The sequence below is a fragment of the Ipomoea nil genome, unplaced genomic scaffold, assembly GCF_001879475.1.
Source record: "Ipomoea nil cultivar Tokyo-kokei standard unplaced genomic scaffold, Asagao_1.1 scaffold3043, whole genome shotgun sequence".
Classification (NCBI taxonomy): Eukaryota; Viridiplantae; Streptophyta; class Magnoliopsida; order Solanales; family Convolvulaceae; genus Ipomoea; species Ipomoea nil.
In genome coordinates, this window is record NW_017619471.1 from 953,212 (window position 1) to 1,025,300 (window position 72,089).

The 72,089-nt window shown below is 38.0% G+C and overlaps 5 protein-coding genes and 2 long non-coding RNA genes across 8 annotated transcripts; 2 read left to right on the plus strand and 5 right to left on the minus strand.

The window, feature by feature from the left end:
• The first annotated feature begins 2,251 nt into the window (after positions 1-2,251).
• LOC109163761 lies at positions 2,252-19,993 on the plus strand. Its single transcript, XR_002051325.1, has 3 exons — positions 2,252-2,366; positions 16,256-16,259; positions 19,983-19,993. It is a non-coding gene; the product is annotated as an uncharacterized LOC109163761 (long non-coding RNA).
• Positions 3,545-27,086, minus strand: LOC109163759. Its single transcript, XR_002051324.1, has 4 exons — positions 27,075-27,086; positions 23,171-23,174; positions 19,201-19,204; positions 3,545-3,647 (listed from the first exon to the last, which is right to left on the minus strand). It is a non-coding gene; the product is annotated as an uncharacterized LOC109163759 (long non-coding RNA).
• Positions 5,571-10,244, minus strand: LOC109163758. Its single transcript, XM_019312466.1, has 4 exons — positions 10,120-10,244; positions 9,828-10,046; positions 7,546-7,621; positions 5,571-5,722 (listed from the first exon to the last, which is right to left on the minus strand). The coding sequence occupies exons 1-4, from the start codon at positions 10,201-10,203 to the stop codon at positions 5,682-5,684; spliced, it is 420 nt and encodes a 139-aa protein (XP_019168011.1). The 5' UTR covers positions 10,204-10,244; the 3' UTR covers positions 5,571-5,681.
• A 7,484-nt stretch (positions 27,087-34,570) lies between the features above and the next one.
• On the plus strand, positions 34,571-39,535 carry LOC109163783 (ABC transporter B family member 9-like). The gene is made up of 9 exons (XM_019312488.1): positions 34,571-34,819; positions 34,922-34,976; positions 35,111-35,286; positions 35,363-35,584; positions 35,731-35,969; positions 36,046-36,845; positions 37,133-37,811; positions 37,893-38,388; positions 38,468-39,535. Exons 1-9 carry the CDS (start codon positions 34,571-34,573, stop codon positions 39,386-39,388), a joined length of 3,837 nt encoding a protein of 1,278 aa, XP_019168033.1. The 3' UTR covers positions 39,389-39,535.
• Positions 39,536-42,597: 3,062 nt separating this feature from the next.
• On the minus strand, positions 42,598-43,555 carry LOC109163830. The gene has a single exon (XM_019312544.1). The coding sequence runs from the start codon at positions 43,291-43,293 to the stop codon at positions 42,820-42,822; it is 474 nt and encodes a 157-aa protein (XP_019168089.1). The 5' UTR covers positions 43,294-43,555; the 3' UTR covers positions 42,598-42,819.
• A 6,225-nt stretch (positions 43,556-49,780) lies between these two features.
• Positions 49,781-54,784, minus strand: LOC109163829. 2 transcript variants are annotated; one of them, XM_019312543.1, is made up of 6 exons: positions 54,527-54,784; positions 54,213-54,318; positions 53,639-53,683; positions 51,502-51,610; positions 51,099-51,384; positions 49,781-50,324 (listed from the first exon to the last, which is right to left on the minus strand). In XM_019312543.1, exons 1-6 carry the CDS (start codon positions 54,566-54,568, stop codon positions 50,133-50,135), a joined length of 780 nt encoding a protein of 259 aa, XP_019168088.1. In that variant the 5' UTR covers positions 54,569-54,784; the 3' UTR covers positions 49,781-50,132. The 2 variants fall into 2 exon arrangements, with proteins under 2 accessions (XP_019168088.1, XP_019168087.1); XM_019312542.1 differs by having other exon boundaries at positions 51,093-51,384; positions 54,527-54,781.
• A 10,329-nt stretch (positions 54,785-65,113) lies between these two features.
• LOC109163828 lies at positions 65,114-67,064 on the minus strand. Its single transcript, XM_019312540.1, has 3 exons — positions 66,350-67,064; positions 66,087-66,236; positions 65,114-65,470 (listed from the first exon to the last, which is right to left on the minus strand). The coding sequence occupies exons 1-3, from the start codon at positions 66,968-66,970 to the stop codon at positions 65,195-65,197; spliced, it is 1,047 nt and encodes a 348-aa protein (XP_019168085.1). The 5' UTR covers positions 66,971-67,064; the 3' UTR covers positions 65,114-65,194.
• Between the last annotated feature and the right edge of the window lie 5,025 nt (positions 67,065-72,089).

Sequence of the window (72,089 nt, forward strand, 5' to 3'; positions counted from 1 at the left end):
AAATCGTGACAGAACACATTCCGTCGCAAAAACCGTTGCGAATCGACAACGGATTACCCTCTGTCGCAATGTTTTCGTCGTGATTCGTGATTTTTCTTGTAGTGCCATTCCATCGGGAATCCTCCTATTAGTATAACCAAAATATAGAGAGTAGAATAGAGAGTTATATTTGTAATTCCTATTGTAATAACTTTTTGCCAATACAGAAAATCCTTCTTCAAATTGCCTTTATTTTGTGTATGATTTATTTTAAATCTTACACTAGAAATATTCTCATTATTTCCAGTCCAAGTTGTTGTTGTATCTTGGTGTTGTGAACCGAATCGATCCTAACAAGTGATATCAGAGCCCCAGGTTGGTTCATAGATATATCTTCTTGTATCGTTTATGTTAGAACTCATACTGGTAAAGTGAGTGTACATGTCTAGGAAAAGCTCTGGTTAAGACTTGGTATTTAAGCAGTTCATTTGTGACTCACCTCTCTTCTCCAGAAATATTTTCCTGGTGTACTATTCAAAGGACCGGTAGTGTTCTATTATACGATACTATTTAGATATATTGTCCAGGATCAAGAACACCACTTACAATGACGGCAAAGTACAAGATTGAAAAGTTCAATGGGAAGAATTTCTCGTTGTTGAAAATGAGAATGAAAGCAGTTCTCAGGAAAGATAACTGCGTTGCAGCAATTAAAGAAAGACCAGCCGACTTCACAGACGATGCGAAGTGGATAGAAATGGATAGCAATGTTATTGCCAATCTTCACTTAGCACTTGCTAATGAAGTTCTGTCCAATGTGGCAGAAAAATGTACGGTAAAAGAGATATGGGATACTCTCATAAATTTGTATGAGGCCAAATCACTGCACAACAAGATCTTCTTGAAGAGGAAGCTATACACTCTCAGGATGATGGAGACATCCTCAGTAACTGAGCACATCAACACTTTCAACACTCTATTTTCACAACTCTCGGCGTTGAGTTATAAAATAGAAGTGAATGAACGTGCTGAAATCTTACTCCAAAGTCTACCGGATACATATGATCAACTCATTATCAATTTAGTCAACAACAAGGAGGTACTTGTCTTCGATGATATTGCAGTTGCAGTTCTTGAAGAAGAAAGTCGGCGCAAAAACAAAGAAGACAAAGTTGGAATCTCACAACAATCTCAGGCGTTGATAGTAACAAGAGGAAGATCAATGGAGCCTGGCTCTAGTGGGAGTCAGAACCGAGGTAGATTAAAGTCAAGGGTAAGAAGAAGTCAAGTGTTTTCACTGTGGCAAAATGGGGCACTTCAAGAGTGAGTGTTGGCCGCTCAAGAAGGATGAGACCAAAGGTAAAAATCCCGAGACGTCAAATGCTCAGGGATGTGTTGTGAGTACATCGGATGGAGGCGAAGTTTTATTTGGTGAAGCAGCAACAATTGTTGAAGGCAGGAAAAGTCTAGCTGATGTTTGGCTTATTGACTCAGGAGCAACATGGAATATGACCTCACGGAAAGAATGGTTTCATGAATATAAACCTGTCTCTGGAGGATCAGTGTTCATGGGAGATGACCATGCCTTAGGGATTGTTGGCTTTGGTACTATCAAACTAAAAATGTTTGATGGTATGGTTCGCACTATCCAAGAGGTACGACACGTGAAAGGCCTGAAGAAAAAATATATTGTCTTTAGGACAATTAGATAGCCGTGAATGTAAAATTCACATTCAGGATGGGATCATCAAAGTAATCAAGGGTGCGCTTGTTGTGATGAAAGTTGAAAACATAGCGGTCAATCTATACATGCTTAAAGGAGAAACACAACTACAAGGAGAAGCAGTTGTTGCATCACACAATCTTATTGATGAATCAACGATGGTGTGGCATAAAACACTTGGCCACATGTCGGAACGAGGTCTAAAGATTCTTGCTGATCAACATCTTCTTCCAGGGTTAAAAAATGTTTCATTACCTTTTTGTGAGCATTGTGTTACGAGTAAGCAGCATAGATTGAAGTTCGAGAGCTCTAAAGAAAGGAGCAAGGCTATCTTGGAGCTAATCCACTCCGATGTTTGGCAAGCACCAGTTATATCCCTGGGAGGTGCAAAGTATTTTGTATCCTTCATAGACGATTACTCGAGGAGATGTTGGGTGTATCTAATCAAGCGGAAGGCGGACGTATTTGAAGTTTTCAAATTCTTCAAAGCGCGTGTGGAACTTGAATTCGAGAAACGGATCAAGTGTTTGAGGTCAGATAATGGAGGAGAATATACAAGTGATGAGTTTGATAAATTCTGTCTATAAGAAGGTATCAAACGGCAGTTCACGGTGACGTATACTCCACAACAAAATGGAGTGGCAGAGCGGATGAACAGAACCTTGTTTGAAAGAACAAGAGAACTGTTGAGGACTGCAAATTTGGCAAATTCATTTTGGGCTGAAGCAGTCAAAATCGTCTGTTATGTGATCAATCGGTCACCATCAACTGCAATTGATCTGAAAATGCCAATTGAAATGTGGACTGGTAAGCCATCTAGTTATTCTCACTTACATACATTTGGGAGTCCGGCATATGTGATATACAACGCTCAAGAAACATCTAAACTTGATCCAAAATCAAGAAAATGTGTTTTCTTGGGGTATGCTGATGGAGTGAAGGGGTATCGCCTGTGGGATCCCACTGCCCACAAGGTTATCATCAGCAGGGATGTTCTATTTGTAGAAGATAAGGTACAAGAAAGTAAAAGCACTGGAAAGGAGAAACCAGTGACAACTACAGTACAAGTTGAGGGAAGGAAGGAAGAAGAAATTCCAGTTTCCCCTAAGTCTGTTGTGTATGACTTGTATCTTGAGCAGTTGGATGTGAAAACTGCATCTCTACATGGAGAACTTGAAGAAGAGATTTACATGCTCCAACCAGGAGTTTTTGAAGAAAAAGGAAAAGGGAACTTGGTTTGCAGGTTGACCAAATCTCTATACGGTCTCAAACAGGCGCCGAGATATTGGTATAAGAGATTTGATTCATTCATTCTGAGCCTTGGATACAACATGTTTAATTTTGATCCTTGCGCATATTGCAAGAGACTTGATGATAATCACTTAATCAGTTTATCATCTTGCTGTTGTATATTGACGGCATGTTGGTAGTAGGTCCCAACAATGATCGTATCACGGAGATGAAGGCTCAACTAGCTAGGGAATTTGAAATGAAGGACTTGGGACCAGCAAACAAGATTCTAGGGATGAAAATTCACCGAGACAGAAATAAAAGGAAGATTTGGCTCTCTCAGCAAAATTATCTGAAGAAAATCTTGTGGCGCTTCAACATGCAAGATTGTAAGCCAATTTCTACCCCTCTTTCTATTAATTTCAAGTTATCCTCAAGTATGAGTCCTAGCAACGAAGCAGAGAGGACGGAGATGTCTCGAGTACCGTATGCATCAGCAATGGGCAGTTTAATGTTTACTATGATCTGCACTAGACCAGACATTGCACAAGCAGTGGGAGCGATCAGTCGATACATGGCAAATGCTGGTAGAGAGCATTGGAGTGCTGTGAAGAAGATCCTTATATATATCAAGGGTACCTCAGATATTGCATTGTGTTATGGAGGATCAGACTTCATTATTAAAGGCTATGTTGATTCAGATTATGCAGGTAATCTTATTGTAGTAAATCCACCACGGGTTATGTGTTTACTCTTGCTAGCAGAGCAGTAAGCTGGGTCTCGAAGTTGCAGTCGGTTGTGGCAACCTCAACGACGGAAGCAGAATATATAGCTGCTACTCAAGCTAGTAAAGAGGCAATATGGTTGCAAATGCTATTGGAGGAGCTCGGACACAAAGTAGAGAAAATGACTCTATTTTGTGACAGTCAGACTGCTTTGTACTTGACAAAGAATCCATCATTTCATTCCAAGACGAAACACCTACGGGTCCAATTTCACTTTGTTCGTGAAAAGGTGGAAGAATGGAGTGCGGATATACAGATAATTCATACTAAAGATAACCTGACAGATATGTTAACAAAGCCGATTACCAACGATAAGTTCTTATGGTGTAGATCCTCAATTGGCCTAACAAGTATGCAAGCAGCACGGAATTGCCGAAAAGGATGAAGGTCCACATTGTGACTTTAAGTGGGAGATTTGTAAATACTAAAGTCAAATGTGAAAATGGCCAGAACCTTTTTTCTGAAGAGGTTAGGAGCAGGAGCAAATACTTGGTCTAAGAGCAAGGTGCTCATTCCTGAGAAAGAACAAGGTGCTCATTCTTGAGAAAGAGCAAGGTGCTCATTTCTGACAAAGAGCAAGATGCTCATCTCTGAGAAAGAGCAAGAGGAATTTGTAGGATGGGTTTGCTATAAATAAGCAACTCCTCTTCATCTAATATCATCCCACTCCATCAGGAATCCTCCCATTAGCATAGCAAAAATATAGAGAGTAGAATAGAGAGTTATATTTGTAATTCCTATTGTAATATCTTTTTGCCAATATAGAAAATCCTTCTTCAAATTGCCTTGATTTTGTGTATGATTTATTTTAAATCTTACACTACAAATATTCTCATTATTTCCAGTCCAAGTTGCTGTTGTATTTTGGTGTTGTGAACTGTATCAATCCTAACAAAACAAGTATTGGTTATGCATCCAAGAGACTTGGAAAATGCCTGCTCTGCAACTACTCTTCTTCTCTTTCTTCACACATTTTATGTTTCCATGTGCTTCTGATCTTGCTAACATAATTGACCGGCATCTATATTTTGCTGATCTTATAAGTGTTTTGTTGGAAGAAAGTGATTAAGGAAGAAATGAATTATAATTCGATGAAAAAAAATAAGGTGAAATAAAATATGAATTAAAATTACATTGTTTGGTAGGGAGGAATAGAATTATTAAGAATGAGAAAGGAGAAGTAATATAATTACTAAAATATTGCATAATAATAATAACAATAATAATAATAATAATCTAAAAACATAATAAGTCGCAATCGAAGTTATATTCCTCATTTATGTCCTGTTTTTAATACTAATCATTTTGTACATTTTACTTTTAGAGTTGTATTATATAAATTTTTGGACAAAAATACCCCTACCGTTATAACTTCCATTATTTTTTCTGTTATTGTTACCATGCACATGCATCCACCATATATTTTCTTATATTCTTTAATAATAATGATATTTGTAGACATTATATATTGAATTATTATAATAAATAAATTTGATTTCATATAGATTTTAATTAGTAGAGATTTGTTAGTTATTTTAAAAGATCGCACATAGAAAAAAAATTAGTAATAATAATAATAACCAATAGTACTTTTGTCATTTTCACCATTTTTTCCCTTTCCACCTACTCGAAATTGCAATTCATGAAGGACATATGTATTGCAATTCCGTCCCACCAAACAATGTAGTTTTGATGGGTGATAATTCTATTAGAAAAGAATTTCAATTACACCATTCCAAACACCCTCTTAGTACTCCGTAATATTTATGTGTATCTCCAGCATTTAACACCAATGGGTCAGGCATGAACTAGAGCATAAAACAGCATATAAAGAAGAGGTTCAAGATAAAAACTGTCTTAAAAGTACTATATATAAGAATTTTAACATAGCATGGTCATGTTTATTTATGCTACACTATAGTATTTCACTATTCAGATTTCAGAGAGAGCATGTCTTCTATGGTTCACGGTGGTGGGCGCGCACTGCTAACTTCCAATCCGTTTCCTGTGTATTCATACAAAAAATGTTGCTAAATGGGAATTGCAGATAGAGATTTTTAAAGAATTAGTATAAGTTAGAACGTAGACAATGAGTGTGACAAAACCTAAAGTGTAACCAAAAAGTGTTAAGATTTCAAACTACTAAGAGTCTCACATTGGAAATATAAGAGAGAATATATGAGTTTATAAGACCATGAGTTAGACCAGCTAATTGATTTGATTTAATTTTTTTAGTGTGATTTGGCCCATGTACATTATAGCCCAATTGAGTAACCATGACTACATGGTATCAAAGCCTGTTCGGTCCACTTTGATGGCACCAAGAACTTTTGTCTCATTGGGTTACACTAGCTAATTGATTAGATTCAATCTTTTAGTGTGATTTGGCCCATGTGCTATAGCCCAATTGAGTGACATTTACCTAATATCTTAGATTATAAGACAAACCATTACCCCGCCCACAACAAATTGGCAAATTATATCATGCACCACGGTGCATGATCAATCATGCATCGCGCATCTCTTTGTTAAATGAAAAGAAACGGTGCTTGTTTTCCGCCGTTTCGCACCCTTTCGCAAAAAGTAACCCTGTTATTCAGTGTTATTTTGTATACATTGCAGTTTCAGTTCAACACAACTACAGTTTCATTTCGATATAACTATAGTTTCATTCGATATTTATAGACTCAAATATGTGAAAATGTTATTTAATTTTATTTTATATACACTATAGTTTTATTAAAACACAACTACATGATCATTTTGATATAAGTACAGTCTCATTGTACAATATACACTCAAATATGTGAAATGTTATTCAGTTTCATTTTATATACACTGCAGTTTCATTACACTATAACTACAATATTATTTTGATATAACTGCAGTATCGGTTTAGATATACTGTAGTGTCAGTTGGTGTTTAATACACCAAACAAGCAGACTCCGAACGGCGGGCCATTTCTTTACTTAAAGAAACGGCGCCGTTTTTTACCGCGGAGCATATGCACCGCGGTCTATGATATAACGACTTGCAACAAATTATGGTCCACACAGTGCTATGTAACCATAACAAAAAGTAAATTTTTGAGTTAATTCCACTAGAGGTCCCTTGTCTTTGGTGGCGATTCCAAATTTAGTCCCAACTATTGCTTTTGCCATTTAACATTCCAAACTATTATTTTTTGGACACTTTTAGTCCTTTTCATGACTTTTCCTATTTTTAATAAGAGCATTTTTGTCTCTTCATATTTTTCTTTTGTTATTTTTTCAATGTCAACCGGTTTAATTAATTTAAGACTTTACTAAAAACTGGTTGAAAAATATGATTAATAAGAGGTTAAACCGGTGGAAACTGGAAAAATAACAAAAGAAAAATATGAAAAGACAAAAATGCCCTTACTAAAAGTAGGAAAAGTCATGAGAAGGATGTACATTATAGTGTCCAAAAAATAATAGTATGAGATTTTAAATGGCAAAAATGATAGTCTAGGACTAAATTTGGAATTTGGAATTGCCACCAAAGACAAGGGACTTTTGAAGGAATTAACTCTAAATTTTTTATATACTAAAAGTACATTATTTGTGTACTAAATGTACATTATATAAAATAATATACTTTTAGTATTCAAATAATGTACTTTTCCTGAATACAATGTATATTTTTAATATATTAAATGTACATTATTTAATAGTATGGTCCACACAATAATGATTGCCCCACGCACCCTAGCCGAAGCTTTTATCAGCATTGTCTATAGGAAGACCTTCTGTAGCACAAACTGGTCACAACTCACAACTAGAAAGTAATAAAAAAGAATGTCTCACCATCTGGGTCGAAGAAGAATGCTTGCTTGGTCTTCCCATCTGGTTGACATGTCTCGTGAACTTGAATTCCTTTGTCCTGCTTTGAAAAATGATGAGCAACAATGAGTAATGGCAAGGGAAAGAGAATAGAATTTCAATCTCAAATGAAAGTGCACTTGGAATATTAGACAACCACACAACCCATATACAGATGTTTTGCTCGCTTCGAAAGCTCAGAAGTTTTAATTTCTAAATGTAGTTTATTTTCAGTTCGAATTTAATACCTTACAACTTAAAAGCTTAAAAGACTGACTTTGGAGCTTCTTGAAAAAAAAGAGATAATATTGCTTTAACACATTGAGGGCTAAACAAGCACTTCCTCATTTGCAACTCACTATTAATTTTTTGGCATCGAAAAATCTTTGCACTGGAAGGATAATTACAAAAGTTGCAGCATCCAAGCACTTCCTCATTTGCAACTCACTATTAATTTTTTGGCATCGAAAAATCTTTGCACTGGAAGGATAATTACAAAAGTTGCAGCATCATGTTGTTTATAAGGTAGTACGTATCCTTTTTAAACATATGATATACCTAAATCCGTAAAAATAATCAGTATTCGACACCAGAAAGAAAAGAAAACACTAGCAATGAATCTATACAAGAGAGAGTATATGGATTAGGTTACATTAATGAAGCTAATTCAAAGATGTTGAAGAGAATGCTTAGATGAGTTTATGAGTCTCATGACAAATAAATGGAAATCACTACAAGTACTGATCCTTTTATGAAACATTCTGTTTTAAAAATTAAACTTTATTTACCACGGATAAATCATCCAAAAAATTGAATGTTCATAAAATGGTGATTGTCTACCAAAATACATGTCCAAATGACTGAGGTTTGTGACCTTTCTCCCCATTTACTGCACCAGTTGTCATATTTGGTTCAAGTTTTCAGAACTTACGGTGTACTAGAAAATAGAAATGCCCAATAATTGCAGACTACACTTTCTTATGTAAAGGTATTTGTATCACTAAAGTCGCCCTTAAGATCTATCCCGGTTGTTACACCCATGGCAGAAGGATTATTCAAGCTTTGATCAATTAATTCTCTTGATGCAAAACTAAGGGATATGAGCATACATACATATATACATATATGTATGTGTTTGTGGGTGTGGGTGTGGGTGTGTAAACTCGCCCGCACTCACAACCCTTGGCTTTTTTTCTTTTTTAGAAAAATGGTTTCTTCTATGCTTTAACTATAAATCCCTTTGGTGGATCCTTTCCAGTGGTGATTGGTGAGTGATTGTTCTTGAACATGGGCTCATGATATGTAAACTCATGCATTTACACAATTACACACATCATTAAAGAACCTCATTGAACAGTTATACAGACTTAAGGAGATCAAGCATTCCTGTACTAGAAGATAGGATTGGATTAACCACGCACAATTTGGTTATAAAGCAAATAGATGCAACATACCCAAAGATAGAACAAACACAGGAAAGGAAACCACAGAAATTTGCATAATACCAACAGAAAACTGCTATCAGAAGGAATTTTTATACCAGTAAATTGAATATACTTGCAAAGGCACATACTAAAATGCATGGAACACAATATGTCAACAGGATGACAAACACAAGTAGACCGGGGGTAACCCCAACGGCCCAACGAAGATAGCTAAGGATACAAACTTGTGAACCACAAGGTCACGAGTTCAAATCTCAGCCTTCTTGGTTTGAGCCAGTCAGCTATGGACAACCTAGGCTAGTTCAAATCTCAGCCTTCTTGGTTTGAGCCGGTCAGCTATGGACAACCTAGGCTGATTTACCTCCTTGTGATCCTTTGCTGGCTAAGGTCACACAACGAGGTCTACCGGTGTAGACTCTCGGGTAATAGCTGCGGGTTTCCCTCGTCACCCCAAGTAGACCAATATTTCTGAATGCTCCTATGCAAAATGTTCAAGGAATATAGTGAAATTAGCAACAATTGGACATGGTTTCAGTAAGCTAGTGGAGAAGGACTTATCAGTGGCAGTATGCTAGATCCAGAATGGTCCTAATAAACTAATAAGGACAGAATTCCATTCCACTTGTAATTACCATAGAGAATAAAGATATAATCATATTTCGCTCAATCAATCCAGACCCTAATTAAGAAGTAACACCTAGAAGCATGAACATTAGAAGCAATACCATTCCCAAAATTGACAGATAAATCAAGCAAATACTCAGTACAAAACTCCACCACGAAATTTCACAAACTAAGCCATTAGGTAGAGAGAGACTATACCTTGAGGGTGTGAACAAAAGAGTCGAAATTGGAGATGGAAAAGCAGACATGGTGCCCTCGGGGAAGATTCTCCGGGGCGGCGATCGCTGATATGGCACTATACTCTGGGAGTTTCGTGGAGGGGTCTCTCTCGATGAGGTGAAGATAGAAAGAACCCAATTTCAACCATATTACACCGAACGGCAAATTCGGAGCTGCCACTTGCTCAAAACCGAATACCTGCAGATAACACACCATCCATATCCATGAAAGAATTATATAATTATATAAAATAAAAACAGAAAACACACACTTCAGTGTAGAACTGAGCGAGGCGCTTGATATCAGGCGATTCGCGAGAAACATGGTTGAGGCAAGCTCCCTCTGATGCTGCCATTTGAGGCGGATAGTGCTGGAAATTTCCTGACTTATGAATTTCCTAGTTCGGGACTGCCGGACTGTTCGAGTGTATAGAGTATATATATACACAAAGTCCAATAGCAGTCTACAATTGTTATAGGGTGGACCATGGTTCACATTGTAGATCATGATCGTATGAAATCTACACTATATATAAAAATAAAATTTTCAATTTTAACATCTAATCCAAAACAGTTCTAAACTATTTAGATTTGTGTAATCTATATATATATATATATATATATATATATATATATATATATATATATATATATATATAAATTAGATATTATTCCGTGTGCAAGAAAATTTCGTGTAACATTACAATTATGGACAAGTTCAAGAATTAGGTAATAGGCCCGGTCCTTTTTGGTAAAAAATTGACCTATGAATCAATTTTAGCTTATTTGACCACTATTAATTGTTTGATTTAGTTAAAAAAATTAATATAAATGTTTGGTTGATTAGCTTTTTGCAACTCTAAAAGGCTAAATTTTAAAAAACTACTCCAAACAACTTTTTCAATTAATTTTTTGATAAAAGAAATTATACCAAACAGCTATCAGCTAACAGCTAATTTACCAAACACTTTTCTACAATCAGCTAATGTTATCAACTATTTATACCCTCTAATTAACACAATAAGCTAACAGCTAACAGCTATCAGCTAACAGCCATTTTACCAAACATGACCATAATGTTTTTCTTTTTTAGAATTACCGTGTTTTCCCCATATGGTATTATTTATTAGCATAATATATATATATATATATATATATATATATATATATATATATAATCAAAAATTAATTACTCATAAAATCAATTAATTCGTGTTCCCATACATATTACGTATTCCCATAAATATTAAGTATAATTATTTTAACAATCATACATATATACATATTAAATCATTTTATTTACGTATTACCATACATTATTCCCAAAAATATTAGGTATGATTATTTTAACAATCATACATATATAGATATTTCACATAATATTATAAATATATATTAATTAATTATGGAAAGCATATTATGGTGATTAGGAAATTATTAACGTGTAATCCGTATAATTTTAAGGAATGTATATATAATAAAAATAATAATTACCATTACACAAAATATATGCATATCGACAAATTAATGAATTAGGTTATAATGTTTATCTTTTTTGAATTACCGTGTATTTCATATATGGTATTATTATTTATCTATATATAATAAAGAAAAATAATTTCCATTACACAGAATATATGCATATCAACAAATTAATAAATTAAGTTATAGTGTTTACCTTTTTTGAATTACTGTGTATTCAGTATATGGTATTATTTATTAGCATAATATATATACAACCAAAAATAATCATAACATTTCCGTGTGACACTAACTAGTTATGGAAAGAAAGAGTATTATGGTAATCAAATAATTAGTTTATCAAATTTTTTTCCTTGTAAAGTTGACTAAAATTTAATAAATTATAGAAAGTATATATTCATATCCGGAGGTATATAATTACTATATATATATATTTCATAACATTTTCGTGTGTATCTAAATAGTTATGGAAAAGAAAGAGTATTATGGTAATTAATTAATTACTTTATAAATTTATTCCGTGTGAAGTTTAGTTACCAAAAACTTCATAAATTATAGAAAGTATATATTTCTATCCGTGTGAATATAATTACTCAATATATATTTCATAAATATTCCGTGTGTAACTAATTAGTTATGGAAAGAAATAATATTATAGTAATTAATTGATTACTTTATAAAAAATTTCCGTGTAAAGTTTTCATAACTAAAATTTCATTAATTATACAAATTACTAGTTTTTCTAAGCTCTTTGCGCGAATAGGATAATGCTCAATAGTTATTTTTAAATAAGTATTTTAAAGTATATCAATGCAATATTATATAGAAGATGTTCATGCATAGGTAAATAAATGTTGAATTTTTTTTATTTAAATCGGTAATTTAAATGCAAGATAATATATGAGAGATTGATTATATATAACTGTCACAAAAATAAATGTTTGCAACTTTGTAATAACGCTGATGGGGTGTCGACCCCGACCCAAGAAGAACAAGGCCCAAGAGATAAAGTCCATGGATAGCGGAGGAAGCCCAGAGCATTTAAAGCATGACCCGGCGGGTAAAAGGTTTATAGGGCCCAACAGGGGCCAAGCCCGCATCCAGGAGTCGGCCCAGGCCCAAGTGGCGACTCGGCAGAGATTCGTTGTTCGGCATTTATAGCCGCAGTTAAGAGGTTCGACCAAGCAAGCCGTTGAGAGCCCGAGAGAGCCGTTGGCCAGCCTGGTAACGCCACCTAACGACCCCAAAAACATAATTAGTCTTAAAGTAGTCTTTTAATGAGCTTTAACTCAGTAGAGGAGGGCCTACTATATAAAGGGCCCTCCGTGGATGTAAAAGGGGCGAGTCCATGCCCAGATAATAGGGAGACACCATTTTTGCTATTAAATTTTCCTCAAAGCTTTTATTGAAAGGTGAATCCACCGACTAAGGTTGTGTTAGTTGGACCTCCCTGGGCTCAAAAACCATAAAACCAACACTGGCGCCGTCCTTGGGGATCGAAACGAAGAGCCACGTCCGTTCTTGAGCAGGCGAGTTCGCGAGAAGGACAAAGAGAGTGTAGGAAAAACGAAGGCTTTGCAATATGTCGGAGGGACGAAGCTAGGCCATCGACCGTAACAATGCGCCGGAAGCTGACTTGAGAGAGCAGCTGAATCAGCGAAACGCCCAAAGTCAAGAAAATGAGTCGGCACCCTTGAATCGGCCACCACCAATGATACCCCTCACCCCCGAACAACTTCCAGCCATTGGGCGGGCTATCGTTGCAGAAAACCGGGGAATGGGAGAACAGTCAGCTTCGCGACCGCCGCCCCGCAATCAACAACCGCCCCAAAGGTCTGGAGAAGGCAGGCAAGGAGATCAGTGAGCAGAGAGTGTACCGGTGCGATCGGTCCATTCGAGGCTTGGCCCGAATGCCGCGCGCCAATCAGCGAGAGAACGATTGGGGGAGAGAGAGCCCAGTCGCGCACCGGTGGGCTCACAAAATCGAGAGGCCGCCCGAGAAAAAGCCCGTACTAGAAGGACCAGGACTCGGGCACGATGGTCCGAGCGACCTACGCGCAACAATGACCAACAAGCCGAATCAGAGGGCGGCGAAAGCACGGAGTCCACTGGAAACCACATGCGAAACGGCGACGATGTGGCTCACCTGGCTCGAGAAGTGCGAAACCTGAAGGAGCAAATGGAAGGTAGGACCAAGTCCCATGGACAAACGTTGCTCACTGCCTTGCCTTTCTCCTCCGAGATCATGTCTTACAAAGTACCCGACGACTTCAAATTCCCAGAGCAGGCCACTTTCGACGGATCCGGCGATCCACGGGAGCACCTTCTAAGCTACCAGGCTAAGATGCAGGTTTTGGGAGTCCGAGACCCTGTCATGTGTCGCGCTTTCCTACCGACATTAAAAGGGCCAGCACAAAGATGGTTGGTGGCTCTGCCCCCAGGATCAATACGCAACTTTGAAGAGTTGGCCGACCGCTTCATGAGCCACTACGCGGCCAACATCAAGCCACAGAAAGATCTGACCCATCTGGGAGACGTTCATCAAGAGGAGGGCGAATCCCTCATGACCTACCTGGCCTGATGGCAAAAAGAGATCCAGTCTATCGAGGAAGTTGAGGACCAGACCGCCCTCACCTTCTTCATCGAATCTTTACGATCCGGGCAGCTGTACCGTGATATACGGGACAATCGGCTAGCCACCTACGCGGAGGCCATACATATGGCTAACAAACGAGCCAACACGGAGCAGGCCATAAAGCACAAGCGGCAGCGTGAAGCGGGGGGATCCGCTAATGGAAAGAGAACCCGTGCGGAAGCTAAGGAGAGACGCCCGGAACCGGCTAGGCGACCTGAAGCACGGCGCCCATATGACAGGCCCAGCATTCGCCCTTATAGGCCGACTCCCCAGCACTCGGTGCAGGAAGTGCAAGTAGTCGCGCCTCCTCCACCTCCCCCGCCCGAAGAGCGTACAGCAAACGAGGAGCCCGATAAGGTGTCTAAATATTGTCGCTATCATAAGTCATACACCCACAACACGGAAGAGTGTTATTACCTGAAGAAAATCATGGAAGGGATCATCCAGCAAGGAACCCCGCCTCCCAACCAATGGCGAAGAAGATCAGCGGCCCGGGAAGACGGCGACCCCGCAGGGGCGGCAGAGGGTAGCCGCGGCAAGCAGCCGGCGACTGATGAAGACGAGAGCCAATGGCGACAGAAGCCGATTATCAACATGATAGTCGACGGCCCAGAGGGAGGCGATTCCGCGAACACCAGAAAGGCCTGGGCTCGGCAATTGTATGTTGGGACAGTGTACGGACGAGAAGGTGGTTCGAAGAAAGCCTGCCGAGAGCCTATTGTCTTCACTGACAAAGATCTACCCACAGGAGAGACACCACACCGCGATGCCCTGGTCATCGCGATGGATGTAAATGGGGTGGTCGTTCTGCGAATCCTGGGAGATACCGGGAGCCGGTCAAGACACCACTCACCAGCTTCACAGGCGACTCTGTGGAGGCGGAGGGGTCAATTACCCTTCCAGTAGAAATCGGCAGCTACCCTGATGTGCAGAAGCCGGACATGAAGTTCATCGTGGTCGACCTGACCTATTCACACAACGCAATACTCGGCCGACCAGGATTGGAAGATTTGGGAGCGTTAATCTCCATTGAGCACCTTTGCTTGAAGTTTCGTACGCCAAATGGGATAGGCACAGTCCGCTGTGATAGAAGAATTGCCCGTGACTGCTACTTGCAAGCTTGCAGGGGCATGGGTAAGCGTGAAATGCAAGTCCATGAGATCACAGAACGACCTCCGAAGAAGACAATGATACCCCGCCCAGAGCCGGCCGTAGAATTAGAAGATATCAAAATCGACCCCGAACGACCAGAGAGACGAGTTCGAATTAGAGCCGACCTCCGAGATGAGGTGCGAGAGGAAGACATAAAGGTATTACGAGAGAATCGCTTGGTCTTCGCGTGGGGGCCAGAGGACATGCCGAGAGTGGACAGGTCTATCATCTCGCATCGGCTCGCCGTCGATCCCGATCATCGACCAGTAATCCAGAAGAAGCGATATCTAGCCAACGACCGCAGGGAATTTGTGAAGAAAGAGGTAAACACACTGTTGGCCGCCGGTCATATACGGGAAGTTAAACATCCGGAATGGCTGGCTAACGTGGTGCTCGTACCGAAGCCCCCGGCTTGGCGAATGTGCGTAGACTACACCGACCTCAACAAAGCCTGTCCGAAGGACCCATTTCCGTTGCCTCGGATCGATCAGCTAGTCGACGAAACAGCAGGGTCGGCATTGTTAAGTTTCATGGACGCCTTTAGAGGATATCACCAGATCTTCATGCACAAAGCCGACGAGGAAAAGACAACGTTCTTGACTCCGGATGGGGTCTATTGTTATTGGGTCATGCCATTTGGACTCAAGAACGCGGGAGCCACGTATACGCGAATGGTCGCTCGATTGTTCCAAGGCCTATTGGGAAAGTCTTTGGCGGCTTACGTAGACGACATGTTAGTAAAGAGCTAGGAGGAAATCAATCATGCTGGGGACTTGGCCGATTGCTTTCAGGTAATGCTTAAGTATAATCTACGGCTTAACCCGAAGAAGTGCGCTTTTGTCGTGCAAGGTGGGAAATTCTTTTGATATATGGTGACCAAAAGGGGCATCGAGCCCAACCCGGAGAAGGTGCAGGCCATCATGGACATGTAGCCTCCCAGTACTGTCAAGGACCTACAGCGGCTGACTGGTCGACTGGCTGCCCTTAGTCGTTTTTTAAGCAAGTCAGCAGACAAAACTGTGCCCTTTTTTGAGGCTATGAAGAAGAAGGAGGGCTTGGTATGGACAGCCGAGTGCCAGCAATCGTTCGAAGAGCTGAAAAGATATCTTTCCACACCTCCGGTGCTGTCTACCCCCCAGGCCGGTGAGCCGTTGTTCTTATACCTAGCTGCGTCCTTGAAGGCGGTGAGTTCGGTACTCGTCCGGGAGGAGGAACGTGCCTAGCATCCGGTATATTACGTGAGTCATTCTTTGAAAGCAGCCGAAGCGCGATACACGCCCTTGGAGAAAATCATCTACGCTTTGGTAATCACCGTACGCAAACTGGCACCCTACTTCCAAGCCCACACCGTTCGCGTCTTGACCGATCAACCCCTGGGAAGCGTGTTACGAAATCCCACATCATCCGGCCGACTCGTGAAGTGGGCAGTGGAGCTAACCCAGTACGGGATCGAGTATCAGCCTCGCCCATCCGTGAAGGGACAGGCCTTGGCCGACTTCTTGGTCGAATGCACTGTAGGAGAAAGCAGCAGGGACGATATCTTGGAGGATGGCCCCGGCGAATGGTGGGAGATACATGCGGATGGAGCGGCTAGTCGCCAACATTGCGGCGGCAGAGTTATGTTGATTACTCCAGAATGGTTTAGACTTTACTACGCTTAAAGTTATTTATTCCCAACCTCTAACAATGAGGCCGAGTACGAGGTTGTGTTGGGTGGCCTACGACTCGCCAAGACACTAGGGGCGGAGCGCCTACGAATCAAGACCGACTCTCGTTTGGTGGTTGGACAGGTGTCCGGGACCTGTGACACGAAGAACGCTCGGATAGCTCAATACAAGGAAAAAACGGTAGAGCTATTGAAGGGATTCTGCGCTTATGAGATAGAGTACATCTCTCGAGCCGACAACACAGAGCCCGACATACTTTCGAAGATCGCTTTGGAAGGTGTACCAAATCATCTCGTTAAGATCTACCAAAAGGAAGAACTGGTCCGACCCAACATAGAAGAGGTGACCTTAGAGATTCAGCGAGTGACGGCTGAAGAATGGGACCGGGTGAAGAACCCCGAAATGTTCTGGATCGAAGATATTCGACGGTATAAGGAAAAGGGGAAATTGCCAGAGGACCCCGGAGTCGCCGCCCGGGTCCGTCGCAAGGCTCCATCATTCGAAATTATCGATGAACAACTATACAAGCGGTCGTTTGGGGGCCCCCTCCTCAAGTGCTTACTCAGACCGGAGGCGGAGAAGATAATGGACGAAGCCCATTGCGGAATCTGTGCAGCTCATCAGGGCACCCACACTCTTGCCCGGAAGTTAGTCGTTCAAGGATATTACTGGCCTACCATGAGGAGAGACTGCATCGAGTGGATAACCAAATGCACGATCTGCCAAGCATTCGCTCGAAAGGATACTCGGCCGGCCACTTTCTACACGCCGGTTACTACGACCATCCCGTTCGCCAAATGGGGAATTGATCTGCTGGGCCCACTACCAGTCGCACCCGGGCGTCTGAAGTTCTGTATAGTGTCCATCGACGATTTCACTAAGTGGGTTGAGGCTGAGCCACTAGCTACCATCACCGAATATTAGTGTCGACGCTTCTTGTGGAAGAAAGTAATCTGCCGCTTTGGATTACCTGAGCATGTGGTCAGCGATAACGGTTGACAGTTCGACTGCCAACCCTTTGCCGACTTCTGCCGACGGCATAGTATTCGCCACACCAAGGTGTCCGTAGCTTACCCCCAGGCCAATGGACAAGTCGAGAACGTAAATCGTACAATCGTGGATGGAATCCGGAAAAAGCTGGAAGACATCGGAGGAAACTGGGCGGATGAGCTTAATCGAGTCCTGTGGGCCTACCGAACCACTCAGAGGCGGGCGACCGGTGAAAGTCCGTTCTCCCTGACCTATGGTTTCGAGGCTAAGATTCCCGTTGAAGTCGTCGAGCCTACTCACCGAGTCCGCCGTTACTCGGATGAAGAAAACGAGGAGAGCCTCAGAATTGAAAAGAATTTCTTGGAAGATCGAAGGGAAGCTGCGCATGCCCGTATGGTGGAATATCAGCAGGCCGTAAAAAGATATTGGGATCGAAGGATTCGCCCACAAACTTTTCAAGTCGGCGACCTCGTGCTACGAGATCGACAGGCAAGCCAGCCCACGGAAGGTGGAAAGTTCGCAATTAAGTGTGAAGGACCTTATTGCATTGCCGCGGTGGTCCAAGTCGGCACATACAAATTGGACACATTGGAAGGGAAGCTCGTTGACCGGATCTGGAATGTGATCCACTTGAAGAAGTTCGATCAGTAAGTTTGAAACCTTAAAAGGTTAGCCTATGTATTCACCTAAAGTTCAAACTTGAATAAAGTGCCATCACTTTTCACATCTTGATAACAGTTTCTGAGAGAAAGACAGGAAACAAGGGCTCAGACCCTTAGACGTTTCCGAGAAAAAGCCAGAAGGAGTTGCCTCGACTGAGGGATTCAGCGAGAAAAAGATAGGAAACAAGGGCCCAGACCCTTAGACGTTTCCGAGAAAAAGCCAGAAGGAGTCGCCTCGACTGAGGGACTCGGTGAGAGAAAGATAGGAAACAAGGGCACAGACCCTTAGACGTTTCCGAGAAAAAACCAGAAGGAGTCGCCTCTACTGAGTGACTCGGCGAGAGAAAGATAGGAAACAAGGGCCCAGACCCTTAGACGTTTCCGAAAAAAAAGACAGAAGGGGCCGCCTCGACTGAGGGACTCGGCAAGAAAAAGATAGGAAACAAGGGCCCAGACCCTTAGATGTTTCCGAGAAAAAGCCAGAAGGAGTCGCCTCGACTGAGGGACTCGGCGAGAAAAAGATATGAAACAAGGGCCCAGACCCTTAGACGTTTCCGAGAAAAAGCCAGAAGGAGTTGCCTCGACTGAGGGACTCGGCGAGAAAAAGATAAGAAACAAGGGCCCAGACCCTTAGACGTTTCCGAGAAAAAGCCAGAAGGAGTCGCCTCGACTGAGGGACTCAGCGAGAGAAAGATAGGAAACAAGGGCCCAGACCCTTAGACGTTTCCGAGAAAAAGCCAGAAGGGGTCGCCTCGACTGAGGGACTTGGCTAGAAAAAGATAGGAAACAAGGGTCCAGACCCTTAGACGTTTTCGAGAAAAAGCCAGAAGGAGTTGCCTCGACTGAGGGACTCGGCGAGAGAAAGATAGGAAACAAGGGCCCAGACCCTAAGACGTTTTCGAGAAAAAGCCAGAAGGAGTCGCCTCGACTGAGGGACTCGGCGAGAGAAAGATAGGAAACAAGGGCCCAGACCCTTAGACGTTTCCGAGAAAAAAACAGAAGGGGTCGCCTCGACTAAGGGACTCGGCGAGAAAAAGATAGGAAACAAGGGCCCAGACCCTTAGACGTTTCCGAGAAAAAACCAGAAGGAGTCGCCTCGACTGAGGGACTCGGCGAGAGAAAGATAGGAAACAAGGGCCCAGACCCTTAGGCGTTTCCGATAAAAAGCCAGAAGGGGTCGCCTCGACTGAGGGACTCGGCGAGAAAAAGATGGGAAACAAGGGCCCAGACCCTTAGACGTTTCCGAGAAAAAGCCAGAAGGGTTCTCCTCGACTGAGGGACTCGGCGAGGAAATGATGGGAAACAAGGGCCCAGACACTTAGTCGTTTCCGAGAAAAAGTCAGAAGGAGTCGCCTCGACTGTGGGACTCGGCGAGAAAAAGATAGGAAACAAGGGTCCAGACCCTTAGTCGTTTCCGAGAAAAAGCCCTAAGGAGTCGCCTCGACTGAGGGACTCGGCGAGAAAAAGATGGGAAACAAGGGCCCAAACCCTTAGGCAATTCCGAGGAAAAGCCAAAAGGATTTGCCTCGACTGAGGGACTCGGCGAGGAAAGATAGGACACAAGAGCAGTCGAAAGGCATAAGTAAATTGCATAAAGAAAAACATGAAGAACAGCAAAAGGAAAAAAAATCTTCATTCGATAAAAAGCCCGAAGGGAAGGCCAGCCCTTACAAAAAAAAAAGTAGAAGTTATTAAAAGCCCTAGACTATGGGGGAGGGGTTGTTGACGTTGACTTCGACTTCCACCACTTGTTCTTCCGCCGATGTTCCAGCTGGAGGAGCAGGTGAAGGGTCTTCCACCGGAGGAGGCTGTTCAGTCGAGGTCACTGGGCTCGCCACAGGAAGAGCCACTGGATCAGCCGCCGCCGCAGGTATCTCAGCAGCTGGTAAAGGATCGAGCACCGGCTTGAGGCCCCAGCCATCTGGAGTGAAGGACGGGTCGCGGGCCAAGAGGAGGGCGTGGATAACCATCTGAGCTTCGCGATTGCCCAGGCGATAATCGCGATTGCCCAGGCGATAATCACGCTCGCCCAGATCCAGCAGATAGTCGTCCCCTTCTGGAGTCGCCAGCCACTCCTTTGCCAGCGCCTCTCGACGACCCTCTACCGCCGACTTCACATCTGCCTCAAAGGTAGCCGAGTTCTTGTACTCGGCAACAGCGGTGGCAACCGAGGCAGCGGCGGCGACGGCTTTGTCTCGCTCTGTCTCCCATTGGCGGGTGACCCTCAGCAGCTCGGCGGTATGAACCTCCTTTGCCTTGGCATAAACTGCCTGTTCTTCCAGGCGAGCCTCCTCTGATTGGCGTAGACGAGTGGCGATGGAGTGCATTGTAGCATTGAGCGTCCGTATCCACCTCCTCAGTTCCAGCTGAAAAGTGAGGTTCTAAGAAAAAGGATAAAAGGAGCAGTGTTAGAAGAGAATCTAGAAGGAATTGAAAAAATAAGGAGGTCGACAAAGAACTTACTCGGTAGGACTGGCGCAGGGAGGCTTCCAGGATATATTCATCCTGCATCTTGTTCGCGAGTAGTTATGCTGTGCATCTGTATGCACCATGCATGGTGCATACGGATGCAAAAACGACGACGTTTTATTAAAAACGCGCGTCTCCCCTTAAAAAAAAATTCAGGTTCGATTCCCAGCAACAGCATTATGTTGTTCATTCATTCTGAAATTTTAGTTCATAGATTATGGAATTTTAGTTCATTGATTATGGAACTATAGTTCATCGATTCTGGAATTGTAGTTCATCGATTCTAAAATTTTACTTCATAGATTCTGGAATTTTTAGTTCATAGATTAGATTCCGGAATTATAGTTCATCGATTATGGAATTATAGTTCATCGATTCTGGAATTATAGTTCATCGATTCTGGAATTTTAGTTCATATGTTGTTGCTGGGAATCGAACCTGATTTTTTTTTTTAAGGGGAGACGCGCGTTTTTAATAAAACGACGTCGTTTTTGCATCCGTATGCACCATGCATGGTGCATACGGATGCACAACATAATTTGCACTTGTTCGCCGCCTCCAAGTCCTTGGGGAGGAGGACATGTTCGGCCCAATTCTGGACCGAGTATTTGCCCGTCCAAATCTGGGTATCTTCTTTGAGCTCCAAACCCAGCCGGATCTTCTTGGGACGAGGCGCGTCCGACTGCTCCAGTGGGCGCTTGGAGCTAGGACTCTCCGTAGGCACTGGAGGCGGAAGGCGAGAAGGAGAAACAACAGGAGACGTCGTTAGATCCACCACAGTTCGTGGAGGAGTTAGAGTCGCCTGGGGAGCCGGTGAAGGAAGGGAGAAAATACTGCTACTTTCCCATACCCGAGTTAGAGGCCCGGCTATGAGAAAGTGAGGGACTAGATGATGGGGTGTAGACCCCAGCCCAAGAAGAACAAGGCCCAAGAGATAAAGTCCATGGATAGCGGAGGAAGCCCAGAGCATTTAAAGCATGACCCGGCGGGTAAAAGGTTTATAGGGCCCAACAGGGGCCAAGGCCGCATCCAGGAGTCGGCCCAGGCCCAGGTGACGACTCGGCAGAGATCCGTTGTTCGGCATTTATAGCCGCAGTTAAGAGGTTCGACCAAGCAAGCCGTTGAGAGCCCGAGAGAGCCGTTGGTCGGCCTGGTAACGCCACCCAACGGCCCCAAAAACATAATTAGTCTTAAAGTAGTCTTTTAATGAGCTTTAACTCGGTAGAGGAGGGCCTACTATATAAAGGGCCCTCCGTGGATGTAAAAGGGGCGAGTCCATGCCCAGATAATAGGGAGACACCATTTTTGCTATTACATTTTCCTCAAAGCTTTTATTGAAAGGTGAATCCACCGACTAAGGTTGTGTTGGACCTCCTTGGGCCCAAAAACCCTAAAACCAACAAACGCTAATCTAAGTACTAAGTTTAAATAAATACTATTTTTGGTTTAAATTTTTCTAATTCTCTTTTGGGTAGCATTTTTATTGTTTTCATCTTCAATATATGTCTTTATTTTTTTATTTTTTTTATTGGTACTGTGTCATGTGCAATTGGGTTATTGGTGGTATCATAGAGGAATTCATCATGCAATGAGATTATGTTGTATGAAGTTTTTGATTTGTCTTGTTGTGTATATGACTGATATCTTAGTTGTGCTATGAACTCTTTATCTTACAAGCACATGTTGATATTTGGTAGTGGTAGTTTTCACCTACATGTTTCATGTGTTGTGAGGCATCTAATTCTAAATTAATTAATTGCATATGTATTATTTTTTGTTGTAGCTACTAATTTATTTTTTAATTTAAGTAATAAGAGCAATAAAGTGGAAAAATTATGTTGTGGAACCTTGTCCACCTTTCAAGGTGGACACGGTTCCAAAACTGTTCATAATTAGGTGGACACGGTTCCAAAACTGTTCATAATTATGAATATATAGTTCAAAAATTATGAACACATAGTTCTATAATTATGAACATAGTGTTGTGAACATAATTATGAACATATAGTTATGTAATTATGAATATAGAGATTCAATAATTTTGAATATGAAGTTCAAAAATTATGAATATATAGCTTTATAATTATGAACATATAGTTTAGTAATTATGAACATAGAGTTTTGTAATTGTAAATATAGAGTTCAATAATTATGAATATGAAGTTCAAAGATAATGAATACATAGCTTTATAATTATGAACATATAGTTCACTAATTATGAACATAGAATTGTGTCCACCTTGCAATGTGGACACGGTTCCACAACATAACTATTCGATTGACCCTGTTACATGTAATATATGTTCATATAAACTTTCTCAATCTATTGAAGCTCAACGAGTCAAAATGCTCTTATTTAAGAAACCTTATCTTTGTGGCTTTTTATTTTAGCTTTTTTAGTAATTTTTTAATTTATTAGAGGGTTTGAGAAATATTAACACAAAATGTATATGCGTTGTTTTAGTTTTTAGCAGTTTAGAGAAAATTGCTAAGTTATTAAATAATATATTTGGTGCTTTGATTAAATATAAAATATTAAACAGACGAATTTCTTAAAATTTTGACGAATTTGACAAATAATCAAATTACAACAACAACAACAACAACAACAACAACAATAATAATAATAGTAATAATAATCCAAACAAAACTATATACAAAATAAAAAAATAAAAAAATAAAAAATAAAAAAGAAGAAGAAGAAGACAAAGGGGAGCTATGGGCTCCCTTTGTAAATGAACACATTGAAAATGTTTGAAAAGATGTGCTTTTGAACTCCTCTATATAAGAGGTACAAATATAATTGTTTGCCCATCGATGTGGTAAGTATTGAGAAGTCAAAAACTAGGTTCTTATTTAAGAAACCTTAGCTTTGTTTCTTATTTTAGTTTTCTTATTCATTTATTATTTATTATTTATTATTTATTATTTATTATTTATTTATTATTTATTAGTGGGGGTTGGGAAAGATTAACCTAAAATGTATGTATTATTTTAGTTTTTAGCAATTTCGAGCAAATTATTGAGTTATTAAATAATATTTTTGGTGTTCTGATTAAAGATTAAATTTTTAAAATGGCGAATTTGTTAAAATTTTAGCGAATTAGTCAATAATCTAATAATAATAATAATAATAATAATAATAATAATAATAATAATAATAATAATAATAATAATAATAATAATAATAATCCAAACAAAACAATATACAAAATAAAATTAAAATTAAAAAAAAAAAAAAAAAAAAAAAAAAAAAAAAAAAGAAGAAGAAGAAGAAGAAGACAACTTTGTAAATGATGTGGGATCATTTTGATCCCACATTAAAAATGTTTGAAAAGATGAGCTCTTGAGCTCCTCTTACAAGCATAATTGATTGCCCATCAATGTGGGCAAGTATTGAGAAGTCCAAAGTCATTTTTTTTTTTTTATAGAAGTAAAGGAAAATTCAAAATTGAAAAAATAATTCAATAATAATATTTTACATCATCAAATAGTAAATGCATATTTTCAAAAATAGTAAAGGTAAATTAAAAATGGAACGAAAATATTTCATTAATAATATTCTACATCATCAAATTAAAATGAAATGGAAATTAGGTAAAAATATCACCGCATCTATATTCTAATTGACTAAGTGACTGAAAATGAATCTAATATTACTAATTGACTGAAAATATAAAAAGAAATGAATATTAATAATTGACTACAAATAAAAAATGATCCATAATTGACTAAAATGAAAAAAGAAATGGTCAGATCATTGCATTTTAATTAAAAATGGAATGAAAATTAAAAATTGAAGGAAAATATTCCAGTAATAATATTCTACATTATCAATAGTAAATGCATATTTTAAAAAATAGTAAAGGTAAATTAAAAATGGAACGGAAATATTTCAACAATAATATCTACATCATTAATTAAAAATGGAACGAAAATTAAGTAAAAATATCACTGCATTTGATATTCTAATTTACTAATTGAGTGAAAATAAAAAAGAATAATTGACTGAAAATGAATTTGGTATTATTACTTGACAGAAAATATAAAAGGATAACTAATTGAGTGATATTCTACCATTATATATTTTCACCCAAGTAACCCGTCCTAATTGATTGAAGGTGTTAGTTCTAAGCGAAGATGAACAAGATTGTGTTGCCACTACTATTGTCGTCTAGAAAGAGGTTTCAATAATGTGTAAATATAATTGGTGATATTAAGTTTTTCTTAAATGAAAAAATTGCTATATATCTAGACAAAAAAATATATCTTCCATACAAATGAATGAGGATAGCAATTCATTTCTATAACTGAGTTGTTAGAGAACGAGCACATTTGCTTAATTTATGAAAATATTAAACAATGATAAATAAAATCTTCAAAGTTATAGCACCACATGCGTACACCTAGACATTAACTATTAATTTGAGCAATTATTTGCACAAATTCAAGCAATGATAACATCAAAATATATAAACGATCCAAACCATATCTTTAATTGCACTATATAATATTTGATGTTCTAATTTAAATAATTATATATCAATTCATATATTCTTAATATATTACAACAAATCCATTCTGTGCATCGCACGAGTGCAAATACTAGTTATATATAAAATAATTATATATCAATTCATATTTGTCTCTAGTTGCACGAAGATTCACTTCAACCTTTGGGGTTAGCTTACGTCTTGTAGACGATGATGCCGATCAATTCGAGCAAGAACAACTACAACTGGCTCCAAACTGCAAGTAGAGTAGCTTTCTTCGTCAAGTTCTTCAGTTGTCTAGATATGCACGCTACAACTTTACTTCTTTGCAACAAAAGATCTCACTACTTCTAACTTTCTTTTCTCAAAAGCAAGGATCACACAAGTAAAACACACAAACAGGATATAAGCATAACTCCTATACTTATCACATTAACAACTTTCACATAACCTTCAACTTTTAACTTTTCAACTTTTCAACTTTTCAAGGGTATTAGCAAGGCTAAATAAAGCAACCACTTAACTAACAAACTTGGATTCACCAAATAGGTGCATACTTGATTTGAAGGAATGTCGACTTCACAAAAGAGGAAAGTGGGAGGTTTCTAAATTTGAAACTCAAGAGTACTATTGGTCACAACCAAAGTCATGATCATCAAAGTCACGATTTTCCAAGATTCAATAAGGTCTCGTGAAACAAAAGCTGTGGATCGAATTCCAAGAGAAGGACACAACAAAGAATAATCTCAATGAAATAACTCAATACTAACGGATTCCAAATAAAGATGCAATAAGGATTTAATCTCAAGCAATAGATCAACACTAGTGAATTCCAAAGGAAGATATAAAAGAGAGATGACCTTGAAGCATTAGCTCAATAGCTCAATAACAAAGAAAAAATTACCACAATGGACAATCTCAAGACAATAGCAACAAGATCCGAGAGTACAAAAAGGACACATAGTCAATAAAATAGCTCTTCAAGAACAAAATACTTTCAAGAATGCTCAACAGATATAAGCTCATAGGAATTACTCAACAAATATGGATTCCAATGGCATAACAACAACGAATAGATCTTGACTCAACAACTCAATGGATTCCAACAATGGGGATTCAAGGATAATAAGCTCAAGTCAAATTCAACGAGATTCCAAGAATAAAACTTACAACAAGGTCATACTAGCATCAAGAACTAATTATACTAGCATGCAACCAACGAAAGGCTCACAAGAATACTTATAACGAATTAATAAGCATTCGGATCAACAAATTCAAAATAGCTCATATGAATATCAATAATAGATTATTTCAAGGAATTCAAGATCCAAACTCAATCAAAGCAAGCCTAAAATACCCAGCTCTAGACTCCAAAGAGTTCCAATAAACATTCCAAACCAAATAGGAGCAATCAGGAGATCACAGTACAAGAAAATAGCCAAAAGCTCAAAATCAAGGATTATCATGCCATCAACAACAATGAATTCAAAATAGAAGATTGGCACAATAAACACAACAATATACTCAAGATTCGACGTTAAAACCAAGCATATGAACAAGGAATATGCTTAGACAACCAACAACACAATGAATGTTCATATATGGAGTGAAAAATAGGTTTCAAGGACAAAGAGCTTATGTGCACACTATCAGGGTACAACAACCACGGATCTAAACAAGTAAATCAAATCACATAATAACAATAAGCATGCGCAAGTAACTCACAATCTCACCGCGTTCCTAACTGAAATACTTAAGAAACTTCTTAACTTGATTTTTACACTTAACTGCTTATCTTAGAGTCTTCCTCACCTTAAATCTTACAACTTAGAGTTCACTTCTTTAACTCTAATTCACATACTTAGTCACCGAACTTAGTGTCTTTCTCATTTTAATTTACATAACTTAGGGTTCTTCCCCTAATCTTATCCTTCCTAGGATTTCACTTAAGTTCATCTTCTTAGCTTACCCTACTTATGATTTCAACTTAGAGGTCATTTCATAATCGGTCCTTCCTAGGATTTCCCCTTAGAATTTCTATACTCAATCTTAAGGGTCAAACTTCCTAAGTCTCCCGCGGTTCGTACCGCTCTGATACCAACTTGTAACACCCCACTTTTCTTAAACTTACTTAACAATCTAAAACCAAAAATAAGATAAACTAAGCAGTGGAAAGGTAAACTTAATTAACAAACTTAGTAGGAGTGTCACCGCCACAACCACCTTCCCACGGTGATTGCACAGGCTAAGGGTAAAACTAAACATCAAGCCAAACTAACGTCCGAAATTTACTACATTAAAGTAACTTGGAGAAATAAGTACCCCGATGTCTATCACCAAACACAATAACAAGTGTCTACATCCATAAATCCAAAACATCATCAATAAAACAAGAGTTTAAACTAATAGCAACAAACTACACTATTCTAACTCGAGCACTCTCAAACGCTGGGCCCACCTGAAAGGGGTTTTGCAAATAGACAAATAGAAAACACCCGTTAGCACGAAACTAAGTATAACTCCACTCAACCCTGTAAAATACTACAGTATATACTTTGGAAAAACATTTGTTCACATACTCAAATTAACAATCACAATCACTTAGACAAAAACCTTAATATAAACCACAAGGCTTTCCATATGCTTACAACCTAAATTATCAAATATGCATACTTCAACGATATCAAACCTATCATCATGCTGCTACCATCGAATACTTAACATAGCAATCTCAATCCTATATAACAACTCAATAACTATCTCATGCCAACACATAAGCTTAACAAACAATCTCATGCTATCAAATTCTCAACATGCAATTAAGTGCAATCAAGTATCCAACATATAGTCTATCGTAAACATATCATGCAAACTCGTGCAATCAAATCTCAATATGCAATCTAGTGCAAACCTCCTCGATATGCAATCTTGTGCAAACATTCTCAAATGCAATAAGATCTATAGAATAAATATACATATACTCTCGTTTGTAAATAGAATACTTTTCTGTGGAGGTTTCTTAGAGCCACAAGGACTCGCTTGCTTTCATTTCTTAGAGTCGCAATGACTCGCTTTCTTAGAGTCGCCATGAATCGCTTTCTTAGAGTCGCAATGACTCGCTTTCTTTACAAATGGATGAGGTAGGAACTTCACCGTAGTCTGAACGAACCTATCCTGGTACGGCCTCTAGCCGACCTATGCTCAATCTCATCCACCGAACCACTCTCTTGGTTCTATTTTCAACTCTGTGGAATCAGGTATCGAACTTTCAGCGTGCACACCCCCTGACTAGGATTCCAAGCCCGGCGGACAGTTTCCAACCTCGTAACGTGGGAATACACTGCGTTACAACACATCGGATCGCAATATCCGGTCAACATCATCCGAAATGACATAGTCCCAACGGGTCCTCCAAAACCTCACTTATATGGATAGATAATATATATATTTCTCATGCACCAAACTTATGCATGTCACATCTCAACAACTTCTCAATGCAACAAGGTGATGACATGCCACATGCTTATGAATTTTGGAAAATAATACTAGGCTCACGTTGGCCTTTTATGCACTTTTAAAACATGAAATGCTTGGAATGTAATTTACTGAACACATGCTCCTATTCTATATATCACTGTGAACTCTCAAAGAACACACAATCACGCTTGAATTGGAAAAAATAACATACTTTGTACATTTCTACTATCGAAACAGACTACAATTTCCATTGAACATAATACACACTTTAATCATGCTTTTCTAACAATTCTCATTCACAAAATATTCATGCTTCTCTATTTAATACTCAAATATCATCAGGAAGATATTAACAAGCAAATCCCATAGGCAGTGCAAGTCTAATGAACTCAAAAATAACATTACTGTAAATCATTTCATCACAATTTCTATCATAACATGCTCATTTCTAATCCAAAATCAACGAAATCAAAGGCCAAACGTGCGTCATGACGATCCCAAGGTACCGAGCCACAAGGGCCCGTGACACCTGGTCCGAAACGACACGTAGCTGAGCCACAAGGGCCCGACCACTGCACAGGTAGCCAGCAACGGTCCTAGCGGCGGGGCTAGGGAAGCTCCGCCGCCTGGAGTCGTCCAGCGGTGGCCTAGGGCCATGTCCCTTGACTAGGGCCATCTAGCCACGGCTCTAGCCAACGGTAGGGGTGTTCATTCGGTTAACCGAACCGTTTTAACCGAACCGAATTAACCGAATTTTTTTTTTGCTTTAACCGTTAACCGAATTGAACTTTTTTTCGGTTAATCGGTCGATTAACCGATTAACCAAAATTTTTTTCCCTAAAATTTAAAATCCATAAAATAATTCCTAAAATAATAATTCCAATTAAAATAAAATACATAGATACTAGAACTTGGGACCCCCATATACTCCGGGACTTATTCACACCTGATGATGTGGCACGAATTAACCGTATACCTATATGCCCAGATTACTCAGACACATGGTATTGGCAAGGGGACCCAAATGGAAACTATACGATTAAGGGTGGTTACAGGCTTGTTGTTGGAAATTATGCACACAATGTTGGGGGTTTTAGTGATTGGCTCCACGTATGGAAGATGAAGATGCCACCCAAGTGGAAATTATTTTTATGCAAAGCATTGAGTGGTGTTCTCCCTACCACTACTAATCTCATAACGAAAAGAGTGGAAATTGATCCAGCATGTTCTATGTGCACTACTCATCATGAATATACAATGCATGCCCTAGTATCTTGTGTTTTCTCGCAAACTGTATGGCGGGAATCTTCATTGCCTATTATGCATGTTGTGGCCGATTCTTTTGAGACTTGGTTTGTTGTGATTATTAAAACACTCACCTCTAACCAACTTGTTATGGCAGCCGCGGTCCTCTATTATATATGGCGGGCGAGAAACCAGGCGGTATGGGAGCATACATTACCCTTGCCCCGGAGGGTAGTCAATGCCGCAAGAGCCGCAACCCAGGCGTGGCGCTCGGTGCATGGAGTGACGACGACAGCGCAGCCTTCCATCTCTGTTGGCAGTGGCGGGAATGGACTGCCCAGGGCATATGTAGATGCCGGGTTTCATGCGTCGACGGGAAGGGCTACGACAGGTGCGGTTGTGCTGTCCAACGAAGGCCAATACATGTCAAGTTTCAGTATGCAACTACCCGATTGCCCATCTCCGTTGATGGCGGAGGCTTTGGCATGTAAAGAGGCTCTATCATGGTTGAAGGAAAAAGGAATACTCTCGGTACAACTACATACGGACTGCCGCAATTTACAACACCATTTAACGACACAAGCCACACGGATGCGCTCCTATATTGGCTATATCATTGATGGATGCAGGACTATTTTGTCAACTTTTAATTTATGCCCAGTTATTTTTGTTCCTAGACTAGATAATCTTATGGCTCATACTTTAGCATCTCATGCTTTTACTCAGACTCATGTGATGTATTGGGATTCTATCCCTCCGGATTTTGTTGCAGCTTATCTCTAATATAATCATCTTATGTGGTGGCTTTCAAAAAATACATATCATAATAAATTTAGATTATTATTTATTCTATTTGACATTTTGACTATTTATGATTTTAGTAATTATATATTTAATATTTAATATATTATATATTATATATATATTTCAAAATTCAGTTAACCGTTCGGTTAATTCGGTTAACCGACACTTTCGAACCGAATTAACCGTTAACCAAATTTTAGGAAAACCTTTAACCATTAACCGAACCGAAATATTCGCTTCGAAAACGGTTAATCGAATTTCGTCGGTTCGGCCGGTTAACCGAAATTTCTCAGAAATTTGCACACCCCTAGCCAACGGCTCCCCTCGTGGGCCGTTGGCTAGGCCCGTGACTTCCACTGGTGCACATTGAGAGGTGCACCCGTGGCTCCTTCTTCACCTGTAAAGCCAAACCAGACAAATAACTACCTCCAAATCAACAACAACACATCATACAACATCAACAAGACATCCAATAGCTCAAACATACAACATTCTAGCATTTCTACTCATTTCTAGCTATTTCACAGAGGCTCCACAGAGCCAAAACTAAGCTGGAAGTCCATGGGGTTATACCTTTGTTGTTTCCTCTTCTTAGCTTGTTGGGATTCCTCCTTCTTCCCAAGTCAGCCACTACCTCCTTCACCTCCTAGACACCTCAAACAAACCACACAACAACCCTTAAAAACAAGAACCTTAGAGATAGGAAGCTAAGGAAGGGAAGCTAGATGGAAATAAATGAATGGATGAGGATGAGCCTAAGAAACTTACTGTTTTCTTCTTGGTTTTCTTGCAGAGTTCTTAGTGGGAAGACAAGGACGGAATTAGGAAGAAATGTCTGCTAACTATACATTTTATAGTGGCTCAAAACCCTAGGTGAATCAACAATGATTGGTGGATGGCAAAATGGTAATTTGGCTTGGCTTTTAAAAGTATCAGGCAAGGAGAGGTGGAGTCTAGTGGTTCACCAAGCTTCATGGACCAAGATCTAGAATCATAGTTTTAAATAGTTTTGGGGTCAAAAATACATTTTTCCAAAAATACTTTCTAGACAACCACTTAATTTAGATTTCTCAGATTTCTCCCGGTTTCACTTAGATTGACTTTCGGATCAGAAACTTGGTACGCAATGTACCCGAGAATTTAGAATTTTTTGAATTAAAATAAGTTGCGGTGTTGAATTCATTTAAAAAGTAACTCAAAATAATTTATTCAAACAACAAATTTATCTCAAAAAATTTTAATGGAGTGAAAAATGACTATTTTAGAATTTCTTAAAATCAGATTTATAAAATTAGATTTTTGGTTGTAACACTCCACACCTAGCACATTGATGCTATCATGCTCATCAACATCTGGAGCAATGTAGTCAGAAATGGATCTCCCCACAAGTAGTGGTTGATTGCCTCCATTGTCATCCCTACCTTCATTAGGATTCACATTGATTGGATTTCCCGGTACCTGTGCCATTCTTATTTGTTTTCTAAGAAACTTGGCTGCGCTCTTTTCTCAATCTCAAAGTTCAAAGGCAATAATCCTTCTTTCCCCAAAGATCGAGTACTCATACAAAACGAAGTTCTTAGATCAAAAGCAAAATCACACTCAAACAAAGCACTTGTTATAGGTTAGTAGAAATAAAAAATAAAAAATAAAAATGCATTAGACTCCTAGAATAAAACTTTCACTAATGTTAATACTTAAACGCCTCCTCCCCGGCAACGACGCCAATTTGGTTGAAGTATATTTCTCAAACAAATAATTACTCGGAGTAACGAGTTATCGATCCACAAGGAAGTTAGGCGTATTAAGCACTAGCTGCAAATCTATTCTCGTGAAGCTAATCCTAATGATTATCTTGGATGGTTGCATTAAATAATAAAACAAAACAAAATATCATGATTTTTGAAAAAAATAGAGAGAGAACGAGATTCGTGGGATTCAAGTGTTTAATCCCCTAGTGCCTAACTTAAGTGCAATATTAAATTTGGGTTTAAACAAGTGTGAGAATGCAAAGATGGTATAGAGTTACTCTCGTAATCTCTAACTCTAGTGAATATTCACTCCTCTGATATAAACACCCAATAATAACAGAACAAGCATTCATAATAAATTCATAACTACTACCATATCCCCAATGCGCAATAATCAAGAATTAAACTCCCTAACATATATGCCATCTCCCAAGGTGCAACAGTTAAGTGCAATTGTGTGTACTCTCAATTATGCCTAACTCCCGTTATGACATAAACAAAGCTATGAAACAAGTAATGCAGGCCCTAAACTACTAGCAAGAACAATATAATCACAATTGCAACACAAGTTTAAAACCCAAATAATATATAATATATTATAGAATCTGAGAGCTCAGACACATAGGTTCATAATCACTTTTTACTCAAGAATCTCTAATGGAATTTAGCCAAGCATGACTAAATTATACATAGCAAAATATAATAAAGAAATTACAAATTATAAAAGAGTGTACAAGAGTGAACCAAGTGATTTTCCTAAATCTCCCTAGCTTTCTTCTTGCTCCCAAGACAACTTGTGCCTCTTGATGATTTTTCATCTTTCTTGTCTCCAAAACTGAGCATAATAGTCTAGGGTTGAGGGAAGATGGACCTTTTATAGTGGGAGCCAAGTAGGGATGCATTAGGAAGTTTCCGCGCCACTTTCCAAACTCTAATCAAGATTTTCGACGTGTCTAGTCTTGATTTTCGCCAAACTGAAACGCTGCTGGAAACTTTCGACGTGTGGAGTCTTTTGCTGAAACATAAATTGTAGCCTTTCGAGTCTTCTTTCCAATGGCGCAATAATCACCTGAATCGGACATTCCTAGAGTGAGATATGATCAAAATACTAAGGTGTCCCAAATTTAGCGATAATTACAACTCTTTGATCTTTTGCTCAACTTTTCCCTTGTTTTGTTCTAGCTTGTGATCAAATCTATTGAAAGTTGTACTCTTTGGCTGTCTTTGAAGCATTTTAGTCTCCTCCTTAGCTTCACCTTGAATTTGTTTTGGCACCAAACTCGTTCTAGAGCTTTCTCTGCTTTTGCAATTAATCTACAATGGTTCCAAAACACTAATAAAAACCGTAAAACATTCAAACCAAGTGTAAAATCATATATTAATGAGAAAACAAGGGGATGTGCATTTAAAGTAACATTTTCATGAACTTAAACCCACAAATAGATTCAAACTAACACTAGAAACATATACAATTAGACTCACATCAAAATTTGTATGCACTTTTACGGAATTGAGTAATTGACCATTGGCGATGGATCTTCACTTCCCCGTTGTTGTTACATAACTCTTTTTTTTTTTTTTTAATATAATCTCATTTATTTTTTTAATTGCTTAATTTATGAGCTAATGTTTGTCCAGTCAAAAAAAAAAAAAAACATGTTTTTAATTGTTTCACACGACAGTCAAATATTCGATCCAGAAGAAACCCACATATAGCTATTAAAAGTCGGATCTGAAAGTAAAGTGGAAATGGAAGGAGATGAGAGGTGAATAAGCTCTGATCTGAAGCAATAAATTCGGTATCTCTTTATGCAAAAAACATATATATAATCTACACTCTGCATATATTTTGTGAGAGTGAAAGTGAGAGATCGAGAGGAGAGAAACTAGCTAGCAGACATGGGTTTTGTTGAAGAAAAACAAAAAAGTGGTGAGAAAGCAGAAGCTGGTAGTAATGAAGAACAGAAAGTCCCATTCTACAAGTTGTTTACATTCGCGGACCGGCTCGACCTCTGTCTAATAATCTTCGGCACATTGGGCGCCATCGCTAACGGGATGGCGCAGCCGCTGATGACTATCTTCTTCGGCCAGCTCATAAATTCCTTCGGAACTACAGATCCCTCGCATGCTGTTCATCAAGTCTCTAAGGTACTACCTACCTTAAATTAGCTACTACGTATACTATATATACATGCATAATATAATATATAATATAATATAATATAATAAAAATGTTACTGTGATTTCCAGATATGTATCAAGTTTGTGTACCTTGCCATCGGCTCGGGCGTAGCTTCATATTTACGTAAGTGCATCTATATATCTATCGTCTATAGGAAAGTTTTTCAAGATCCAACTAGTAGCTAGCTAGCTTATAGTATCCATGTTGTTAACATTTAAGCTTTTTTTATTATTTTAATTATATTTTATGTATGGTAGAGATGTCGTGTTGGATGATTACTGGAGAGCGTCAGGCAGCTCGTATACGGGCATTATACTTACAGACAATTCTAAGACAGGATATTGCCTTCTTTGACACGGAAACTTCAACTGGAGAGGTTATAGGTAGAATGTCTGGCGATACTATTCTAATTCAAGAAGCCATGGGCGAAAAGGTGGGTGAAAATATAATTAAAGTTGTTCATTCTATAGATCTGATCTCCATTATTAATTCATTATTTCCTGGTGTAGGTTGGGAAGTTCTTACAGTTCAATTCAACATTCATAGGAGGATTTGTAATTGCCTTAGCAAAAGGATGGCTTCTCGCATTGGTGTTGTCTTCTTCCATACCTGCCCTGGTTATAACGGGAGGATCTATGGCGCTTCTCGTGTCAAAGATGTCGAGCCGTGGCCAAGTTGCTTATTCACAGGCGGGAAATGTAGTGGAGCAGACAATAGGAGGGATTAGAACTGTACGTAATTAAAGTAGTTTGTCTGTTTTAAGACAACAGTTTTTAACAAAAGTGTTGTCTTTTGTATAAAAGACAACAATTTGGTCTAAAACCGTTGTCTGATCTGATCTGTTAGTTACCTATGTACATACTTGGCCTGCCTACAGGTTGCTTCTTTCACCGGAGAGCAACGCGCAATCAACAAATATGACGAGAAGCTGCAAATCGCTTATAAATCTACAGTTCAACAAGGGCTTGCTTCTGGCATAGGACTGGGAGTTATATTACTAGTTGTGTTCAGCACTTACGGGCTAGCGGTCTGGTACGGTGCCAGGCTCATAATACACAATGGATACACAGGAGGAGATGTGATTAATATTCTTATGGCCATCATGAATGGAGGAATGTAAGCAATTAAGCATTTAATTGATATATTTATTGGCTGATCTGATCTTATCTGATCGAAATATTTATATATATAGTGCACTGGGGCAGACAAGTCCATCTCTCAACGCATTTTCGGCAGGGCAGGCTGCAGCTTACAAAATGTTTGAGACAATAAATCGCAAACCAGTGATTGATGTTTACGACACAAGTGGCACTGAGCTGCAAGATATCAAGGGTGAAATTGAGCTGAAAGATGTGTATTTCAAGTATCCGGCGAGGAAAGATGTGCAAATTTTTGCAGGGTTTTCAATTTATATCCCTAGTGGCAAGACTGCAGCTCTTGTAGGGCAGAGCGGGAGCGGAAAGTCTACCATCATTAGTTTATTGGAAAGGTTTTATGATCCTGATTCTGGAGAAGTAGTTATAGACGGTGTTAACTTGAAGAAATTTAAGGTGAGATGGTTGAGGCAGCAAATGGGATTAGTGAGCCAGGAGCCAATCTTGTTTGCAACTAGCATAAAAGAGAACATAAGCTATGGTAAGGAAAATGCTACAGATGAAGAGATCAGAACCGCAATAGAGCTTGCAAATGCAGCCAAATTCCTTGACAAGCTCCCCGAGGGGCTTGATACAATGGTTGGTGAGCATGGAACACAGTTATCAGGCGGACAAAAACAAAGGATTGCTATAGCCCGGGCCATTCTAAAGAACCCGAAAATCCTCCTCCTTGATGAAGCTACTAGTGCTTTGGATGCAGAATCGGAAAGAATTGTGCAAGATGCACTAGACAAGGTCATGGCCAACCGGACCACTGTGGTCGTTGCTCATCGTTTGACCACAATCCGAAATGCTGATCTGATAGCAGTAGTGCAAACCGGCAAACTCGTGGAACAAGGTATTTATGTATATATATTGTCAATGTTGAAAAAATCGCTAGGCGCCTGGGGACCGCTTAGGCGGGCGCCTAGGGCGCTTAGGAGGCCGACTGCCTAGCGCCCTCTAAGTGCCTGTGGACCGCCTAAGGTGCCTAGAGCGCCTAGGCGGACGCCTAGGAGGCCAACCGCCTAGCGCCTATAATCGGATCGCCTTGGCGCGATTTTTGCAATACTGATATATGTAGGTATATATTCATGAACTGTACTGTACTGGTCATTTTAATTTATTTCTTAATATATATGTTAGGAACTCATGATGAGTTGATCAAAGATCCTAATGGAGCATATACACAGCTAGTAAAAATGCAGCAAGGAAACAAGCAGCAAGAAGAGAAGACGATGACGAGTGTAGAAGATCCAGCTGTTGCTGCTGCTGATGATGATGATGATGATGAATTAAGTAGAAGCCAGCAGCAACAGATCATGTTATCTTCTGTACTGAGAAGATCTATCAGCCGTGTACAATCTTTCACACATCCAATTGCAGGGCTAGTTGACATCCAACAATCTGAAGATCAACAAGTAGAAGGTAAATTAGAGGAGGTCGTAGTAGATGAGAAAACATTAAAGAAAAGAAAGAAAGTGTCTATAAGAAGGCTTGCCTCCCTGAACAAACCAGAGTTTCCATTTTTGCTTCTTGGAGTTTTAGCTGCATGCTTTCATGGAACAATCTTCCCAATATTCGGCCTCCTTCTTTCCACTGTCATCAAAATTTTCTTCAAGCCCCTACCAGAGATGAAAAAAGATTCCAAGTTCTGGGCACTCATGTATGTTCTCCTCGGGGTAGCTACTTTAATCGTTGTGCCCATCCAGAATTTCTTCTTTGGAATTGCGGGGGGTAAACTCATCCAGAGAATCCGTTCTTTAACATTCCAGAAAGTAGTCTACCAAGAAATCAGCTGGTTTGATGATCCTGCAAACTCAAGGTATATATAGTATATAACTATATATGTATGTACCACTTCAATTCAATTCCATCTAATATATATATAACGTACCTACTTCAGTGGTGCAATTGGCGCAAGATTATCCACCGATGCATCCACTGTCCGGAGCCTTGTAGGTGATGCTTTGGCTCTAATTGTCCAGAACATAGCAACAGTCGTGGCAGGGGTCATAATTGCCTTTACAGCTAATTGGATCCTAGCATTTATCATCCTCGCTGTGGTTCCACTACTAGGCTTGCAGGGTTTTATGCAGATGAGGTTGTATGCAGGATTTAGTGCTGACGCCAAGGTGATGTATGAAGAAGCAAGTCAAGTTGCAAATGATGCAGTTGGGAGCATAAGAACCGTGGCGTCATTTTGTGCAGAAGAGAAGGTGATGGCCATGTATCAGAAGAAATGTGAAGAGCCTGTGAAGCAAGGGGTTAAAGTAGGACTCATAAGTGGATGGGGTTTGGGCTTTGGTTCTCTTGTGCTCTATCTCACAAACGCATTTTGTTTCTACATTGGAGCTGTTCTTATCGAACACGACTTAGCAACCTTTCCACAGGTCTTCAAGGTCAGAATGAATGAATAATTGAAACAACTAACATATATACACGACCAATTCGATCTAAACTTAATTTTGAATTTGGCAGGTTTTCTTTGCACTGGCAATGACTGCTACTGGAGTTTCTCAAGCCTCTGCTATGGCACCAGACCTTAACAAGGCTAAGGATTCAGCGGCCTCTATATTCGACATTCTTGACAGAAAACCCAAGATTGATAGTAGCAGTGAACAAGGTACAACGTTAACTAAGGTCCTAGGAGATATCGAGCTGCAACATGTAGCATTCAAGTATCCAACTCGCCCGGATATCCAAATTTTCAAGGACATGTGCCTGACTATGCCTGCCGGAAAGACATGCGCTCTTGTTGGAGAGAGTGGAAGTGGGAAATCAACGGTGATCGGGCTAGTAGAGAGGTTCTATGCTCCTGATTCTGGAGAGGTTTTGCTGGATGGGGTTCCAATCGAGAAATTGAACCTAAATTGGCTAAGGCAACAAATGGGGCTGGTGAGCCAAGAACCAGTACTCTTCAACGACAGGATTCGCAACAACATAGCCTATGGCAAACAAGGAAATGTTACCGAGGAAGAGATCATTGAGGCTGCAAAAGCTTCCAATGCACACACTTTCATCTCCTCACTGCCTCAAGGCTACGATACTCCGGTGGGAGAGAGAGGGACACAACTATCCGGTGGTCAGAAGCAACGGATAGCCATTGCTCGGGCGATACTTAAAGATCCAAGAATTCTTTTGCTGGACGAGGCTACGAGCGCGCTGGACACACAGTCAGAACACATAGTGCAAGAGGCGTTGGAGCGCGTGATGGTGAACCGGACCACTGTCGTTGTGGCTCACCGTTTAGCAACAATTAAAGGGGCTGACCTGATTGCTGTGGTGAAAAATGGAATCATTGCAGAGAAGGGGAAACATGAGACGCTTTTGAAAATCAATGGAGGAGTTTATGCTTCCTTGGTAGCACTTCACACCACCACTACTAGTACTACTACCTAAATAATCATCCCATTCTTTCGCATAGTATAGATTGATTGAAGATACAAATTTAATATTTCCACGCACCACCTCCGATCCCAACATGTTTAATTTCTACAATAAATTTAATGCATGTATGTGGCCGGATTATTGCGGTCTCATTTTCGATCTTAATATCAAATTTAATTTTAAATTGATTTATATTCAATTCCGTTTACAAAATTGCAATTGACAAATTTAATTTTCTACCCTTGTCCTTAATTAATGTAGGGGTGTAAACGAGTCGAATTCGAGCCTAGGTGTGCTCGAACTCGAGCAACTCGATTGTTCGACGTCGATCTTGAGCTCGAGTTCGAGTTTGATTTTTCGCTTGAACTCGAGTTCGATTTTAACCTTGAATTTGACAGTTTGACTTGTTTGATTTAAAATTTAAACTACTCTGTTTTATCTATATACATAAATAATACAAACTTCAAATCAAAACACTCAAAATAAATTCGTAACGAAGTACAAGACACAACAAGTCAATAACATTGTTCAAACTTCAAAACATTCAAAATAAGTTTGTAAATCACAACAAACTACAAGACACAAGTCAACAACAGTAGTCCTTGATTCCTTGTACATATATATTTCGTCCGGGATAAGTTCAAAACAAGAAGGGATAAAGTACAAATAAGCCACGGAACTATTTGGGAAAAAGCAATTAAGCCATCGAACTTAAATAACCCCCAAATAAGTCATTGAACCCGGAAAAAAAGAGCAATTAACATTTTTAACAGGTTAACTCCAGGTTTTTACTGACTGGATTGCCAAATATTTATTTTATTTACGTTTTTTTATTATTATAATCCATCTACATAGTAATATATTTTAGTAATATATTTTAAAGTAATTATAATCAAAGTAGTTTTGTCTTGTCTAGATCTAATTTATTTATTTATTATTATTTTTTTAAACAAAAGATCTAGTGAAAAATAATAATAAATAAACAAATCAAATCTCGACAAGATAAAACTATTTTGATTATAATTATTTTAAAATATAATACTATCCAAGTGGATAATATTTATAAAAAATAATAAACGTAAATAAAATAAACATTTGGCAATCCAATAAGCAAAAACTTGGAGTTAACCTATAAAAAATGTTAATTGCTCCTTTTTTCAGGGTTCAATGACTTATTTGCTCTTTTTTCCGGGTTCAATGGCTTATTTGATGGTTATTTGAGTTCAATGGCTTAATTGCTGTTTCCCAAATACTTCAGTGGCTTATTTTTACTTTATCCCAAACAAGAAATATATGTTCAACTTGCAAAAAAAAAATGAATAATATTAGATAATAAATAAAAGTAATTAAAAATAGTTTGACAAGGATGTTACTTAGTAACTTACTTTCATGAGTTGGATGTCGGAAAAAATATTTCTTTGGAATGATTTCTCTTTCTAATAAATAAATACGTATATAATTAAACAAATATTTTTAAAAGATAATGTATCTTTTAGCATAAAAGTTAACTTATTTTATTTTTAGTAACTTTTGGGCTTATATATGGCCATTGACCCACAAGTTTAGGTCTTGTTTTCCTCTTTCTCTCCTCCACTGTACAACTCTCTCCCCTCTCTCTACAAAATAGAAGAAGATCAATGAATAAAGGAATTTTGGGGCTATGAGAAGAAGATCAATGAATAAAGGAGTTTTGGAGCTATGATTCTACCATTTTCCACTCTTGAGTCACTACTCTATGGAGCATATATTTCATATATGCTCTAGATACATACATATGGTATACACTCCACATACATTGGGTAATTAACTGTATCAAAGATAAATAGTGAAGATGAATACAATGATAATGTTACTCAAAAGAGAATTAAAAATACTTAGAAAAATTCAAACCAAAAGTAGTATTTATTTAGACTATCGTTTTTAATAACGGTCAGCTATATAATTTATATTGTTATATGTATTTTTAGTGTAAATGTGTAATGGTGGACAACTAATTTTTTTTTTTTTTTTTTTTTAAATTTAGTTCACTTTTTGTGACACCGCCAGGTGGCGGGTGTCGCAGAAAGTATGTATATTATTTTTATTTATTTATTTTTTAATTTTTGGGGACTTTTCGAGACACCCCCATGTGGCGAGTGTCGCGGAAAGTAATCTCGTTTATATATATATATATATATACATGGGGGTGTCGCGGAAAGTAATCTCGTTTATATATATATATATATATATATATATATATATATATATATATATATATATATATATATATATATAAACACACAGGTGTAGCGTTTTCTTATGTATTTACACTTTTACCACCGGACTATTTTTTAAATTTTACACTACACCTTTTAGACATAGGTGTAGTGAAAACACACAATTTTTTGGGTTAGACCACGAGATGTTCTGAGTAGGCCCTAATTGTAGAAGACATCTAAGCACGTACCATACTCAGCCTAATCCCCATTCGCACTGGGCTGGCCCAATTAAGGAATAAAGCAGTCGTTATATCGTGTATCGCCGTGCATAATCGATTATGCACCGCGCGTCAAAACGACACCGTTTCTGCAGTTATAACAGAGTGACACTACAATGTGTCTGAACCGACACTGTTTCACGGATTATTTTTATATTATCAAATGAAACTGCAGTTATATCAAAATGATACTGTAGTTGTGGTGAAATGAAACTACAGTATATATAAAATGAAACTGAATAACATTTCACATATTTGAGTGTATATTGTACAATGAAGCTGTAATTATATTGAAATGATCATGTAGTTGTGTTTTAATGAAACTATAGTGTATATAAAATAAAATTAAATAACATTTTCACATATTTGAGTGTATAAATATTGAATGAAACTGTAGTTATATCGAAATGAAACTGTAGTTGTGTTGAACTGAAATTGCAGTGTATACAAAATGAAACTGAAGAACAAAGTTATTTTTTGCAAAAATTCCATTTCTTTTCATTATGTAAAACGACGTCGTTTTGATGCGCGGTGCAGAATATAATTTGTCAAGAATAAAGTGTTGTTCAGATTGATTTTTCATACGTGAGGGGTTCGAACTCCAGACATTTATATGATCATATCATTTTTGTAGTAATGTCAAACCTAGAATCAGGTCTTAAGTTATTATAAGCCTAGCCTATTTCCATCCTTAGTAACAATTCATTGAGAGCTTCTAACAAAAGTAATAAGTTTAGACAAGTAATTATGAATAATCACATCCGAAGATGATTAATTTATCCAAATTTTATTCATTGTAGCAACACAACACGACATTTCAAATATACATGTGTATATATATATATGCACATTTCACATTATTAGTAAACAAGATTCGAAACCTTAATTATTGGCATAAGAAATAATAATAAGGTTTGAATTGTACGTTTTCCTCATCAATTTGGAGCTCGCGAATTCCATGCAAAAATTATTGCACTCTAATAATCCGGCTGCCTCCCCAACCCCAAGCGTGCCTTCCGTTCACCAACTCTCCACGGCCGCCGCCGCCGGGGCCGCCTTTGGGTACCGTCACGATGAGCTTCCCGTCCACGAACGCCGCCCTAGTTAGCTCCGGCTGCGTGAACGCCGGCAGCCTAAACCGCCACGTGTCCAGCTTCATTTGCTCCAAAAACAATGCAACCGATGACGACCCCTCCTGATGACGACTATTATTCCTCACCACAATCTTGGTTATTCCGGGATGGATCTCCACCGCGTGGGCCCTCAAGCCGCCGCCGCCGCAGCCGTGCTCGGCAACATGGCCGATCTCCGCCACGAACCGGAACCCCTCGGCGTTTTCTTCCACAATCACGTCGTCATCGGAGCGGAAGGGCAACTCCAGAACCTTCCCGAACACGTGGGGCAACCTCCTCAGCCTCATCGCGGCGGCGCTGCCATCCATAAAACTCGCCGATCGAACCGTTAAATTAAACAAAGGATCGGAAAGGAAATGTTATATATATTTCAGCCTCGTAGCTTTAATTTATATAGATATAGAGGGCAGAAGAATAATATTAAGAATACAGGAGAATCCAAATCTCATCAAAAAAGGGTTTTCAGAGAATAACTTTTTCGATCATATTCTGAAAACTAACGATGCCGTGAGTAGCTTCTTCTTCAAGCTAAGCTATTCATCAATTCCAAATTGAATACTTATTTGTGACTGAATTTTTAAGCAAATAAAAAATTCTGAAAACCCCAAATTGATTTGAACATACATATACTTATATAATTCCTATATATGGAAATGCATGTGTGTGCTTTGCTTGTATATCTATCATTACAGATTTACAGATAGATATTTATAGGAAAATTATATTTTCCTTAAAGATGAATTGTTTTTGACATTTCTGAAATCATGGTGGTAAGAAGAAGCGGGTTGGGGTGGGGTGGGGTGGGGTGGGGCGAGTGGTGAGGCCGGAGGGCTCTGCAAAGGCATCAGCAAAATTTCAATCTTTATCTAATTAATAATGCTTTTTGATGGACCAAATTAAAACCTTTTGGGAGAATATTAATTAATTTGCAAGTTTCTTAGTCCGGTACATTAGAGCCTCACACAAATGTTAGGTTGCTGATATCTTACTTTTAGTGTGGAAATGATAAGAATTTAATGGGGTGTTTGGTTGACATTAATTACAATTCAATAATAATGTAATGGAATAAGGATTAAATAGGCCACTGAACTGCACACTAAAGTGCAATTAGGCCATCGAACTCAGAAATAATGCAATTGGGTCCCTGAACTACACAAAATCATACAATTATGTCCAAAATGACTAATTTATCGAAATGCTGGTTACTAATTTTAAAAATAATTTATAAACATATTTCAAAATAAAATAATTAATTTAATAAAAAAAAAAAAAAAAACACTAAAACTAAAGGCTTCGTTTCCCTGGCCATGGAGACGAAGCCTGCGGGAGACGATTCGTCTCTGGCAGTTCTAATTTTTTTTAATTTAATTAATTATTTTATTTCAAATTATATTTAAAATTTATTTTTAAAATTGGTAATCGCCACGTCAGCACAATTTCAGGTCAACATGTCATTTTAGACCTAATTGCATGATTTTGTGTAGTTTAGGGACCCAATTGCATTATTTTTAAGTTTGATGGCCTAATTACACTTTGGTGTGCAGTTCAGTGGCCTATTTGACCTAGGGATGTCAATTTAGCCCGAACCCGATGGGCCAACTCGAAAAAAACCGAAACCGACAGGGCTATGGCCCGAACGGGCTAGCCCGATAAAACACATTAGCCCAACGAGCCCGAAACCGATTAGCCCGATACCCGATAGGGCTAGCCCGAAATTAAAAGGGCTAGCCCGACAACCCGAACTATTGAAAACTATTCTTTATTATAGAAGTGATATGAAACCTAACATATATGGAATAATTATTATACTTTAAAATAAATAAATAAATAAATAAATAAATAAATATATATATATATATATATATATATATATATATATATATATATATTAAAACTTAAATTTTTAGTTTTATAAAATTTAAATCAACTTTAATCTAATATTTTGACTAAAAATTGATGAGCACGGAATTTTTCGTCCCCGCTAAATTTTCCGCGGGAACGTAGATAGGGACTATTTTTAATTTTTCGTTGAGGACGGAGATTGGGAGTATACTTCCCGCCCCGCCCCGCCCCGTTGTCATCCCTACTCTAAATATGGGTACTCACTTTCAGTTTCTAATTTTAGTTCAGATGGTTCAACCCGCCCGATTAGCCCGACAACCCGAAGTTTAGGGTTAGGACCAAACCGAACCCGAGAATAAAATATTAATAAACCGATTAGCCCAAACCGATTAGCCCGACAACCCGACAGGACTAGCCCGAAACCGAGTGGGCTGGCCCGATTGACATCCCTAATTTGACCCTTATTCCTAATGTAATTGTAAGAAAGGAGAAACGAACTTTATTTTTTTGTCAGAGGGAATTGCACCCTCAATTCAATGAATTGCAATTTGCAAGTCCCCCATATGGGAAAATGAAGAAAATGACATATGTGCTCTTAATTATTATTATTATTATTATTATTATTATAGAAGGGCATTTTAGTATTTATTTCACTTCTTCCCTTTCCATTCTCAATAATTCTATTATTTTCTACCAAACAATGTAATTTGAATTCGTACTTTGTTCCAACATTATTCTTTTCTCATCGAATTATAATTTTTTTCCGGAAAAATCACACTTTTGGTCCCTCAATTGTTGCTCGATCTGCAATGTGGCCCCCCACTGTCAATTTCATTCAATTGGGTCCTTCATACCTTTAAACCGTAGTCGATTTGGCCCTCCGGTCAGATTTCTCTCAAACTATAGTTAATACTATGGACATAAGTGTAATTTCGCTTTAGCCTCTTTACCCCATTCTTCAACAACGACATTTTACCCCAATTTCATAACCTAATTTCGCAATAGCCTTATTTCCCCTACATTTCACTCCCAAGCTGCGAACCTAATCTGCCATTAACGTAGCCATTCATCATACTGCTACGAAGAGGACGACGAGCCAATTTCACGACCATGTCTTCAAACAACTCCGGCGGTTCAGTAGAATGGATTCCAAAAGTACGATGTTGGTGCGGCAAAGTTGCTCCGGTAAGGATGTCCTGGAGTTATGCCAACCTTGGAAAGTGATTCAGAGCATGGCCACGCTATGGAGTACGTGTAAGCATCCTAAACGATTTTACTTTGCTATTATTAGGTTTTAGAATACTTAATTCGACTTCGTTAATTGATTGTGAATGTTAGGGGAATGGGAACTGTAGGTATTTTCAATGGTTGGACTCGGATTTCTTCTGAGCGTGTGTCCAAAGTGATTCGATGTCTATTGAAGAGGTTAGATAAGCAGGAGATCATAGTGAAATCCAAATGCTTCAAGCTGTTATTGAAGAAAAAAATGTCAACCTTAAGAAGAAGAATTTGGATTCCAAATTTCAATTTTTGTATGGTTTTGGATTTGCAATTGTTGTTGGTTTTCTTTGTTTCAAGCATTGGATGAGAAGTGTTGATCCAAGTGAAAAGCTTTTCCAGTTGAACTAAGATAGATTTGTAGCTTAATGGTAGTTTGTATTAGTTTTGAGTAGTTTGTAAACTGCCATTGTGTAAAAACTGTGATTGTTTATAATGGAATTAGTTTATTGGATTTGGCTTACACTGTGAACTGTAAGTGAATCTGAAAAAAAAAAAAAAAAACACAAATGAATCTGGGAAAAACCAAATACATGGAAAATTGAACTAATGAACTACCAAAATGAGTTGTAAGTGAATCTGGAAAAAAAAAAAAAAAAAACAAATGAACTGGACAAATACATGTAAACTGTGAGCTGTAAGTGAATCTGGAAAAAAAAAATAAATGAACTAAAAAAATACATGTAAACTGTGAACTAAAAGTGAATCTGGAAAAAATCAAATGAACTGGAAAATGAGCAAAATAAGCAAAACTGCCAAATGAGCAAAATAAACAAAATTGTCAAATGAGCAAAATAAACGGACTTCATAAACTGCATTTGTGTCTTACATTAACTGGGAAACTGCCAAAAGAACAAATGACCACTTGAGCAAAAATACATGATCACTTGTAATGAACATCTTGCCTACCAAACTGCCTAGCAAAAATACATGGTCACTTGCCAATGTTCACAAAATACAGCAATCAATTACTAATCAAAAATACAATCACTTATATATAATCACTTGCCAATGTACAAAAACACATAAAAGTACATTTTGTCTTCACATTTCCTTATGGTCACTTGTAATTTTTTTTCCTGGCCAATCTCTGAATTGCAGTTAAAGTTCTATACTTCTTTCCTCCTCTTGTCAGTACATTTTCAGTAGCACATGTACCTGTAACTTGTGAAGCAATAAAAGTAGACTCTTGTGGAAGTTGGTTGTTAAGTGGTTGAATCCCATTTCCAACTGCTTAGAACTAGGACTAGGACCATTAACTTCTACCTCTATTTCTTCAAACACAGTATCTGGACTATTAACTTCCCTCTCAGAGTGTTGTTCACTTGTCTCATCTCTGCCCTCATTGCGCTCATTCAATAGTGCATTATCTCCTAAAGACCTAGATAACTGTACTTCATAATCCCATTGATCATGATACATATGTTCAACATAAATGTCCAACTCCTTGTTTGTTGGAACCTCGCTCTAAACTAAGCATTAAAATATTTGCATCTGTGCTTAGTTTTCTCAATTCAATTTTTTTTTTTTTTTTTTTTTTTTTTTTGCATTTTTTCTACTCTTAACCTTAACCCAGAATTTGATCTTTTTATCACAGAACCTTAATTGTTTTACCATCCTCCTTAAATCCAGTAAACTTCCCTCATCAGAGTTGAAATAATCAAAATACTCCACAAAACCATCCCTATAGTCAACTTTTGGCTTCCAGAACAAATTAACACCAATATGCAGTTTAATAGTAAACACAGGTAGAGGAATCCTCACCAACATCTATAAAGCAGTAATTTAAATTAAAAGTCAATTTAACAGTTTTGCAGAAAGAAAAAACAAGGTCCATTCACAGTAAAATACAAGCACAGTAACCTAGAAGTACAGTATGGTCCATTCACAACCAGTACACTAACTACGACCCCCATGTGGGTACAACAAAGTAACGTATAACTACATCTTGTCCCCCAAAACCCAACATTGCACATGCGAAAAAGAAACATACAACCATGGTTCAAGTTCGGATATATACATTTATTAAACTAGACTAGAACTGGTCCCTACTAAGCAATAATCCCAGAACCCAACACATTGCACATGCTGGAATCTCTTTAAATAACACAAACAAGACAAAAATCAACTTTTCTACTGTGAAAAGTAAAGCATATGTGAGCTTCGGATACTTACACGTAGGAATTCTATTGGAACCATTAATCCTCCTACTAGTCATGCTCGTGCTCGTGCATCATCGTCCTCTTCGCAGCTTGGGGATAAAGGATTTAGGGGCAATAAAACGTTAATCACAGATTGTGGGTGAAACCTAAGCTAAGGCTGAAATGAAATGAAATTGGGGGTAAAATGTCGTAGAAGAATGGGCATAAAGTGGCTAAAGCGAAATTACACTTATGTCCATGGTATTAACTATAGTTTGAGAGAAATCTGATTGGGAGGCCAAATCGACTACGGTTTAAAGGTTTGAGGGACCCAATTGAATGAAATTGACAATGGGAGACCACATTGCAGATCGCGCAACAATTGAGGGACCAAAAGTGCGATTTTCTCTTCTTATTTTTCCCTTAATTCCGTCATTCCAACCAAATTGTTATATTTTCTGTTTAAATTTGTTTTCGTCATCATAAATGTCTTTACTCGGGTACATAAGAATCTCAAACAAATGTTAAGTTTAGGTAGGACCTTAAAAATGACAAAATACTCCTTCATAAATTTTAAGATAATTATATTTATAAGATTTGAACTCAAGAGTTTTGATTAAGTTAAAAGTGACATTTAATCTTGATTTACAATCTAACTCATCTAAATGTCATTTTTAAAATAAGTTCAAATTTACATTGGGCATTCTTCCACTCCAAAAACCAAGCACTCCACTTTTGCAAAAAAGTCCACTCCATTGAAGATGATGAGATGTCTATAAATATTTATAGAATATTAAATAGTAATTAAAAATGTTAATTACTATAAATAAAAATGAATAGTGTGACATTTGTTATAAATAGTTAAAGTAAAAAAGGTAAAGTTATTACTTTATTTATAAAAATGCTTGGAACATACTACTCCATATAAATTATTGGATATAGGATTTTTTTTTTTTTTTTTAACTTACAATGCAATCAGTAGGCAACTTGCAGCTGGTTTAAATAGAGAAAATGACATTTTTTCGTCTTTTTTATCTCTTAATTATTTACATATTCACATTAGTCCATCAATTATTTTAAAATAACAATCCCCCATTCTCTCCCTTTCTTTTTTTTGTTAAATGTTCATTTTGACCTTTAAAAATAAGGACAAAATATGTATTTCATTATTTTCTTCTCCAACAAATTATTGTTTATATGTGAAAATTAAAATATTTGTAAAAATGTGTAAACATCATTTGTAATTATAATTATAATTTTAAGCTAATGCTAGTAACATTTATAATTATAATTAATTAACATTAATGAATTATTCAAACAATGTCTTGTTCTTTTTCACATGTATTTTGATTCCTAATATAAACAATAATTTGTTGGAGAAAAAAATAAAGTAAATGCTTATTTTTAAGAGTAAAAATGTTTATATTTAACATAAAAGGAAAAAAAATTGTCACTTTTGAAATAATTGAGGGACTAATGTGAATACATGAATAATTCAGGAAAAAAAAAAAAAAAAAACAATATAAGCATATAATTCAGGGGAGAAAATGTCATTTTTCCTTATATATGATTTGCAATTCCTAATCACAATCCAGAACAGGTACTCCCCACATTGCCATTGCCACATATTCATAGCCTCAAAGGCTTTACAGCATTTTTTTTTTTTTTTTACCTATATGTACAAACAGCTATCACTCACTACACCAAGCTATCTGCTGAAATCCATTTATTATCTATAAGTAGCCTTGTGAATTATCAGCAAGATTCGATAAACCATCAATTCATACACAATCTAACAGTACAAGAAAGTCTTACTTCTGAGCCATAAGCATGTCGAGTACGCCATAAAACAGGTTGCCAAATGAAAAGATTGAGCACCTCAAGTGTCAAGACCGGTTGTGCGTATCAGAAGTCTCCTGCTGATGTGTCTGATGCCTGCGGCGAGATCGCCTGTGGCTTCTACCATGTTTTCGAGGCAATGTGTGGGATGCATCGGGGGATTGGTGATGAATCTCATCCGCGTTGTCAGCAGGCCCGAAAATACAGTCAAACGGGTCTGCATCGCCATCTGCACTCATCTGTAACAGTATAATAATGCATTCAGTTGGAGCAGAACGAGAACTCTGAACTACCTATGTGCGTTAGGTATGAAGTATCAAATAGACTCTTTCAGAAAACACTATAGTTTCAGTTTGCTACACTAACAGGCTGTTTGGTTGGAAGGAATTGAAATTCCTTTCCTACATAATTCTTTAACATGTCAAATTACATTGTTTGCTAACCAGCTTGGTTGGCGCGAATGGCCGTGCACTCTTGTCCCTTAAGAGAGGTCGGGAGTTCTAACCCCCTCCCGTATGAAAAAACCAATCTGGCCAGCACTTTGGCCCTTAATTGGGCCGGCCTGATGCAAACGGGGATTAGTCTGGGTATGGTACGGGCTTAAAGATGCCTCCTACAGTTAGAGCCTGCTTAGGACACCTCGTGGTCTGACCAAAAAAAAATTACATTGTTTGCTTGGCGGGAATTGCAATTCCCTCATTCCATGGAACTGAAAATCCTACCCCCCCCTCTCTCCAAGAATTGCAATTCCAAGCTAGATGGGAAGAAAAAATGTGTTGTACGGACAATCCTACCCCTCCCTCTTTACCAAAAAGTGAGTCATTATTATTATTGTTACATGGGTATTTTAGTCTTTATATCACTTCTTCCCTTTTCAATTCCCATATCTATCAAACACTTCTATTCCTGCCTATAATGACAACAACACATGCGCATAGGTGCTTTCAAATACTACAATGAAAAAAGCATGTGTAGTAGTAGTGATTGAGTTTCAAAAGGTAACTCACACCGACTTTCTTTTGCTCAAGATCAGATTTCTGGTTGGTCTTTCTTCTGGAAACAAAAGAATCCTCTCCGGCATTAGGTTTTTTCATATTATTCCCCTCCAAATGAGTTGCGTTCTCGTAAGAGTCTTCTCCTGTCCTTTGGAAAGAATCCAAATTTTCACTAAAGAAATTCCTTAAGCGCCACCTTTGTTTTGGCTTGTCCGGTGATAAATCATCGTAAACATTCTCAGAGATAAAATATTTGGAGACAAGTTGCATTCCCAAAGAATCATGTTGGTACTTTTTCACTATTCTGTAGTATTGGAACACTAAATCACTACACAGTTCAAGAGGGAAGATAAATACTATAATTGAAACGCACAAAAGACATTCAAAAATCAAAGAAAATAAAAACAATTCAGAAACATACATTCCAGCTAATTCTCTTTGCAACCGAGTTCCATGCAGTGAGAGACTCTGTTCAACACTTGATTCCATGGACTTGGAACATCTCCATAGGCCGAAAGAGATACCAACAGCTATGAGAAAATAACATTAATACGATAATAGAAAGAAACCTCCATGAAGGAATCAATTTTGGAATCACTCTCAAGTGATTTTACAAAGGAAAACATACAAAATATGTACACAAATACTTCAGTATGAACAGAGGCAGGGGGAGGGGAAAGCACTGTAAATTAGATAGATGCAGCAATAGCTTCATTCTATCCACCTTACCTACACATTTGTTTGAAAACTCCACGGCCTGTTTAGCCGTGCAGTAAATAAATACAATCTTTCAAAACTGGATGAAATAGAAATGTTCTATGTTGAAAGGTGATTGTTCTCCAAATTTGACAACAAAAAACTCCATTTTCCGATTCCCCACTAAAAAAAGAATGTGGAACTTTTCAATATGATGCTTTCCAAATTTTAAAAAGTAATTAAGTGGCCATTTCACTTGCTTTTTCCACATGAATATCATCATCTTCACCCAATTCTCCAAGATGTTTGTAGAACTTTCTAATTAAGTGAGTCAACTCCTTCACTAATTCCGTGAGAGTGTTGAACTAAAACCAACTGACACCCAAGACAACAGCATCGGAACCAATGTTACATGCTGATACAATACAGATCCTGGGCTGCCAATCTACTAAAATCTGCTAAAATCAATTTAGTTATCTTATTTCCTAGTTTATTAGTAGTTGCCTTTTTACTCTAAGTAACCATATTTTAGAATATTGTTTCCTTATGTCTTAAGCTTTTATAACTCCTATATATAGGGAGAATATTAGATTGTCTTAGTAAGTTGGAAATTGAATAAAATCAAAAGGAAGTTTCTTCCTCAAACTTCTCCCCAACTCTCTCTTCTCTCATTTTGTTTTCCCTTCTTCACGATTGGGAAGAACATAACCGATCGTTCAAACTCTGTCTCTCATAGGCCCATAACGAGGAGTATAACTCGTGAACATATCACATGCTGACTATATAAGCAAGAAAACACAAAGGAAAAAGAACAAAGAATAGTAGTTGGAAAACAAAAAGAAAAATTGGGTTTCTTGAGACCCAAAACTCCCTTATCCCTAATATTGGGATTAAAATTCTGCTTCCATTCCAAACTAAGAAGAGTAATAAGCTAAATAACTACTCCATCCGTCCCATTTTATATGTCTAGTTCGGTTAACGAGACTTGACTGTAGTCATTTTTAATTCAAATTTTCATAATATTAAGTTTAGTATTATTATACAAAATTTATATATTTAGAAACTACACTAGAAGTACTATTAAACACAAAAAATCAAATTTAAAAATAAGTAAAAAATACTAAAGAAAATAAACAAAGAAAAAAGAATTGGTTTGACTAATGAATAGTAGGACAGATAAAATGGGATAGAGGGAGTATTTAGTAGATCCCAAATAACTAACCTAAGTAATAAGCTAATAACTAATTAGTAGTTTCCAAATAACTAAACTATGTAATGTAATTGTAAAAAATAAGGCTTCTCCAATTACATGAACTTCCTATAAATAACCACCACGCCCCCATAATGTATCAGGCCAACCACGATCAACTGGCCACAATTGATACAACCCCCACGGCCCCACCCACAACCAGAGAAGACAGAACACTGCCAGTCTGCCACCCACCCACACCTGAACTAGTTTTTTCTACACGAAGAATAATCCAAATTTCAACAAGCTTCATTGTTTTTAAATTTGGAATACATACAAATTTCCAACTAAGAAAGTGTTATGTAATTTTGCAAAGCAAATAAAAACAGGAAAAAAAATGTTTGAAATGGAAAATGTCCACAAATACACAGATGTTTCTGTAAGAAAGAACCTTAAAGTTTTAATATGCTCTTGGCCACCACATCTTTATTTTCCTTTTCTATAAGTGTTGTCTAGAGAGGTATAATTAATCTCTCGATTGCATCTACTCATAACTATTTTGAAGATTACATGAATTAGTGCCAGGTAAAGAAGATGGACACACAAATTTATAAAGGTGAAATCTAACAATATGGACTGTAAATTTAGAATGGTGAAATACTTTAGGTGTTACCTGCTGCGATGTTAGCACGGAAAAAATTATTTAGCCTTCGAGTTACTGCAGAAAAATAAAGGAAAATCAAATAATTTAGCTAGGCGATTCACGAGTTGTATATACTGCAGGTGCAACAGAATACAAAGTAAAATGGTCATGCGGAGAACAATACAAGAACGAAACCAGTTTGTAATTACGTAATAACTAATAATGATATGTACAAGGCTAGACTTGGTGGATCACACATACAAACACTTCACCTTATATGCCTGAATTCTAGTCTTTGAATCCATTAATCAGTGTAGAGAAAACACAGCAAAGGGCATCAAGTATACAGGATATAACTCATATAAGACATTTAATTCTGTGAATGCCAAACAAACAGATTTGAACTAATGCAAGAAAACTGTACATGAGTAGACCTCCTACTTATTTCTTGACCCAAAAATGGATTCTAATATTAATCTTCATAACCAAAATTAAAAGAAGGCATATCCAAGTCTTTTATTCAATGAATAACCAAACATATGTATGTAGAGTAAAAACCAATTTGGCTAGAACTAAAAATTCTAGGCTGGTTTAGATAATGTACCTAACCAACTAGCAATGGAACCAATACTCATGCCGATACCCAAATCCCTAATAGCATTGTTCCTCCAAGAATTTAGTACTTCTGCTTCTTCCCTTGTCACTGGCACCTACATTACAATTTGGAGTCAAATGACAGCATTTAGTACCCAAATACAAGAGCCAAAGAGGGGAAGATTAAACACATAAATAACAGAACCCAATCGACAGAAGTGTTGAAACGCACAAAACCCAGATCAAGAAAAGCGGAAAACTCCATCCAAAAAATGGAGTGCGCTCACAAAGATTCAATTGTTAAGCGAAAGGGGGTGGATTAACCTTCTGGAGACGGAGAAGTTCATCGGCTTCTAAGAGCGACATTATCAGTTGTTTCGGTTGGGCAGTGTGAAGTGTGTTGATGTATTTGGCACCGGTACTTGGGATTTTTGAAGTTGAAGAAAAGCAAGCAAGAATGCAAGCGGGTCGACAAATGAATTTTGGTTCGTTTTCTATCACGGCAAATGAATGGGAAGTGGGAAGCGGGTCGCCAATTCTAAGCCGGTAAATCTGTAATCAATCTTGGAAAAGGTACAAAAACCACGGGTATTATTCTTACTCCCAAACTCCCAAATATTACTTATTGAACTTAGAAACAAAATCATTGATATTATTCTTCTCAACATATTGAATCCCCAATCCCAACCCGTCAGAACAGTTGGGAGGATGCAGTCGTTATATCGTGGACTGCAGTGCATAATCGATTATGCATCACGCGTCAAAACGACGCTGTTTCTACAGTTATAACGGAGTGACATTACAGTATGTCTAAACCGACACTGTCTCACGTATTATTTTTGTATTATCAAATGAAGCTGCAGTTATATCAAAATGATACTGTAGTTGTGGTGAAATGAAACTACAGTATATATAAAATGAAACTGAATAACATTTCACATATTTGAGTGTATATTGTACAATGAAGCTGTAATCATATTGAAATGATCATGTAATTGTGTTTTAATGAAACTATAGGGTATATAAAATAAAATTAAATAACATTTTCACATATTTGAGTGTACAAATATTGAATGAAACTGTAGTTATATCGAAATGAAACTGTAGTTGTATTGAACTGAAACTGCAGTGTATACAAAATGAAACCGAAGAACAGAGTTATTTTTTGCGAAAATTCCATTTCTTTTCATTAAATAAAACGACGTTATTTTGATGCGCGGTGCACGATATAATTTGCCGGGAGGATGTAACTCAACTGAATCAACACACAAGGAGCCCCTCACTTTGAAAGGTTAGGAGACTGGATCCCTAGTCATTCTTCTCAAACTTCACCCCTATGACCAGTTGAGCTACCTATGCGGGCAAATCACGGATAATATTATTTTAACGATTGGTTAATTATTAAAAAATTTTAACTTTTATAATTCTTTTCAAAACATATTTTTAAAGGAAAAATTATATTTTCTCCCCTTTTAAATTATTCATGTATTTACATTAGCCCCTCAATTATTTTAAAAGTGACAATTTTTCCGATTTTATTTTAAATAGACACTTTTTACCCTTAAAAATAAATATTTTACTTATTTTTCCTCTCTAACAAATTATTGTTCATATGTAGGGATGACTATGATTCGGTTCGAATCAGTTTAACATTGTAGCAACCGAATAGAAATCGTAGAAACGATTCCGATTACGGTTCAAGACCGGAACTGTCGGTTCTGATTCCCAACTAGAAAAAAAAAATAAATGTAGAATTTGAAATATTAAAAAATAATAATAAAATTTGTACTAAAAAGAAAAAAGGTTCGAATCGGCAGTTCAAGCCGGAACCACTAGTTCATTCCGGTTTATCATTCCTCAAAATCATGAACCTGGAATTGATCCGCGGTCATATCTATTTATATGTGGGAATCAAAATAAATGCAAAAAAGAGCAGACACAATTTTTAAATATTATAAGAGTTAATTCCACAGAGGTCCCTTATCTTTGGTGACAATTCCAAATTTAGTCTCAAACTATCGTTTTTGCCATTTAACTTCTTATACTATTATTTTTTGGACACTTTTAGTCATTCTCATGACTTTTCCTATTTTTAGTAAGGGCATTTTTGTCTCTTCATATTTTTCTCAAGAAAGTAGGAATGACGCATGATAGCTCCCCCCGCACCTTCTCTAGATTAGCCCGATCGAGGCGGTGGGATCGCCTCTCCGACTCCAGCGCCTTGGAAAGCTCGCCTATCCGCACCTTGGCAGCCTCATAGGTTTCGATAAGAGCAGCCCAACGATGAACAACCTGAAAAATAAAGAAGTGAGGCAAGTTAGGCAGTACTCCAAATCAATGCACAAATGGAAAAGTTCGAAGGGGTGTACCTCGATAACATGAACAGAGGCCTCCTCCGCCCGAAAAGACTCCACGCTAGGAGTGGATGTCAAGTGTTGAAGCAGCGCCTGAGCTTGGGTGGTGTCCATAGAGTTGTGAGCGAGACTTGCCCGTGGTGGGGGTGGTAGTGGCCGAGGAGCAACGAGGGAGGTGGGCCCCGAGGTGGAGGTGGAGGTGATGTGCGCGGGAGGTACATTTTATTCAAGTAAAGAAAGACAAATAAGGTGTAGCAAGTGTAGACCTCCCAGAGTGGCGATGGAAAGTGCTAGCTCGGTCTCGGACAAAGACGTGGGGGAACCCACGGGATAGAGCTCGGCCACGGCCGAGCTGCAAGGCCCGACCTCGGAACTAGGAACACGAAGGAACTCAAAGGCGAACCCTCCCGAGCTCCCCGAGTCCTCCTCGGCTGAGGTGTCCATGTCCACCGGGATGGGCTCGAGCACATCTTCACGAGGGCCCGGGAGCCGAGGCGGGAGCAAGGTACCCGGTGTGAAACCCAAATGCACCATGTTCTCCTCGGTCAACATGGGTGCTATGTATAGGATGGGGCCCGGGTGGTGAAAGACGTAGACATGGTCTATAGGGATGGCAATTGAACCCGCTCCCGACGGGGAAAACCGACCCCCGCCCCGACGGGGACGGGTTCGGAGATTTATTTCGGGGAACGCGGGCGGGGATGGAGGAATTACCCAATCCCCGCCGAGGACAGGGACGGGGACGGGGACGGGGATTGCATTCCTCGCCCCGACCCCGACCCCGATCCCGCCCCGAATTTCCCGCTAATAAGTACCGGAGTAATAAATTAATAATATTAGATAGAATATATATAATATTAATAATAAAAGTTTAAAAATTAAAACAAAAGATAAGTAGATAACCGCTCATAAAGTCATAAGTCATAACCCTAACTCTCTATTCTCTAAGTCTGCCACTCTGCCTCTCATATTCTCATAACCCTAGTTTCTCCATTATCTCCATTCTCTCCATTCTCCAACCCTGAAGTACTCGCTGGAGTCGCCGCCTCCCTCTCTGTTCCATGACTTCCGTCGGCCACCTCCCTCTCTGTTCCGTCGCCTCGCCGCGACGCCGCCTCCCTGACTCCATCTCTGTTCTTACGGGTCTCAGGCTGCAAGTCTGCAATAGTGAAGGTAAATGAACCATTTTTCATTTCTGTTTAGTTATTTTAATTACTAATTAATAATTAGCATTTCTCATTTCTGTTTAGTTATTTTAATTACTAATTAATAATTAGCATAGTTCTCAATCACTGGTTCATAGAATGTATTACCATTTTTGTTTAGTCATTTCTGTAATTCTGTTTAGTTAGAATAATTAGCAATCACTGGTTCATAGAATAATTAGCATATTTTAATTTCTGTTTAGTCATTTCTGTAATTCAGTTTAGTTATTTTAATTACCATTTCTCAATCACTGGTTCATAGAATGTATTACAATACTGGTTCATAGAATGTATTAAAACAGTATACAAACTTGTATAAAAACTTAATCACTGGTTCATAGAATGTATTAAAATAATTACAAACAGAATTTCTTGTTAAACTAATTTTATTTTTTCATATATTATTACTTATTAGAATTGAAGGTGATAATTCGCATGTTGGCGTTTGTGACTCATTTACTGCAACGCCTGTGAATTCAAGAAACTCAAGCAACTAGCCCAACTGTTGAAGGTGAGCTTCTTGTGTATTTTTGTAGTTATTAAATTATTAAATTTACTTTTTGTTTATCTTATTATTTTGATTTTGCACTTGTTTATTTTGTTGCTTCAGAATCCGCTTCAGAAACTCAAGCAACTAGCCCAGTTTCTACCGTTGCTTCAGAATCCGCTTTCAGTACTAGTGGTAGATTGATATCGCCTCATCATAGCATACTCTGAAGCGATAAATTATTTTGAGGAAGAGTTGAATATTCAAAACTTGAAAATTGAAGTTTCGAAGTTTATTTTGTTTTGTCATGTACTAATGTAATATGTTTGGACTTTGGAGGAGTTTAAAACAATTTAAAGTGTTTGAACATTTTATGATTATTATTTATGTTAGAAAGTTGGAACTTTGTAAGTTTGCATATTTGTAGGGATTTTAGAGTTTGAATATTTTAATTTTATTAATCTATGTATTTTGATTAAGGATTCAAGGCTTAACAATATGGATTTGTAATAATATTAGTCTCTCTTTTTTTTTTTTTTTTAGAAAAATTAGTCTTTTTTTTAATAGGCATAAATAAAAAACGGGGCGGGGATTCCCCGTCCCTGAAAATTCCCCGTGGGGACGGGGATGGGGAATAATTCTCCATCCCCGTCGGGGAACGGGGCGGGGACGGGGAATGGGGAAATATTTCGGGGACGGGGATGGGGACCCCATTCCGCGGCCCCGCCCCACCCCGTTGCCATCCCTAATGGTCTATCAAGGTTTTACATCTTTGGGGGTCACGTGTTTTCAAAACTGTGTATTCCACGATGACATGAAAGGAAGCTCGGGGCCCACAGAGACATAGACAAACGCAGGTTTCCATTGGTAGTTAGAACTTAGAAGATTGGATGTTTTGGAAGGTTTTCATGTGGGTGCGGGCCGAAAAAGCCACCCACCCCTTACTTGCTCGACCCGAGGAGACTGTGACGTGGAAGAGGAAATTGAACAAGTCAAGATATGGCTCTACCCGGATTTCTTGACACCTAAGAAGGAAAGCTAGGACCACGAAGTGGGAATTCGGGACTAGTTGCCCCGGACTAATCTCGTAGTAATTGAGTAGGTCCACAGCGAAGGAACGAAGGGGGAATCGAAGGCCATACAACATGGATAGAACATGGATGCCGAAATGGTGGTCACTTGGGGGCTCCGTGACATTGTCACTTGGAAAAGGCGCCTCCATTTCGACACCCGACTCGGCACCCGACCCCACAATTTCCGTAGCCTTCCCCCATTGGTGAGGTGAGAGGTTCGCGAGAGTGGTGTGGGGGATGTTCAAGTCTAGGTCTGTGTATTCCACTGGCTCGGGGTCGGCAATTTGTAAGGGATAACCGTCCTCGGGGTATGTGTAGAGGTCGGTAACCTCGCCCTCGGGAGAAGGAAACTCGTCGGCAGAATTGGGGTCACTCATGCCGACTTCACTATCGCTTATGGAGTCGAAAACGCTAAGGTCGAAGCTTATGGACATGTGGGGGAGGACGTAACAACGGAAGAAAACGGGAGAACCCCGCGGTCTCGGCCGGAGCACCTGCCGGCAGTTTCGGCCGGAGGGTGGAGCGGCAGTGTCTCAGCCGTGGGAAAAACAGCACGACCAAGAAAGAAAAAAAAAAAGAGAAAGAAATGGCGGTCGGCCGTGAAAGGAAGAAGAAGAAGGGACTAGCCGACCACGGACCCGAAACTTGGCTTGAAGACCCGGGAGAGCACTTGTGACTTGGAAGAAGCTTGAGAGAATTTTTTATTGTGAATGGGGAGGTGTTGGCCGAAAATGGGAGGAAAAGGGGGATTAAATAGGGTGTTGGGAGAGTAAGGGGGGAAAAGAGGGGTTAAAAAGGGTTGACTAAAATTTGAAATTCAAAAAGGGGGATGTTGGGAAGAGAGAAAGTTGAAGGTGATGTGAGGAGAATTTGATGAGATTTGGTGGGATTTGATGTGGGAGATTTCTAAGGTTTTTTTATAGGGAAATGTTGCATTTTTGTAGGGATTCTAGTTCATCTGAAGAGAATTTTGCGGAGGAAGAGTTTTATTCGCGATAGAATTTTATTTGAACGAGGTCGTCCAATGTTGACCTCAAGGTGTTTTCGCCTAGAGGTCGGGTCGGTGTATGCATACTCTCATTCGTTGACGACTTCTCGCAGCGAAGAGAGTGGGGGACTCATGATGGATATATTATACACGAACCGACCCAGGGTAGCACCGCGGACCCGGAGCACCAAGGTAGAGCCTAAGACACCTCGGCCCTAGACGGCTCGGCCCAAGGCACCTCGGCTCGAGAGGTACCCTGGCCCAAGCCATCTCGAAGGTGGTGGGCTCGGGTGGAGTAGCTCGGCCGTACCCGAGCTCGTGTCATAATGAGCTTGGGTAAGGGAGCTTGGTCATGCCTGAGCTCAACACGCGCTGGCCCGTGACCCGGTCTTGCCCGGGCGTGGTCAGCGCGGAGATCCAACCTCCCTCCATTTTAGGGGGGCGGTTGAGGGGTTTTTGCTTGTATAAAATCCCTTCCCTTTGTCTTGTAAGGACACATTCTATCATTCTTACATACTTTGTCCTATCAAATCACTGTAATAGTCTATTTACGGCATATAATACGATATACCGTCTCCACGGCCTTTACGACGTCGTTTCGTTTATCTATCCTTTTATTATACACATTCTTAGTCGGATTTAGTGGTTCGGGTCCACCCCGGGTACTTAAATCCATCATCTACAATATGCTTTTTTTCTTTACGTACAAGGCAGAGGTATCATTGCAGTGTATGTAGAGGGAAACAAATTTCAAATATCTATTATCATTTATGCAATGATGAGTGGTACGGGGTCAGGTTGCTTTTTCTGATTTTTAGCCGATGTGACTACTTTAATTCTACACCAGACCTTTTGTGTAGTCCTTTTTAGGAATCTTCCTTGGGATGTGTACCTATGACTCTTTTGTTCTTGGTAACACTCTTCTTGCAACTTTAGATTTTGAGGACCACAACGGTTCATTCAAAGAATGTTTGAACGGTAGATACAAAAAGGTAATTGATGACTTCTCGTGGTTAACCTTTTGGATCTTTCCTCAGCAACCTTTTGGACTTGACTTTCCTTAATCAATCATTTACCTCTAGGAAGTTAACTTCTCTGCTAAGTTAACTTTTCAATCCCCAATATTCCGAGTAAGGTCGATCATTCCACTTTTTAACCATTGAACCTTCCAGTCTTCAACTCATCGACTTTGCGGACTTCAGCTTTAACTTCTCGTAGTTGACCTTTCGAAAGTTATTGTTTAACCTTATGAGATTGAACTATACTGAGGTTACCTTTCGAACATAGTGTACTTTTCAGTTAGTAAAATTCATTCTCTAAGTAAACCTTTCGGATTTACAATTCGCAAAACTACTAAGTCTAGAAAATAAAATAATTGTGGACTAAAAATTTCTAATTTGTTTGGCATCATCAAAATCAAAATAAAATAATTGTGGAATTGAAGGTTTAAGTTTTTGAGACTTTATTTTTATTTTATCTTATTTTCTTTATTAATTCCGAGTCTGGAAATGTATGGCAGACGAATGTACATAGGGATAAGAGTGCAGCATATCCAGTGGCCAACCCAAAACCTAATTGGGATGATGCCTGAGGATAATATGCATGATGAAACTTTAGCTTGTTCTGGGAGGGGGGGGGGGGGGGGGGGGGGGGGGGGGAGTTGAAGGTTTAAGTTTTTGAGACTTTATTTTTTTTATTTTATTTTCTTTATTAATTCCGAGTCTGGAAATGGATGGCAGACGAATGTACATAGGGATAAGAGTGCAGCATATCCAGTGGCCAACCCAATTGTGACATGTGCTTCAGCTTCACAACCCGGTTTTCCCTAGTAATTTTGTTGCTGATCCCTTTCTTTATGTTAAGGTAACATGAAATGATGGCTTTGCCCTTTTATTTAAGATTAATTATTGATTTTTTTCAGTCACTTTTGGCCGGTAATTTGGTTGGCGTGGCCAAAATTGATAAAAATTGATAAAAACTGCATAGTTAAGGTACTAATTAACACTTTTGAAAGTCAGTGGTTGCAATTAACAGAAGTTCAATAGTCAGTGGACCAAAATTGAAATTTACTCATTAATGTGTCATATTTTTGTATGAAAATTATATCATAGATCAGGGTCCACCTTGCATTATGAACAATGTTCTAAAATAACGTTCAAACTATGTGTTTGCAGTTAACCGATTATGTTCTTATAAACAAATTGAAGGCACATAATATGCTAACTGTATGCACAAAATATGTTAATTGCAAGCATATAATATGTAGTTAACATATTATGTGTCTACAGTTAACATATTATGTGTTTTCAGTTTATTTACAGACACATAATTTATTAACTGAAGGCACATATGAGTAAATTATTGTTCAGTTCCAATAGGGTTATGGTTCGGAACTCGCGATTCCCAATTTCAAAAAATGGTGAGCCGAAACCGGGATCCCGATGAAGGTTCTGATTCCAGTTTGATTCACCAGTTCTAATCAACTTTTTTTTTTTTTTTTTTTTTGTTTTGTTAAAAAGGGTCAAATATACCCTTGAACTTTAGGCAAAAGTGGAATTAGACCCTTGAACTTTAAAAAGTGCAATTAAACACTTGAACTTGTTATTTTGGTGCATCTAAAGTTCTAAACCCAATACCTAGTTATTCAATTGGAATAACCGGTCAGAAAGATTCCAGCGACATTTTCGATAATAATTACGGCAAAAAAATTCCGGCAACAAAAATAATTAAAGAAAATTAGATGACTTAACCGGAGAAGACAACATGTCGATCGTCTTCTCCGGTGGAGAAGGCGACCAGATCTGGTCGCTTTCTACACACTTGGAGAAGGCGACCAGTCTGGTCGCCTTCTCTAGTGGAGAAGGAGAAGGCGACCGATCTATTCGCCTTCTCCACTTGGAAAAGGCGATCGGACTGGTCACCTTTTCCACCGCTCCGGTGGAAAAGTCACCGAAACTTGCTTTTTAACGTTTTATTGGTAGTTAGAGGTGGTCAACGATTGTCAATGTCGATAATATTATCGGTAACCTGTTGGTTATCGGTAAATTTGACTTATTTTGACTAATTTTGACAAGTTCAAGTGTTTAATTGCACTTTTTTAAAGTTCAAAGGTCTAATTTTACTTTGCCTAAAGTTCAAGGGTTTATTTGACCATTTTCCTTTAAAAAAAAAAAGTCCAAATTCAACAATTAGTTTTTTTTTTTTTTTTTTTTAATTTTTTCATTATAATTTTTTAAAATGGTTATATCAAATATTTAAACTTTAAAGTTAAATTAAAAAATACAAATAAATGTTATAGTTAAACTTTAAATTATTATTTAAAGTTTAAACTTTAATCAAATAATTGTTATTAATTAAATAATAATAATATAAAATTTAATCAAATACGGAGTAATAGTTAAACTTTAAATTGTTTTTTTCTTACGGGTTGGAACCAGAACTGGAACCAAAATCATATGTACAGTTCCTATTCCGATTCGCTTCTTACAGTACAGGGTTTGGTTCGAACCGGACGATTTGACTGAACCATAATCATCTTGAAAAGTACATAATATATTAACTTTGTGCATATAATTTTTGAAATCGGGATTCACAATACAAAATGAACTTGGTCCATGATATAACAATTGGGTTTTGTAAGGGGCATTATTTTATTTGTAGCAAATAATATAGGGCTCATCATACAATAATCTAAGGGTGTGTTTGGTTCGCACATAGGAATCGGAATCGGAATGAGTATCAAATACTTGATAATGGTAATGAGTTTTGGTGAAAGTATTTAACATGTTTGGTAGTAGGGTGGAATGAGAATGGTTACTAATAGTAGTGCTTGAGAATGAATAAGGGAATGAAACCCTTATTTTATTTGGGTATGGGTTTTTCAATTGATAGGGTATTCGAAACCCATAGTAGTGTTCTAAAAACCTATCAACCAAACAACAACAATCACTTTCATACCCATTCCTATGGGCAAAACCCACCAACCAAACACATCCTAAATGTGGCAAAACCATTCCAATCCTTATATACAATATAGAATTATGTTGTGAGTTTTTATGTCTTGTGTTATAAAATTATGTATCTACAACAAATTAGTAATAGTGTTTTATTTTATGAATTTATGTATCTTGTGTTGTGAAATTCTGTGTGTATGAACACAAATTATGTACCTAAATCAGATTTGAAAAATAAGTAAATATATAACATGTGTATGTATATTGTGTTGTGTGTCTTGTGTTATGAAATTCTGTACCTTATTAAGAATATGAATCATATACATCGTCGTATTATATTTTTTTTGATTTAGGATTACATTTGTTAGTATAAGTATTATATGTGTATATTAACCCGACCCATCTCATACGACCCTATTAAAAAACATTTGTTATTACCATTGTGTTGTCTAGGGTTGATTGAGTACGAATGCCCGTTTTCTGTTTGATGAAATGCTTCACAGGATGCTTTGAGATAAGGTATGGTGATTGATGGATATGAAAATTTTAACCCGAACTCACTATATAGAGGGTTCTTGAAAACAAAAAGTTTTCTTTGATCCTCTTCTAACATCTTCTTCTTTACTGGGCTGTCTGGGCATCATTTTATCATGCTAATCATGGGGAGTGATTTGATGGATCAAGCTAAACAGTTTCTTGAGGGAATTTTAGCAAGTTTGTTGTGGTCTAAATGAATACACAAAAAGAATACAACACACCAGATGACAAAGCTAAAGCATATATTGTATCTAAACTCAACTTTGAATAGTTGAAGAAATACCAAAAACAATGAAATGGAAGAAGGATGAATATCTAGCTCCTCTCATGAGGAATGAGAATCAAATTATATTTTATATCTTGACAAGTTACAGAGAAAAATTAAAGCATTTTTCTTAGGTTGGGACATGAAAACTCTTCCAATTCCCTCCTCTGAGATGACTTTGCTGGCTTTTGAACTTCTGCTTCAACATTTCAAACTCTCTTGTGAATCTGAACTTCAAGAACTCCACAACTGCTGAAACAAATCTGGCATTTTCCCTGATAGGGCTCTCATTATATTCAAGAATCCAGGTGTTTGGATCCAACTGCACAGCAGAAGAACTCCATTTTCTTTGTGTCCATGAACTATTAACATTCATTATTTTGTAACTTGTTTCCCCATTAGACCACTGTTACAAAAAAGCACATAAATAATGAGAAAGTTGTTGGTTTTTCCATATAAATATGCAAGTTGACTAGACTTATTAAGTAGTTTGGTTTGACTGAATAATTAGGAGTTGATGGATCAGATTTTATGCCCGCATGTATTGATGGGATCACACCATCTAAGGTTCTGAGTCAAGTATGCAACAAAAACGGCTGCCGTTACTGTTGGAAATTATGGAATTTCCGACCACCTGAAAGTGATCTTAAATCAAGTCGAAAGCAAAAAGTAATCAGAAATAGCAACAAAAGTTTTTCCGGATACCAAAAGTGGTCGGAACAAGACTTTCGACTTGATGATCACTTTCAGGTGGTCGAAAATTCTATAATTTCCAGCAGTGCATTACTCTGCAGGTCTACGATTCAAGAGGCCACACAACAAGAAGACATCAAGAATACCGCTTCCGCATTCACTACGAGGTCAGGTTTTCCTCGTAGATTGATTTTATATTCAGTTAATCGTTACACTACATTTATATCTAACAACAATCATACAGATTAGATAAGAACATAAATTGTTTCAAAATTAAAAGTATATAGAAATGATTAACCCCTACCCCCCACCCCCAATTAGTTCAGTACCTCAGTAAGTCTTCCTGATAATAGAGTAAAAGATCTTGAAGAATATCCTGCAGTGAGCAATCCAGCAGTCTGCAGTGGCCATCCCCAAATGCTCACTTCTTCTGTGATGGATTCGATTAAGGTGCATCTTGAATTCAAAAGCAACCCATCCTATAAATCCACTCAAACCATATCTAATCAGTAAAATTGTAAAATCATAACAAAAATTTTGAATTCTTAGGAGTTATAAATGATCTTTGAATGAAGAAGCAGAAAGAACAGACCTGGTTGACTTTCCACTGAGAATAGAAAGAGCTGCTGCAGTTTGACACTTCATCATCTACTAACTTTTCCATCTCATTCCTGAAGATCATCAATCTTTCATTCAAATCATTTGAAACCCATGATTTTTCACTCAATTTCCTGACAACATCCAATGACAATTCCGGCTCAAAAACCCCAGAAACCACACTAGAGACTCCATATTCCACCACAAACACCAAGCTTAGCCCTACCAAGAACCTCACCATCACTGCCCCAAACCCACAATATTCCTTCTTATCTCTCTCCACTTCCTGTAAAAAACTCGCGCTTGCGCTTGAATTCGAGGGAGGAGACACCGGAGCAGATGGATTCCTGCTCGATCTGGGCGTCGAAAAGCTGGAAGGATCGAACAAAACGGGGCTGCAGCGAGGATTTCCACGGGCGGAGGGTTTACCAAGGGAGTTTCTCTGGATGGTTTTGGGCATCAGATCAAGGGTGGCATTGATGCTGGCTATGCAGATTTCACATTTGCAGTTGGCATCTTTTCGACATCCCGGAAAATAGCAGCTGTCTCTGGTTTCAGAATCTATGGTGGTCGATGATTTTGCAGAAGAGGAGGGCGTTGAATCGAGTGATTTCATGGTTTCTTGTGAATGTTTTGGCTTTTGGTTTGCTTGGTGACTGAAGAATGAATGAAGAAGATGGAGGAGAACTGTGTAGGATTTCAAATTTGAATCTAAACGGTCAAATCCGATGAGATGGTTCAAATATTTACGGGTCGATTTTATTACTAAAAGATGCCGACCTCATTTTGATTTTTTTTTTTAATACTCATGATTTTTTACAAAAGTAGTATATAGTCATTAGGGCATCCTCAATAGTTACGAATTTTACTCCAAATTTTGGTGAGCCCCAACATCTACCTTATCATCCACTATCTCACTTAATTACAAAACCTCTTCTTCCCATTAATTTTAAAATTTTCACAATTTTTTGTGGACCCACCATTTTATCTCCATATTTTAACTATTTCTTTATTTATTTGATTTATAAATTTATAGTTTTATAAATGAACATATCTAAATATGAAAATTAAACAAGTAACTGCTTAAAAATTTCATTTCCAAACTTAATTAAAATAAACATAGTACGTCTAATTAATTAATACGAAAGTTATAGAATGAAAATTAAACAAATAATTGCTTAAAACTTAAACTACAAAAATAATTTGAGAGAAATATAAAAATAAATTAGGAGTAGATTGAAATGTGTTAAAATTCGTAAAAGATGTGATATTTATAGCAAATAATAATAATAATAGTAATAATAATAATAATAATAATAATAATAATAATAATAATAATAATAATAATAATAATAATAATAATAATAATAATAATAAAGAAGGTGTGCCGTTGCAATGGCAACGGCACAAAATTTGGCCGTTGCCAAATGGCAACGGCCAATAAAATTAAATTTCAGAGTGGCCCACTGGCCACTCTGAAAAAACTGCAGTTTATTTTATTTATTTATTTATTTTTTTTAACTGACAAGAGCTTTGGTTTTGCAGGAGTAAAATTTTTTCAAAATTCTCTCATCTCATTTGTCAAAGTCTACCTCAAGGGGATTTTACTATTCTAAAATGTAGTGAAGATCCCCTTATTGGGAATGCCCTTAGAGTTCAGATCTAGTTATGTTGACATTTTTTAAAAATTTATGAAGTAGTAAATTTTGTAAAAATAGGTCTACTTAATATTGACATTTTTAAAATATTTAGAAAGTAGTATATTTGTAGAAATTAGTTTAGTTAATCACCAATAATCATCATTGCCTACCTAGCTACATCTTAAAACCATTGATAATGCCTATAATATTGTGTTGGAAAAATAGCATTAAAATGACATTTTGAGTGATTATTTTGTGGTACAAATATATGTGGGATCCACTTTCGATTTGGGTCAGGTCAATGTGGATTCGGGTTCTTCGTAGTGAGACGAAGAATTTGATATAATGTACGCTCAAAATGGGTAATAGGTGAATGAGAAATTGATTCTCAAAGTGAACCTATTTGAGGAACGTCAAAAACTTAAGGAAATGCTAATTAAAAATTAGCATTTTAACAACTTTCGTTGTACTGCACGAAAGTTATGTTATAGCTTAAGTGTAATTAAGCTTTGGTTGCTTAATTAGTGGATTGGGATTTGAAGATTCGTGTTGTACAAATTGAAAGCTCAATTAGGAGCTTTGGTTTCTGTAAGCACGAAACTTTGGTTTGGTGCTCTCCTTTCGTGAGCTACTTTCGTGCAAAGCATGAGTCAATGCAATATGCATTGATTCGCGCCGCACCATTTCGGTACTTTGCGGACCATTCGGGTGTGGTTTTCGGTCCCAATTCGTTAACCTTTCGGGTTTGTACGGACTTCTCGGTCACTTAGATATTTGAAACGGGTCGCTACAATCGGTACGAATTAATCGGATATTAAGTTCGTGACCGTTGATATTATTTCGATAATAAGTACGACCGTTTCAAACGTTATAATTCAATTTTTAAATTGAATTTATGTTGGTTAATGTGTTGTGATGATGCTATTTAGTATCAACCTCCTATATAAACATGTTGTGGGAGCAACCTTTTGAAACACAATGTTAGAAAGAAAGTGAGAAACAACACAAGAACACACACAAAGAAATTCTCTTTTCCTCTCAAAATTCTGCTCCTACTCCATTCTTGAAGCTGTGTTTTGCCCGTGCTCTTATTCGCCGGGTTCGTTCGTTTGGGTGCTCAAACGTCGAACCGTTGTACGTTTTATCCTGGGAAACCTAGGCCACAACGCTCCTAGCACTTTTGGGAGGTGGCAAATAAGGTTTTAAGGAAAGACAGGCACTTTGCCTAACTCGTACTTTCTTTCTTCTTCTTTCTTGTTTGGATTATGCTCTAAGCAAAAATCCGTTCTTTCTTGTTGATTTGGAATTATAATCTAAGGATTATATTTTCTTTTTGGTTGATATATATTGGTATATCTTTTTCGTAGATATACATGTATATATAACCGTTGGGTCCGTTTTATATATATTTGTGTGTATATATATATTTCGGATATATATCAAATAATATTTTTTATATATTTCGTGTGTATATATATAAATATTATTTTACGGATATTAAATCGAGTGTGGCTCATTATCACCAACAATCTTAAAACCTTATTTATTTTGATAATGAACAAGTCGATGGATTCCAAAAGTGTTGGATCCGTGAATGTTGCCGGAGGTGCACATTCAAATGGTTGGAGCGGCAACGAGATTGCACATTCTGAGATGCCAGTTGATGGCAGCAACGTTTGAAATGTTATTTCCATGGGAGTTGCAAAGACACACGATGGTGCTCCGGAGAACTTTGGTTCACGATCCGGTAGACCAGTGACAAATGGCACACAATTGGTACCTATTTTGTTGTCTAGTGGATCGGCTAAAAGCCATGAAGGATCCTATGATGGTATAATGACTATATGGTCTGAGGACTATTGTAGTGTGACCAATGTCTTCAACGATAATCAAAGGAAAGGCAAGCGGAAGCTTAGCCTTCAAGATGATTATGAGAAGAAGGAGAAATGCCACTACAAAGCGAACCGTCATCCTGGTGAAAAGGTTGAGGACAACTTCGCTATGTTTAAGACATGTGGATGGTTGGACGAGTGAGGTCACAACCTAGGTACCCCCGATGTGCGCTATGGACCACCCTTCGTGGAGTGGACGGTTGGAAAATGGAACAAGGCACACGGGTTGAAGGACTACTACGAGATAGGAATAAGGAATTTGTTTCCAATGTAGTTTTTCCTATTTATTTATTTGAATAAATATTGTAGTATACTTGTAATATTTTTATTTGAATAAAAAATATAATTGTTCCATTGAGTTGAATTTTGGTACATACGAATTATTTTTTAGAATAATGTCAAATGTATGAAATAATTCAATATGGGTGCGTGGTGCATCACGGAGCATTATGTGGAAAATGCTAAAATGGCTTAACGGCTTGAACGAAATGTAACAAGCGTGTTACATGTTTGAAATCCCGTAAAAGGACTTCGGTTCTAGTTCATGTTGAACGATACAGATTTCAAAATAGGATCAATTTGTCAAAAATTGGGATAACTATATAATCGTGAGCGTCACAGCTCAAGTGTTGAATATTTTATATAATATTCTAAGAACGATTATTTGAGTTTGATTAAACTAGTTTTGGAAATTTGGTTGATTTGGTTTGTTAATTGTGTTATAATTAACTTGATCAAAAATTCCAAATTATACTAGTATATTTAATTTGAGACAAATTGTGTTTTGGTGAATAGTGCTTTTGTAGCACTAATGGAAAGTGCAATTTAATTTGGCACTTTGAAGTGCAAATTAAACCACTGTAAGAGTGCTATTGAGCACTAGGTAAAGTGCCTAATTAGGCACTTTCGGCCACTTGGTTGCTGCACCTTTAGGTGTTGAAAACTTAAGCATTTTGTGCTTTGGTAATAACAATAAAGGTGCTAGATTATGATTGGTCTTAATGCTAATCTATTTAGCTTAAACCTTTCGTATGTGGCTAATTAAATTTAGCGTCGTAAAAGTGTTATGTGACTAGCACGAAAGGAGGTTTTGGTTAATTGTGAGATTAACTAATAATCCTAGTGCTAAGTAGCACTGGAATTATAAGTCAAGCAACCAATGGTTGTTGTGAGTTTATAATTTAAAGCAATAGAGATTACTTTGGAATCGGTGCGTCAGTTTGTCAGCAATGATTCATGCTTTGTGTAGCACGTTTCGTGCTTCACTACTAAGCACTGATTCGTGCTTCAACGTCCGAAACATTGATTCGTGGTCTTGGCCTTTCGGTCAATCCCGAATGGATTCGTAAGTGCTGATCTGTTCGCACCTACGAGATGTGCTAACGTGTAGCACATGTTTATTCTTTATAAGAATAAAAGGATAACCAAATTAATTGTGGATTAATGCGGTTATGAACGATCGATGTGGTGAACGTGAAACACCTTTTGGTGATTTCGGCACAAGCGTTAGTATTGTACTCAAGAGTACGGTACGGTATTCACCTCAATCGAGAGTTGTTGCCGAACATAAATATCAAGACATTGATAAGTTCGGGTCTACCTCAAAGTATGTGGGGTGAGACAATACTTTGGACAAGTAAGTACCTTTTAAATAAGGTTACCCGCATGAAATTCTTACGAATTCTGGGTACGTAGGAAGCTTTCCTACTAATGCCTGAAATGTGGGGGTGTCTTGCCAAAGGTGTGTATTGGTTCTTAGTACACGAGTCCAAGAGTTTGGATGTACATGAGAACACGAAAGATTGATTCAAGAAATTCATCATTCTTGGAAGATGTATTTTTGTGAAGGATCAATAAAGGACCTAGCACGTTGAAAGGAACTTTCGGCGTAGCTATGGTTGAAGGGTATGAAAGAGAACCCGAGCTCAAAGCTAGACGTAGCAAGAGAGCTAGGATTGAAAAATCCTTTGGTCCAGATTTTCTGACGTACATGCTAGAATGTGACACGCATATTCTAACCTGTTTACTAGAAAATAAATTTAATTTTCTGACATGGTTGTTAGAAAACGAGCTTCAAATGTATGTAGAAGTGGTGACTTCTACAGATGGACCAACCCGAGAGAGGCTACCGAGAGTGAAGTAGATTCTATCTTAGAGAATCATACTTGGAACTGGTCGTTCTTCCTCCGGGTTGTAAAACCTT

Coding starts and splice junctions, on each gene's coding strand:
- LOC109163758 (XM_019312466.1), bottom strand. CDS start 10,203: ATGGCAGCATCAGAGGGAGCTTGCCTCAACCATGTTTCTCGCGAATCG. Junction 7,622..9,827: donor CTTTTGTTCACACCCTCAAG/GTATAGTCTCTC, acceptor TTTTCAAAGCAG/GACAAAGGAATTCAAGTTCA. Junction 5,723..7,545: donor ATTCTTCTTCGACCCAGATG/GTGAGACATTCT, acceptor ATGAATACACAG/GAAACGGATTGGAAGTTAGC.
- LOC109163783 (XM_019312488.1), top strand. CDS start 34,571: ATGGGTTTTGTTGAAGAAAAACAAAAAAGTGGTGAGAAAGCAGAAGCT. Junction 34,820..34,921: donor CTGTTCATCAAGTCTCTAAG/GTACTACCTACC, acceptor TGTGATTTCCAG/ATATGTATCAAGTTTGTGTA. Junction 35,585..35,730: donor CAATAGGAGGGATTAGAACT/GTACGTAATTAA, acceptor GCCTGCCTACAG/GTTGCTTCTTTCACCGGAGA.
- LOC109163830 (XM_019312544.1), bottom strand. CDS start 43,293: ATGGATGGCAGCGCCGCCGCGATGAGGCTGAGGAGGTTGCCCCACGTG.
- LOC109163829 (XM_019312542.1), bottom strand. CDS start 54,568: ATGTCGCTCTTAGAAGCCGATGAACTTCTCCGTCTCCAGAAG. Junction 51,611..53,638: donor CCGTGCTAACATCGCAGCAG/GTAACACCTAAA, acceptor ATTTTCTCATAG/CTGTTGGTATCTCTTTCGGC. Junction 51,385..51,501: donor CAAAGAGAATTAGCTGGAAT/GTATGTTTCTGA, acceptor CCAATACTACAG/AATAGTGAAAAAGTACCAAC.
- LOC109163828 (XM_019312540.1), bottom strand. CDS start 66,970: ATGAAATCACTCGATTCAACGCCCTCCTCTTCTGCAAAATCATCGACC. Junction 66,237..66,349: donor CTCAGTGGAAAGTCAACCAG/GTCTGTTCTTTC, acceptor GTGGATTTATAG/GATGGGTTGCTTTTGAATTC. Junction 65,471..66,086: donor TATCAGGAAGACTTACTGAG/GTACTGAACTAA, acceptor TTTTTGTAACAG/TGGTCTAATGGGGAAACAAG.